A 72,089-nucleotide genomic window follows, 5' to 3' on the forward strand; every position below is an offset into this window, starting at 1 on the left:
AATTTACATGCAATTTAAATGGAATGGCACTGTCCACTTGTCCTGCTCAACTCTGTTCATTTGTTTTGAAATCTTCTTACACTACCATGCCTACGAAAAGTGTATCACCGAGGGCAGTTTCTTCTATAGTGAGTTTTACAGTGTTCACACTTTCACTTCTGTTTTGCTTCCTTTGGGAAAACATTGCTTTGCACAATGATTCTGTCCTTGGCACTTATTACAGACTTTTCCTTAGGCTGGGCATTGTTTTGGAGCATGTTGGGAGCCACATCATTTACAACTGAATGTCTCTCCATCTTTTAATTGTTTCCTATATCTCGTTTTTTGTTTGTGTGTGCTATTCCTTCGTTTTCACTGGCCCTTGCACTCTCACCGAACCTTTTGGCATGCTGCAGAGCTAATTCAGTGGCGTGTCAAGTCTTCACAGCTCCAGCGAAGCCAAGTTCTGTCTCTCACAGCAACCTCTCTCTCTTTCTTATCAATAATCTCAAACACAATTTGATCATGGAGCATTGAATCTTGCAGCAGTACAAAAGTGCACCTTCTTGCTTTCAATTTCAAGACAGTTAAAAAAATTCAGAGCTCTCTCCCTGTATCTGTGTGTATGAGTGAAACACATACCTCTTGAAATTGCATTTTTTTTGTGAGCAGTGTTCAGTAAACATCTCAATAACCTTGTTGAACTTACCCTGGTCATCTGCCTCGGCAAACACAAATGTGTTGAAAATTTCTAATGCTTGACGTCCCACCATGGCAAGGAGCAGTGCAATCTTCCATGCATCTCGTTTGCTATTGAGTCCAATGGCTTGTCGGTACAGCATGAATCTTGGTTTGAACAACCTCCACTCATGGTTGACACTCCCAGTCCAATTCACAGCATCAGTTGGCTTCACACTTTCCATGTCTCCTGCTGATAACAACTCTTGGTACCACATGGTGTTTCTTTAATTGTAATAAAGAAACTTGGGTTTTTTTGTATTAATTATATTTTATTAACAACTCACAACCTTGTGGGGCATCCATTTTGCATCTAACCCGAGGTGGAACATTCATCTTCCACTCCATTTAGTAATCATGAGAATCACCATCTCCCAATCACCACACCCTCAGCTCCATGCCTCTCTCTCCCTGCCTCCTTTTGTCCAGCTCCCCACCCTCCCTTCCTTCTCCTACCAGACAGCTATCCTTCTTGGCCCTCTGGCCACTCACTTCCCAGCTTCTTTCTCTTCTACCCTCCCACCTGCATCCGCCCATGACCTCTTATCTTGTGGCCTGTGCGTCTCCCCTTGACCCTTTCTCCCTGTTCTCCTTCCCCCATCCTTTTTATTCCAGTGCCTGCCTGTTTCTGCTTATTCCTGACGAAAGTCCCAGCCCTGAAATTTGGCTACTTCCTGTGGATGACGCTGCCTGAACTGTTGAGTTTCTCCAGCTTGTTTGTGTGTTGCCCACGAACCCAGCCTCTGCAGACTTTCTTGTTTAACTGTCTTTTTTGAACTATCAGTAGTTAGCCAGGCAGCAACCTTATTTTAAATAAAACCTGGCACTGTGGGCAATTGCCATGGGAAATAGAAAGATTGGCATGCTCATAATATTCCTCCCAGGCAAGTCTAGCCTGAAGTGGTGACTTCCCTCTGTCAAAGAATATTTTTACATTCAGGTGGTTTCATTGTACCTCTGATGAGAGGTTGAAAAAATTTATTGATTTTAATTAACACAAGTTTAATCATTTAATTAAAACATTTATTGAATTCAATTACATTTTTATTGAACCACAGGTTTAGGAGGGGGCATTTAGTCAGCCTGTCTGATAGAGTCACCCAATCAGCCCCACTATCCTTCTCCAGTCATTCTAATTTTTACCTTTGAAGTAATGTGGAATCCTGTTGTGGAAAATAGTGCAGGGGTCTCCAGGCCATTGAAGCAAACTTTAGCACCAAATATTCACAGGATTGGCTGTGTTGTTTATGTTCACAGCTCAGATTACAATCATGATTAAAGCTAATATCTTTAGCATTTACATTTTCATTGCACAATAATCAATAAACTTTCCCCCTGCTCCTTCTCTATGAAGTAGGAAATTGTGCTGGTTTGCAGAGCATCTCAGCCAATCTGTCAATCCTGAATGGTTGTCACTTCAAGGAAGAAATTTCATGGAAGTAAGCGCACACCACCTTGATTCCCTCGATGTAGTTGGTGCTGTGGGAAGAAGAAGAAGATGGTTTAAAAAGCTCTCTTCATTCCTCAGGCGTTCACTCATTTACTGCTCCTACGACTCAGTCACTATACTTTCCCTGCACCTGCACCCTTCCCTGTGTGGAAACAGGCCATTAGGCCCAACACCTCACCTTCCCTCCTCCCTCGAGTCCTTAAAATGCACCTCTTTCCTGAACACTCATGTTGCCAAACATCCATTGTTGATTATCCCTCAACCAATTGCTTAAAGGTTTTCTTTTACATTTAAGACTAAGCTACACAAATGCAAATTGTTTTGTCAAACTTGTAAAAAATAATGGTTGAAGTCAGGTTAAAACATCTGAAATGCCTGAGTAAAATGACAGATGATTCAAATTCACACTATTGGAAATTACATTAGATTTAAAAAAAACATGAAATAAATTGCAATGTGATAGTTGGAGGGTCTTTGGACACTTACAGTTTCACTGCCTGGGAGAAGGGGACAGTGAAATGCCTGGCCTTGTCTCCATCTGCCCACTGCCAAGACCAAAATGGTCCCAGCAGTTTTAAATTCTTTACAAAATATACCCACAGGACATTCACTTATGCTCCAATTTCTTCTTGCCATCTTTGAATTTTATCAACCTGCATAAAAACTGTGTTTGAGAGGGATTAAACACAGCCGACCACCTTAGGAAAAAAAAGCTCATTTTATTGAGCATATTTTTAAACTTCACATTGGATGTTTTAATAACTAAAATACTCTTGAGGAGATAAGCATTCAGATAAGGGATTGAAACTACGATTCTCTCAATGCCCACCCTATGCTTTACAGCTGGAACTAGCACTGCGGTAAAACCCCCAGTATCCAGCATTTATGGGGATTGGTAGATGCTGGATAAGTGAATTTGCCAGTTGCTTGAGATTGTGTGCTTGGTGGACTGACCACTAATGGGTGCCAATTTTAAACTTTTGTACTTTTTACCTATTTGTTTTCAGCGATTCTTTTGCTGGTTGTTTGAATTCCTGACATCAGGGATTTTACTGCCTATCAATATAGTGATGAAATAATGACATTTCAATACAAGGATAAGCATTCAGCCCAACTGTTCTGTGCTGGTATTGATGCTCAACCAACGACCATCCAAATCCCAGCAAAAACCCTTCAAAACAAATACATGAGATCCATCCATTACCTCTCCACAAATTAATCTGTTCCCTTAAAAATCCATTGATGTGTGCTTAATTGTTAAAGACCTTGCTCCACCAACACATTTTCTCTTACCGGTTGATCTTCTCGTTCTGGGAGTGAGCTCCATCATCTGCTGCTCCTATCGGCAGCAACATTACACTTTTCCCTGTTGCTTCCTGGAATGTCAAGGCAATTGGAATACTGCCACCTTCCCTGGTCATATCTGGTTCCACACCGAACACTAGAAAAATATGGTCAGCATATCGCACGTTTAAAACACTCAAATCAAGCAGATTTCAAATCCACAACACCATACTCCTACTTACCACCCTGATATGAGAAGGTCTTTCGTGGAAGTCTTTGCATCATTGATCAACCTGTGCAACTTCGATGAACTGAAAAACACAAAAGCTGCAGATATTGGAACCTTAGAGCAGGCAAAGAATTGTTGGGAAGAACTCATCAAGTTAGATCATGGGTAGATATGGTCAATAAATTTTACCACTTCCACCTGCTCTCTGACCTGCTGAGGTCTTCCAGCAACTCTTTGTGATAGTACAGATTCTATCACCAATGTGTACAGATGGTAGTGTAGGATGACTGTGATTGGCTGAGAGTGTAGCCACACCTACTGGCAGGTCTTAAAGGATTGCTCCTAGCCAGACCAGGTCATTCTGGACTGGTCGACCTACTTGTGATATGCTCCAGTCTTTTAGTTAATAAAAGCCTTCGTTTGTATCAACAAGTTTTTGGTTCTTTCGACGCGATCTACACTCTTTGCTTACACCTTTGATAACTTGTTTGTGACTGGTTACTACAATCATCTTCATTAGATAATAAACAATTTGTCATTTTCTTATAACCTCACCTGGAATTTCCGATGAAAGGACCGACCCGAAATATCGACTGACCATTTCCACTCATGGATGCTGTCCGACCTACTCAGTTCCTCTTTGTCTGCTCAAGATTTCAATATCTGCAGCTTTCGTGTCTCTCTATTTCCGATTATTTGTTCAATCAAAAACTGGGTGGAAATATTCATGCGTGGTGCAGCCCATGACTGACTGGAGATTCTAGCAAGATGGAGCGAGAGTTTCGGGAAGACCAGCAGAATATGTTGGAAACCCCACACATTGCCACTGGTATTCCTTTAACTAAGCTGAGGTGGCCACACTTCATGAATATTAAGCCACATCCCAAAGTAAACCTGCAGTCCACATCTGGTGCCTGTTCATTGCTGATACACAATTCAATAGCCTTTCCCCTTCCCCTGTTATTCACTTCAAACCCAGTAAAGCAGACATACTGATGGTGCAGGGAATGCCGTTAAAATAAAGGAAGAAAGCTGAGTTAATGAAAGTGCATAGCAAAATAAGGCCAAATGTATTTACTGCCATGAATCAATTTAACATATGGACCTCTATACTAAGATTAGAAAGAATAGTGGCAAAATACCAAGAAATTAATTGAAAGGAAACCATCTGTATATTACAAGTTGGACAATGACACCCCATTATTGGTTGCTACCAGAGTTTTAGGAAGTACACCATACTTTGTAGAGGAAGACAAGGGGAAAAGAACTCAGATTTCTGTTGTAAAGTCTGGGTGTGGAAAGCACGTCAACAATTCAATCAATTCTACCTTCATCTGGACACCGGGGTTGGTCTCAGTGTGGCAATGTAATTGAAGCCCAATACAAATGTTGGGAACTTCCCCTGGACAATTTGGGAATAACATTTAATTGGGGTCAGGGGTAGTATGACACTGTTAGATAGGAGATGTACTCGGGAAAATGTACGACAGAAATGTGGCAAATATTTAGGGGATATTTGCTTGGTGCTCTGCACAGTATGTTTCATTGAGGCAGGGAAAGGATGGTAAAGTGAAAGAACCATGGTGCACAAGGGATGTAGAACATTTCTTCTTCTTTGGCTTGGCTTCGCGGACGAAGATTTATGGAGGGGGTAAAAGTCCACGTCAGCTGCAGGCTCGTTTGTGGCTGACAAGTCCGATGCGGGACAGGCAGACACGGTTGCAACGGCTGCAGGGGAAAATTGGTTGGTTGGGGTTGGGTGTTGGGTTTTTCCTCCTTTGCCTTTTGTCAGTGAGGTGGGCTCTGCGGTCTTCTTCAAAGGAGGTTGCTGCCCGCCAAACTGTGAGGCGCCAAGATGCACATTTAAGAAGAAAATAAAACCTTATGAGAGATTCAAGGAATCTAGAAAATTACAAGATTGTCAGAAGAGCTTCAGGAAGATCAGGAAGGAGAGCTAGACGGGGACATGAGAAGGTCTTGGTGAGCAAGCATTCTCCAAGTGAAGAACAAGAGGATAGGGCCAATCTGGGATGATAGTGTTACTTGGAGTAGGAGGAATTCACAGAGGTTCTTAATGAAATCTTTGCTTAAATATTCACCAGAGAAGAGGACCTTGGCAACCGTAAGGGTGGCTAAAGCGGACTGAAACACTTGAGCACGTTGACAAGTGGATGTGTTGGAGCTTTTAAAGCATGAAGTTAGATGTCACCAGGACCAGACAAGATTTACCAAAGGCTACTGTGGGAAGTGAGGGAGGAGATTGATGAGCCACTGGCGATGGGGACAGGGGAAGTACCGGAGGATTGGAAGGTTGTAAATGTTGTTCCCATTTTCAAGAAAGGGAGTAGAGACAACCCGGGTAATTATAGATAATGAGGTTTTTTTCAGTGCTGGACATGCAATTGGAGAAAATTCTGAGAGACAGGATTTAGAGAGGCATAATTTGACCAAAGATAGTCTTCATGCCTTTGTTGTCAGGAGAAGGTCATGTCTCACAAGCCTGACTGAATTCTTTAAGGATGTAACAAAGATGCAGGTGAAATGGTGGATGTAGTGGATATGGATTTCAAAAATGGATTTCATAAGATTCCCCTGGAAGGCTCATTGAGAATCCAAGGAGGCCTTGCTCTGTGGATACAGAGTTGACTTGCCCACAGGAGGCAGAGGGTGGTTGTAGATGGTTCACATTCTGCAGGGAGGTCAGTGACCAGGGGTGTTCTGCAGGGATCTGTTCTGGGACTCTTTTATAATTGACCTGAATGAGGAAGTGGAAGGGTGGGTGAGTAAGTTAACAGATGACATGAAAGTGGAAGGTTCTGTAGATAGTCTGGAGGGTAGCCAGAGACTACAAAGGGACATTGATAGGATGCAGAGTTGGGCTGAGAAATGGCAGACGGAGTTTAACCCAGAAAAGTGTGGTGGTTTATTTTAGTAGATCCAGTTTGAAGACAGAATACCATGTTAATGGGAGGACTCTGAGCAGTGTTGACGAACTGAGAGATCTTAGGGTTTGTGTCCATAGGACACGCAAAGCTCCAGCACAGTTTGATAGTGTTGTTCAGAAGGTGCATGGTGTGTCGGCCTTCATTAACTGTGGGATCGAGTACAAGGGCCACGAGGTAATGTTGCAGCTGTTCAAGACCTTGGTTAGACCCAGTTGGAATATTGTGTTTAGTTCTGGTCACCTCACTACAGGAAGGATGTGGATGGTATGGAGAGGGTGTAGAGGAAATTGCAAGGATGCTGCCTGGAATGGAGAGTAGGCTTTAAAGGATAGGTGGAGTGAACTTGATCTTTTCTCCTTGGAGCAGTAGAGATAGAGGTGACCTAGTAGAGGTGTTCAAGATGATGAGAGGCATTGATCATGTGGATGGCCAGGGGCTTGTTACCAGGGCTGAAATGGTTAAAACCACGGGGTTACATTAAAAATGATAAGGTGCTTGGCAGTAAGTATGGGGGGGGGGGTATGCAAGGGGTAAGTTCTTCACACAGAGAAAGGTGAGGGCAGGCAATGTGTCACCAGCAACAGTGGTTTACGTAGTTGGGAAATTCTAGGCAGTAGGTTATTACTTGGACATAAGGGTCTGTACTGGGCTGTAGATTTCCATGTTCAATGAAGTCTTCTTAAAAGCTTTGAATATTGATTGGTTGATGGCTAGGAAGTACTGTGTATCACTTCGCTAATGTAATGGACACAAAGCAAATGCAAGAAAAAGTTTGTAGACACAATAAATGTCTGTATTATTACCTCTTCCCTATCAACTCCGAAAAGGCAATCAATGTTTGATCAGAGATGGAATAGTTTTGTATGGAATCAGAAAACAGCTGTTGTTAGAACGTATAAGATCCAAGAGTGAACATAGGGTCACTGAAGGTCCATTTAAAAAGGATGGAACATTTAAGAGTTCAGTTAGCTTCCTTTCAAAAGATCTGCAAATAGTAACACAATATAGATTTTTAAAAATTGTCATTCACTTGTCAGGGTACAGTCTTTATGTCGTGGTTGTGCAGTGGAGGGAAAATCTAGGTGTCAGCTACTGTTAAGGAATCACTCTCATGGAACAAATAAGCTGGATTTTCTCTCTCAGGGCAATGAGACTGAAACTTTACCTCCAAAGGCAGCAGAAGGTGACATGGTTAGCCTAGCGGTTAGCGCAATGCCTTTGCAGGGCCTGCGATCGGGACCAGGCTAGGATTCGCGTCCCTTGCTGTTTGTAAGGAGTTCTCCCCATGTCTGCATGGGTTTTCCCCGGGGGCTCCGGTTTCCTCGCTCTGTTTGAAATGTACCGGGGACGTAGGTTAATGGGGTGTAAATTGGGGGCACGGACTCGTGGGCCAAAATGTCTTGTTTCATGGCTATATGTCTAAATAAGCTTAAGGCAGAGATTGGCAGATTATTGATAAGCAAGGGGGTGAAAGGTGATGAGGGTTTCAGGTTCCAAATCAGATCAGCTGCAATCAGAGAGAATGGCCCAGGTCTGAAGAATGGAGTGTCGAAACTTGCCCTCTTGGTTTCTCCATCTGTACTGACTAGTGATCCACATAGCTGGAGCAGAAACAGTGGAACATTTTAACTGATTTTGTAGGCAATAACCACATATGCATTTCAATACAACGGTTTATTCATGACAATATTCATTAAATGCATTAAGATTAGAAGACATAGGAGCAGAAATAGCCAATTCAGCCCATCAAGTCTATCCCACCATTCAAGCGTGAGCTGATCCATTTTTCCACACAGCTCCACTGACCGGGCTTCTCCTCATAACCTTTGATGGCCTGGCTAATCAAGAACCTATTACTCTCTGCCTCAAATGCATCCAATGACCCAGCCTCTACAACCACCTGTGGGAACAAATTCCACAAATTTACCACCCTCTGACTGAAGAAATTCCTTGGCATCTCTGTTCTAAGCAGATGCCCTTCAATCACTGAAGTTGTGCCCTCTTGTCCTGAACATGCATGAGAAACAACCTTTCTACATTAATATTGTCATCCAAAGATTACATCATTTAGATTGCAGCTCTTCTCACAGTTGAACCTTCTCCTTCTTCCCCAGGGAAAAATTACACATAAAGCTTATACTGTAGCGGCTACTACAAAAAATCTACTAAAGAAATACAAACCCCCCCGCCAAAGTAGTCAACTCAAGACTGATTTATTCAGGGTTTACAGGCTTCTTTTATAAACTGTGTGTCCTGGGCTCCATGCGACAAGGTGGGACGTCACTATCAGATTGCTGTTGATCTACGGGACCGGCAAGTTTAAATCTAGCCTTGTAAGTGTCCTGCACTTTCCAGCCGGAGACTCAACAGATCAACTTGCTGTTCCTCGCCACTCAGTATCCCTTGCATGCAGTCCGTTAGGTGAGTAGGCAGACGTCTGCATTAGGGTTCCGCACGCCCGCAGAGCCGTGCTGGCGCCAGTTTGCATTGCCACATTGTGCACCCGCTTGGCCCACTACACAGCCACTACATCATATGCAGCACCCGTATTATGGTTCTGCACGCTCGCAGAACCATGCTGGCGACAGTTCGCGTTGCTGCTCTGGCCCACTACACGGCCACTACATCACCCCCCCTCCCCCCCACCAGAAGTGTCGCCGGAAATTAAGACACTAGTTGCGTGTGCCTTAGGAGGATGCCCACGCCATCTGGGCTGGGGGCAATGAATGGGTGCAGTGGGATCCACATGGGCAGGCTTGAGTCTCTCTACACTAAACAGCTGTGAATGTTCCCCAATGTCCAAAGTAAACAGAACCCCATCCCTCTTAATCACACAGAAAGGCTCCTCATATGGTCTTTGTAACGGAGCTCCTGGGACCTGACTACGTACAAAAACAAAATCAGCAATCTGGAGCGGTGGGAGCACATGTTGTTTAGGGGTTTCATGCCAGTTGGTAGGAACAGGTTTCCTGCTAGTGATACCACGTCAAAGCTGCTGAAGGACGTCCAGGTCAGAGTTGGTTGTGAAATGAATGTCGCCTGGAACTGTAATGACTGAACCATAAACCATCTCTGCAGATGATGCAGACAAATCCTCTTTTGGGGCTGTGCGAACTCAACCAGTAGAACCTATGGCAACTCATTGTCCCTATTGGGACCGATGAGTTGGGCCTTAAGCGCGGAATTCAGTTGCCGGTGGAAACATTCCACGAAGACACATCACAAAGAAGGGTTGGGCTGCCCTGTTGTGGCACCACCCATTGTATGTCCAGGTTAGTAATGGCCATACTGTATGCCTAAACATCAGGGTCTATGGCCTGTGCACTGGCTAATTCAGAAATATCGATTCCACCATACAGTCAGTCTGGACATCATATCTGCGACAAAAGTGTCTTTTCCTGAAACATGGCGCACGTCCATCATGAATTCTGAAATGTATAAATGATGCTGGTGTCTTGCCGACCATGGATCTGTTATTTTGCTGAGGGAAAAAATTAGTGGCCTATGATCCGTAAACACAGTGAAATGGCGACCTTCCAAAATGTATCGAAAGTGCCATGTGGCTAGATACAATGCCAACAGTTCCCAATCAAATGTACTATATTTAATTTCCGCTGGCCTTAAATGCCTGCTGAAGAAAGCGAGGGGTTGATAATGGCCATTGATGTACTGTTCAAGAACCGCACCCACGGCCATACTCGAGGCGTCAGTGCTAAGTCCCATGGTAGCCTCAGGGTTGGGATGGGCGAGCATTGCTGCTTTGGCCAATACTTCTTTGGCAGTTGTAAATATAGCCTCCGCCTCTGATGTCCAGGTAACATCCCTGTACTTGGTGGAAACTATCTGAAACAGTGATCGAAGAATGTCAGCAGCTGCAGGAATAAACCAGTGATAAAAGTTTATCATGCCAAGACATTTCTGCAGTCCCTTAAATGTGGTAGGTTTGGAAAAATCACAGACTGTGTCTACCTTGCTGGATAAGGGAAATATATTGTCAGTCATGATCTTGTGCCCTAGGAAGTCAATGGTGGATCTGCCAAATTGACATTTGCCAGGATTGATGGTAAGACCGAATTCCTCTAGCCATTGGAAAAGAAGGCGCAAATGCAGGTGGTGACCTTGCTCAGTTTGACTGACTATGAGGTTGTCATCCAAGTAAATGTAGGCAAACTCCAAATCCCTGCCTAAAGTGTCCATCAGCCACTGGAAGGTTTGAGCGGCATTTTTCAATCCAACCGGCATCCTGAGGAAATCAAACAGCCTGAAAGAGGTAATAATTGCTGTTTTAGGATTAATATCCTTATGGATAGGAATCTGATGATATTCCTTGACCAGATTAACCTTGGGAAAAATGCAGCAATGGTGTAGATGGGCAGCGAAATCCTGTATATGAGGAATCTGGTACCTCATATACCAGAGGTATTGCTGCAGGGTCTCCATCCACCTGTCTTCTTGGGTACCCTGTGCAATGGGGATGCCTGAGGACTGTTGGAGTATTGAATGATACCCAACTCTTCCATTGCCGTAAACATCGCCTTTGCCTGCAGCAGTTTATCAGGGGTAAGACGACAAGCCCTGGCATTAATCGGTGAACCTGAAGTGTCTATGTAATGAGACACTCCATGGGCTGTTTTTGAGGCATGAAATTAGGACTGAGAATACGGGAAAATTCGTTGAGCAGGGCAGCATAGGCATCCTTGTGCAGCATATGTATCCCGAGCTGGGAAACTTTCCCTTTGGCATGAACCAATTTCCTCTGTTTTACGTCTACTAGTAAGTCATGGGATCGTAAAAAGTCCACACACAAAATGGCCTGAGCAACAGAAGCTAAGACGCAATTCCAATGGAATTCGGACTCTTCTATTCCAATTGTGATCTGTCTCGTGCCAAAGCTGGGAATGGTAGTTCCATTCGCCACTTGAAGAGCCAGGTGTTGTTGTTTATGCATCCTTTCAAAATAGGTCAGCAGGAGTAAATTAAGCTCACCACCTGTGTCTACAAGAAACTTGCGCTTATTCGCGTCATCTTGAAGATACAATAGGCCCATATTTGCGCCAGCTGCCAAGGCCACTACTGGCAGCTGGCTCTTTCATTTCCCGTCTTTTTCCTGTAATGGGTACATGGCTGGACGCATTTATGGGCATTTTTCCCCCAACAGCAATAGTAAAAACACGACTCCTGACTTACGTCAGCATGTTCCTCCTTCTTTGATTGGTCTGCAGATACAGGAGGCTCGTAGGATGCAGGAGATGTATCTGTTGCCAAAACAGGCTGTATTTGAGTAGACATTTGTGTAGGAGTATGATAGAGCCTGTCAGCCTCCCGCGCTATTTCATGGGGTCGGTGGAAATCCGTGTTAGCAATGGATATGGCGACGCGAGCTGGGAGCTTTGATAGGAAAAGGGTTTCAAAAAGCAGGCCATCCGCCAATGCCAGCATCGCATTCATTAGGTCCGATGGATTCCTGTCACTCAGGCCTTGCATGTTCAAAAGCTGCATCCCGCGCTCATGTCTTGTCAATTCCAGTGTATCCAGAAGAAACTGGTGGAACCTGGTGTGTGGTTTTCTGCCAGAGGATTGGCAATAAATTTGCTTGCTCAAGTTGTGGTAGCAGCGTCTAATGCACCTATGGCATGCCAGAACTTTGTGTCCTCTGCCGTTATGCCCCGAAGGCGAAACTAGGTTTCAGCCTGAATAAGCCAAACCTGAGGTTGATGTGTCCAGAAAGAAGGCAAATGAAGACAACTGCATTAACTTCCACCAACCTGTTTTCATTGCATTCCTGCCAGCTTTGTAGTGGGGGTGGTTGAAGTCAGATAGCCATGCCTTAGCACCATGGTTCATGTTCACCTTCAATGTGTTGGGGCTTCCATACTCTTTAAAAACCTTTTGGATATAATCCACAACCTATAAAGATCAAACAAAGAAATAAAGGCATGAGCCAGCAAAATGGGATCTCATGGACACAAACGATTCACAATCCATTTGTGATTTACTGTCCAGGATACAGATTCCACTTTGCTACTCAGTCTGAGATTCAACAAATGGTGGGGTAAGACCTAACACTGTAATAACACTGTTCCAAAATACATTTCCAAGTGTAATTCATCATAATGCAACAAAATTGGATTTTGGGACCTCCCAAATGTGTAGAAGGAGGTCAAGAAACAGTCTGCACATGCTGGGGTCCAATGCAGTATACAAGAGTGCTGGAGAAACTCAGCAGATCACACAATGTCCAGAGAAAGCACAAGGCAGTCAGGGTCTTGGACCTATCGAAAATCAGGTAGACGCCCAAGTAGGAAGGTGGGAGGAGCAGGAGCTGACACACGCTCAACTTTATCCTTTCCAATGCATTCTGCAATGGAGCGATTTACCCAATTTTTAGTGCTAATCTTTCTGAATTTTAGCAATTGGTGAATTGGCAACTAAATTTGATGTCAATAACTATATTTATAATCAAAAGACGTGAGTGCATTTTGATTCAATTTCATATTACTGTTTTGCATTGTCAGTCACATTAGTATCATGGCAAGAACAGCTGTAACACAATGTAACATGTTTTGGACACATCTGTTTGCTGCAGTGTATTTGCACCATGAAAATAAAAGGAATCCATTCACTGACACCCAGTTTCAGCAGGAGGCCCATTATTCTTTCCCTTTAGAGCTTCCCAGCTCTTTATTCAAGCTGATGGTTTAAAAAGACCTGTTGTGGCCCACAAGCCCACGTTATTCTTTGCCATATTTGGTGTTGACTTTTCTCCCTCCCTTCAAAGATTGTAAACTCCAAAAGCTCTTGTATTCTAGTACAGCAGTTTCTGGTGATACGTTCTTGGAAAGTGCTACTTTAAGTGAAACAACATTAAGCAAAACTAATTTTATATCAGGGTAAAATACTCATCAACGTTATAACTAAACAGTGTTGAACAAAATGTTATTCAAGGACTTACTGTATCCCCTGAATCTATCTCCCCCTTCAAATTTCATTTATTTCACCCTTCCCCCCCACCCCACCCCCCCCACCCCAAATGCTTTAAGTTCATTCTCATCAGTCTTTACAGAAATAGGCAGACATTACAGCATTTCTCTGGATCACACAATACAATTCTGACACATAATAATCACATTTATACACCAATTTAAATATGTTTAAATATTCTGGAGTCATTTACTTGTTTCATTTCCAGGAGACCCTTCCTGATGGCAGTGGGTCAAAGGTACCATGTGCTGATTGGAAAGGGTCCTCTATCATTCCTTGAGAGTTATTTCAGCAATGCTCCTGGTGAATGTGCTCGATAAAAGGAGACCCCAGTGATCTTCTCTGTCCCTTCTGTTCTTCTCGTCACTGAACCCTATCGATCAATCCTCAGGTTTGTTCTGCCATACCCCATTTCCATGAATTTCAAGCTCAAAGTGACACATCCACATGAACATGTTCCTCTGGTCAATTACCCTCTTGATCTTGTCATTGCTAACTGCTAATTGATATAGGTTGACTTGACACCACTGTAAACTCCCCTCCTCCTTTCTTTTCTGCACTGCAGTCAACCCCAATGGTGTCAACACCTCTGCCAAGAATGCTAGTGCTGTTGTAGTCTGGTCAACTGATCTCCATCTCACAGAGGTCAGCCGTCAGCTCTCAGAATTCCCTCATACCTCACATGGACCTCAACCCCACTGCAGATCTTCCCTCCACAGCTGATAATATTTTCCTTGTTGAGACATTCTGGCCCTTGGAAATATCTTCCTTCTTTCTGCACTCCAGCTTTACCCTCTACCATTGTTGGACCACAAGGTTTGAAGAGTAGAATAAGTCCATTTGGCCCATCAAGCCTGCTCTGCCATTTGATTCATGGCTGATGCGATTTTTTCTTCTCAACACATTCTCCTGCCTTCTTCCCATAACTTTTTCCACCATAACTAATAAAGAACCTCTGCTTTTCATTACCGAAAGATGAACTCCATAACCATCTGTGGTAACCAGTTCCATAGATTCACCACCTGTAGAAATCTTTCCTTTTTTCCATTCTAAAGGGACGTCCTTCAATTCTGAGGCTTTGTGCTCTGGTCCTGGACTCACCCACTTCGGGAAACATCTTCTCCACAACCATTCTATACAGCTCTTCTAATTAACCAACACTCGTACCATTCACTTCCCACTCTTCCGCCCACCCTCTCCTCCAGGAAAGAACAAGGAGAAGGTTCTGTGGGTCCCAGCCTTGCATCCCACCAGCCTCTGCATCCAACAATTTAGCTTTAAAGAGATGCTCTCCACCCCCTCCACTTCTAGCATTTCACAGGGCCCAATCCCTTCGCAATTCCCCGGACCCCTCTTCCACTCTCATCAACCACCCCACCTCTTGCGGTGCTATTCCTCACAACCACAGGCCATGCAGCACCTATCCTTCTCCCTCTCACCATCCAGCGACCCAAATAGTCTTTAAGTAAAGGCTTTTCTGATCCTTCACCTGGAAACACTATTTGGTAATATAATGTAAAAACATTAAGTAATGTTTTAACGACATTTCATAAGGCCTCTGTACTGCATGCAAGGGGTGTCAGGTTTGGACCTTATTCCCTGGATCATAGGGGAGATTTAATAAAGGTATTTAAAATTATGATGTGTTTAGGTAGAGTAGATGCAAGTAAGCTTTTCCCACTGAGGTAAGGAGAAATAAAAACAATGCACATGAGTTAAAGGTGAAGAGGAAAAGTTTAAAGGAAATATGAGGGGGAAGCTGTGGTGGTGAATGTGGGCTCAAAGTTAACAATAAAAAAGAATGTGGACAGGTACATGGATAGGAGGGGTACAGAGGGCTACGGACGGTGCAGGTCAGTGGGACTACTAGGGAGAATAATAGTTCAGCACAGACTAGAAGGGTTGAAGGGCCTCTTTCTGTACTGTAATGTTCTATGGTCAGAAGATTAGGTGAAATCAACAAGGTCAAGTACAGTTCTGTGGGGTTGTAGAGAATGTGGGGTGGGTGAACAAATATGTCAAAGTCCAAGGTGGTTGGACAAGTATAAAAGCAGTGTCTGATGCCTTTCTGGACAACGGTAAGTACCTGCTTCTGCACCACCTCTGGGTTCATGTTGGGCACCAGTCGAATGGAAAACTTTCCAATCACTTTCCTTGGAATGACTGTTTTACATCCTGTACCAGAAAAAGCCCCCTCAATTCCGTGCAAGGACAAAGATGGGTATCTCCAACTGTGCATCAGGATCTGTTCCTGGAAGCAAAACAAAATGAAAAATAAATCAATGATTTAACACAGTCCAGCTTCCTAAAGTAAACACAATGCAAAACAGGCCACCCTGGAGATCGCCAACAGAGGCAATTTAGTGAGCAGAAATATTTTGTGGACTTTCATCATGTAGTAGTCGGATGACAGACCACTCGGTTCACAGAAACACATCAAGTTCTAACAGCAAATTCTGGTGTCAGAATTCACGTAAAAACTGAGGAGGGGGGAAGAGAGAGAGGGAAGGGGAGGGGGGAGTGAGAGGAAGAGAGAGGGTAAGGAAGGGAGAGAGGGGAAGAAAGAGAGAGGGAGAGTGTAACAGAGTTCTGTGTTGTGTATTGGCCTATGTGTTGTGTGGTTTTAAGTTAAAAAGTGTCAGAGTGGGAGACGGACTGAGCATGTGCAGAAAATTATCAAAAAATTTCTGGACGGACAATAAACCCCCACTGGGTGGTGCGGTGGAATGGAAGGAGGCCAAGAGCATGAGTCATAGTCTGGCGGACAGTTTAGAATGTTGGGATTTCAAAAAGGGATGAACATTCCAAAGGCAGCCAGAAGGATCCAGACCAAGCCCATGGTTCCTCTCTCTGCAATCAACACAAGACAACTTCGAATTTTGTGCTCTCTCTCTCTCTCTCTCTCTCTCTCTCTCTCTCTCTCTCTCTCTCTCTCTCTCTCAATCAAAGATCTTTTGGCTTCAGTTTACCAAATGAACTGAATTTTGCTTCAGTTGAGAGTGAAGTTTTGTGAGTCTTGTGTGTTTTGTGTCTAAGTTTTTCTGTGGGCTGGTTGAAAATATAACTTAGACTTTAATTACATATGTTATATTTAGGCTGGGGAATTTATTAGTTTTACATTGTTATAGAAATTTGCATAGTAACCAGTGGGCATTATTACAAAAGGGGGGATTTTTAATTAAAGTTTGAAGGTGAATTTTTGTTAATAAAGTAATTGTTCATCTTTACCCCTGTGTGATTGCTGGTTTGATCTTGTAACATAATTTGGGGGTATAGTCCGGGATCAAACCAATTTGGAAGCTTTAGGGGCGATTGACTTGTGCTTAGTTATCAGTCGTCTGAGTTTGTCTCAACCTCCACCTTGAAATTAAAAATAAACGGTGAGAATATAAATCACCAGCAGAAAAACCAGCAACTATGAATATTGTCCAGTTCATAGCTAATCCTTCAGTGGTTAATTTAAAAATGGCGAAAAAGTCAGAACTGATGGTTATCGTTGGCAAGACTTTTTACAGTAAAAACTGGGATGAAAAAGAGGAAATTGCCTGAAAGATTGTTAAGCACTATGTAGGAAAGGGAGTATTTGAAGAAGCTGCATTAGAACGGAGAAAACTTCAGAGGAAGTAAAGTTGGCTTTGAGAAAACTCAAATTAGAGGAAAAAAGAGAGGCAGAAAGGAAAGCCAAATGGGAAGCAGTGAGGCATGCAGAAATGGAGGAAAGGGAGCCACAAGGGAGGAGAGAGCAGCCGCAAGGGAGAAGAGAGAGAAAGAATGGAAACATGAGCTTGAACTCGCTGAATTGAGGCAGACCCTAACCCAAGGAGAGGGAGAAGCCCAAAACCCACATGCTGGTCAGGAGGAGAGGTTTCTGGTCAGTAGATAAGTGTGGTTAGTTCCTCCATTTGAGGAGGCTGAAATAGATCAGTATTTTCAGCATTTTGAGAAAGTAGCTATAAATTTAAAATGGCCATCAGACCAGTGGTCACTCCTACTACAAAGTGTTCTTAAACAGAAAGCCCAACAGATGTATTTGTGTCTCACGGTACAACAAGCAGCTGATTGCGACTTTGTAAAGCAGGCTATACTCCGATCTTATGAACAAGTTCAACAGTCTTACAGACAAAAGTTCAGGAGTTTTAAAAAAGCAGCAATCCAATCTTACCTGGATTTTGCTTATAGGAAGGTTGTGTGTTTTGATCGGTGGTGTGCCGCAATGAAAGTCGAAAATAACTTTGATTTATTGAGGAAAATCATTCTGATTGAGGAGATTAAAAATTGTGTTCCTGACAACATTCAAGTGTACTTGGAAGAGAAAAAATAAAAACTTGGCAAGAATTGGCTAAATTCGCAGAGGAATATACTTTAACCCACAAGCCTAAGTGGACACCAGGGAAAATCTTTCACAGGAATACTGCTGATAATCCAAGTAGAGTAGAAAGAAAATCTAGAGTTGAGGTTAAAGGAAGAGAGGAAGAGAAATGGGTGAAGAAAATTTTTTCGAGTGTTATATGTGTGAAAATCATAGGGTAGTGATCATGGGAGATTTTAACTACCCACACATTGATTGGGATATCCATACGGTTAGAGGGCTGGATGGGCTGGAGTTCGTTAAATGTGTTCAGGATTGTTTTCTAAATCAGTTAGTAGAAGAACCGACTCGGGATGGTGTAATACTGGATCTCCTGTTAGGGAACGAGCTAGGTCAGGTAGCGGACTTTAATGTTGGAGAACCAATTGGGTCTAGTGATCATAATTCTGTTAGTTTTAGGGTAGTTTTAAGGAAGAGCAAGGAGAGGCCTAAAGTTGAGGTTCTGGATTGGAAAAGAGCAAATTTCGTAGGAATAAGAAGGGATTTGGAGAGTATTGAGTGGGACAGGATATTTTCAGGTAAGGATGTTAATGAAAAATGGAGGATATTCAAAAAAGAAATTTTGAGGGTACAGAGTAGTTATGTCCCAGTCTGGATCAAAGTAAAGGCTGGAAGTCATAGGGAGGCTTGGATTTCGAGGAATATTGGAAATTTGGTTAGGAGAAAAAGGGAGGTGTACAAGAGGTATAAAGAGCAGGGAGCTGAGAAGTTGAAGGAGGACTACAAGGAGTGTAGAAGGAATCTTAAGAAAGAAATTAGAAAGGCCAAAAAAAGGCATGAAGAGACTTTGGCTGATAGAGTAGAAATAAATCCAAAGGGTTTCTATAAGTACATTAAAAGTAAAAGATTAGTGAGAGATAAAATTGGACCCCTTGTAGATAGCAAGGGTAGGCTGAGTGAGAAGTCTGAGGAAATGGGGGAAATTTTGAATGATTTCTTTGCCTCGGTATTCACTAGGGAAAAAAATGTTGAACCAGTTGAAGTAAAGAAAAATAGTGGGGAGGTCATGAAGAATATAAGGATAACCGAGGAGGTAGTGATGGCTGTGTTAAAAAAGATAAAGGTGGATAAATCTCCCGGACCGGACAAAATATTCCCTAGGACACTCAGGGAGGCTAGTGGACAGTTAGTGGGGCCATTAACAGAGATATTTAGGATGTCACTGGCCACGGGGGTGGTACCAAAGGATTGGAGGGTGGCGCATGTGGTTCCTCTGTTTAAGAAAGGGTCCAAATGCAAACCTGGGAATTATAGGCCTGTAACTCTGACGTCTGTGGTGGGCAGGTTGATGGAAAGTGTTCTGAGGAATGCTATTTACAAATTTTTGGAGGTACAAGGATTGATAGGGAGTAATCAGCATGGTTTTGTCAGGGGTAGATCATGCTTGACAAACCTGATTGAGTTCTTCGAGAGGGTTACAAAAAAGGTTGATGAAGGGAAAGCTGTGGATGTTGTCTATTTAGACTTTAGTAAAGCTTTTGACAAAGTTCCCCACAGGAGGTTAGGAAAAAAGGTGGAGGCATTAGGTATAAATAAGGAGGTAGTGAAATGGATTCAGCAGTGGTTGGATGGAAGGTGTCAGAGAGTAGTGGTAGAAAATTGTTTGTCCAATTGGAGGCCGGTGACTAGTGGAGTTCCTCAGGGTTCGGTCCTGGGTCCATTATTATTTGTTATATATATTAACGATCTGGATGTAGGGGTGGAGAATTGGATAAGCAAGTTTGCGGATGACACAAAGATTGGTGGTGTTGTGGACAGTGAGTTAGATTACCGTAGATTAAAAGGTGATTTAGGAAGGCTGGAGGTGTGGGCTGAGAAATGGCTGATGGAAGTTAATACAGAGAAATGTGAGGTGCTGCATTTTGGAAAGGCAAATTTAAATAGGTCATATACATTGAATGGTAGACAATTGAGGAGTGCAGAGCAACAAAGGGATTTAGGAGTGATGGTAAATAGTACCCTCAAGGCTGATACTCAGGTAGATGGTGTGGTGAAGAAGGCATTTGGAATGTTGGCCTTCATAAATCGGAGTATTGAATTCAAGAGTAGGGAGGTTATGATGAAATTGTACAAGGCATTGGTGAGGCCAAATTTGGAGTACTGTGTACAGTTTTGGTCACCAAATTATAGGAAAGATATAAACAAAATAGAGAGAGTGCAGAGAAGGTTCACGAGAATGTTGACAGGATTTCAGGGTCTGAGTTACAGGGAAAGGTTGTGCAGACTGGGGCTTTTTTCTCTGGAGCGTAGAAGATTGAGAGGGTACTTGATAGAGGTGTTTAAGATTTTAAAAGGGACAGACAGAGTAAATGTGGAGAGGCTTTTTCAATTAAGAAAAGGGGAGATTCAAACTAGAGGACATGTTTAAGATTGAAGGGGGAAAATTAAAAGGGGAACATGAGGGGAAATTTCTTTACGCAGAGGGTGGTGGGGATGTGGAATGAGCTTCCGGCAGACGTGGTTGAGGCGGGATCATTGGTTACATTTAAGGAAAGACTGGATCGTTACATGGATAGGAGGGGACTAGAGGGGTATGGACCGGGTGCTGGTCAGTGGGACTAGGAGGGTGGGAATTTGCTACGGCATGGACTAGTAGGGCCTAACTGGCCTGTTCTGTGCTGTAAGCGGTTATATGGTTATATGGTTATTTGCTACTATTGTAAGAAGCCAGGATGCATAATAGCAAATTGTCCTGTACTGAAAAGGAAGAAAGAGAAAGGGGTGGTACCAACTGCCTGTGTTCAGAGTGAGAAAGTTAGGGATATTTTTAAACCATTCATGACTGAAGGTTTCATTTCAGTTAAAGAAGGATCCAATCAAGTGCCTGTTAAAATCCTGCTGGATACTGGAGCAGCCCAATCGCTTGTATTAAGCAACATTTTGAATTTTGGTGAGGAGACCGATACTGGGGATGTGAATTTAATTAAAGGCATTGGTGGTGAACGAGAGCCTTATCCTTTGCATAGAATAGTGATGAAATCAGATTTAGTTAATGGCCCAGTTACGATAGGGATAAGATCAAGTATGCTGGTAGATGGAGTTTCTCTTTTATAAAACCACACAGCACAGAACAGGCAAGTTCGGCCCTACTAGTCCATGCCATAACAAATCCCCACCCTCCTAGTCCCACTGACCAGCACCCGGTCCACACCCCTCCAGTCCTCTCCTCTCCATGTAACTATCCAGTCTATCCTTAAATGTAACCAATGATCCCGCCTCAACCACGTCTGCCAGAAGCTCATTCCACATCCCTACCACCCTTTGCGTAAAGAAATTTCCCCTCATGTTCCCCTTATAATTTTCCCCCTTCAATCTTAAACCATGCCCTCTAGTTTGAATCTCCCCCACTCTTAATTGAAAAGGCTTATCCACATTTACTCTGTCTGTCCCTTTTAAAATCTTAAACACCTCTATCAAGTCCCCTCTCAATCTTCTACGCTCCAGAGAAAAAAGCCCCAGTCTGCACAACCTTTCCCTGTAACTCAAACCTTGAAATCCTGTCAACATTCTCGTGAACCTTCTCTGCACTCTCTCTATTTTGTTTATATCTTTCCTATAATTTGGTGACCAAAATTGTACACAGTACTCCAAATTTGGCCTCACCAATGCCTTGTACAATTTCATCATAACCTCCCTACTCTTGAATTCAATACTCCGATTTATGAAGGCCAACATTCCAAATGCCTTCTTCACCACACCATCTACCTGAGTATCAGCCTTGAGGGTACTATTTACCATCACTCCTAAATCCCTTTGTTGCTCTGCACATCTCAATAGCCTACCATTTAATGCATATAACCTATTTAGATTTGCCTTTCCAAAATGTAACACCTCACACTTATCTGTATTAAATTCCATCAGCCATTTCTCAGCCCACACCTCCAGCCTTCCTAAATCACCTTTTAATCTACAGTAATCTTCCTCACTGTCCACAACACCACCAATCTTTGTATCATCTGCAAACTTGCTTATCCAATTCTCCACCCTTACATCCAGATCGTTAATATATATAACAAACAATAGTGGACCCAGGACCGATCCCTAAGGAACTCCACTAGTCACCATCCTCCAATTGGACAAACAATTTCCTACCACTACTCTCTGACACCTCCCATCCAACTATTGCTGAATCCATTTCACTACCTCCTTATTTATACCTAATACCTCCATCTTTCTTCCTAACCTTCTGTGGGGAACTTTGTCAAAAGCTTTACTAAAGTCTAAATAGACAACATCCACAGCTTTCTCTTCATCAACCTTTTTTGTAAGCCCCTCGAAAAACTCAATCAGGTTTGTCAAGCATGATCTACCCCTGACAAAGCCATGCTGATTACTCCCTAGCAATCCCTGTACCTCCAAATATTTGTAAATACCATCCCTCCGAACACTTTTCATCAACTTGCCCACCACAGACGTCAGACTCATGGGCCTATAATTCCCAGGTTTACATTTGGACCCTTTCTTAAACAGCGGAACTACATGCGCCACCCTCCAATCCTTAGGCACTACCCCCGTGGCCAGTGACATCCTAAATATCTCTGTTACTGTTCCCTGAGTGTCCTTGGGAATATTTTGTCCGGTCCCGGAGATTTATCCACCTTTATCTTTTTCAACACAGCCATCACTACCTCTTCAGTTATCCTTATATGCTTCATGACCTCCCAATTATTTTTCTTTGCTTCAACTGGTTCAATGTTTTTTTCCCTAGTGAATCATTCAAAATTTCCCCTATTTCCATCCAGCCTACCCTCGCTATCTACAAGGAGTCCAATTTTATCCCTCACTAATCTTTTACTTTTAATGTACCTATAGAAACCCTTTGGATTTATTTTTACTCTGTCTGCCAAAGCCTCTTCGTGCCTTTTTTTGGCATTTCTAATTTCTTTCTTAAGATACCTTCTACACTCCTTGTAGTCCTCCTTCAAATTGTCAGCTCCCTGTTCTTTATACATCTTGTACACCTCCTAACCAAATTTCCAATATTCCTCAAAAACCAAGCCTCCCTATGACTTCCATCCTTTACTTTGATCCAGACTGGGACATAACTACTCTGTACCCTCAAAATTTCTTTTTTGAATATCTTCCATTTTTCATTTACATACTTACCTGAAAATATCCTGTCCCACTCAATACTCCCCAAATCCCTTATTCCTTCGAAATTTGCTCTTCTCCAATCCAGAACCTCAACTTTAGGCCCCTCCTTGCTCTTCCCTAAAAATACCCTAAAACTAACAGAGTTATGATCACTAGACCCAATTTGTTCTCCAACATTAATGTCCGATAGCTAACCTAGCTCGTTCCCTAACAGGAGATCCAGTATTACACCGTCCCGAGTCGGTTCTTCTACTAATTGATTTAGAAAACAATCTTGAACACATTAACGAACTCTAGCCTATCCAGCCCTCTAACTTTATGGGTATCCCAATCAATGTGAGGGAAGTTAAAATCTCCCATGATCTCTACCTTATGATTCTCACACATATACGTTATCTCCCTACAAATTTGTTCCTCTAATTTTCTTGGCCCATTTGATGGTCTGTAATACACCCCTATTAGCACCCTCATGCCTCCTTCACTCCTCAATTCCACCCAAACAGCCTCACTGGACCATCCCTTCAGACCATCCTGCCACCTCACGGCAGTAATGTCCTCCTTAACAAGCAGAGCAACGCCTCCCCCTTTTTTACCCCCTGATCTATCACATCTAAAACAAATGTATCCTGGAATATTAAGTTGCCAGTCCTGCCCCTCCTGTAGCCAGGTCTCACTAATTGCCTTAATATCATGACCCCAAGTATCTGTCCATGCTCTAAGCTCATCTATCTTGTTCACTATGCTTCTTGCATTAAAATATATGCATTTCAGAGAATGACCCTCACATATATTCTCTTTTCTACCTTTTACCCTAATCTCCATCCTACCTTTGTTATCGTTATTATTCCTATCTAGGTGGCCATGCTCCCTTGACACTGCTCTCACACTCTGTCCCCAACCCCCTGCCAAACTAGTTTAAACCTTCCCCCACAGCTCTAGCAAATCTGCTTGCCAGCACATTGATCCCCCTCCATTTCAAGTGGAGTCCGTCCCTTTTGTACAGGTCCGACCTTCCCCAGAAGAGATCCCAATGATCCAAAAATCTTATCCCTTGCCCCCTGCACCATCTCTTTAGCCACGCATTCATCCTCCACATCCTCCTATTTCTACCCTCACGAGCGCATGGCACCAGCAGCAATCCAGAGATTACTACCTTGGAGGTCCTGTTTTTTAACTTCCTACCTAATACCACATAATCCTGTTTCAGGACCCCATCCCCACTTCTAACTAAGTCATTGGTCCCCACATGGACCACGACTTCTGGCTGTTCTCCTTCCCCTTGCAGAATGCTATGAACTCGATCAAAGATATCCCTGACCCTGGCACCAGGGAGACAACAGACCAACCTGGATCCCTGATCTTGTCCCACAAACCTTCTCTGTCCCTTTGACTAACGGGTCCCCAACTACAAGTATCCTGTTCTTATCCCTCCTTCCCTTCTGAACCCCAGGGGCAGCCCCTGTGCCAGAGACCTGACCCCCACGACTCGTCCCCAATAGGCTATTCCCCCCAGCAGTATCCAATGCAGAATACATGTTGCTGAGTGGCACTTCCACAGGGGTACTCTGCACAGGTACTCTCCCTCCTTTCCTCACAGTTACCCAATTCCCTGACTCCTGCCTTCTAGGGGTGACTGTCTCCCTGTAACTCTTCTCTATCACTGTCTCTGCTTCCCTTATGATCCTCAGTTCATCCAACTGCAGCTCAAGCTCCCTAACATGGTCACTCATAATATGCAATTGGATGCACCTTTTGCAGGTGTAGTCTTCAGGAACAGCTGTGCTGTTAAGGAATGATTTAGCAGAGGGTAAAGTCATACCTGCAGTGAAACTCACAAGTAAGCTATTGGTTTATGAGTCCAAAAAGGATTTGGAAATCTACCCTGAGTGAGCCATTACTAGAGGTAGAGGTCTGTGATGATCCTGTACTTGAGGCAAGCATTGAGGACAAACTAAGGATCCAGCTTTGCTGTTGTCAAGAGAAGAATTAATAGCCAGACAAAAGCATGATCCTGATCATGCTGGGATAAGAGATAAGATTCTGTCTAACCAGAAAATTGAAACTGTGCCAGGTTACTTTGTTCAAGATGGAATATTGATGAGAAAGTGGAGACTATAAGTGATACCTGCTAGTGAAAACTGGGCAGTAGTAAGGCAATTTGTAATTCCCAAAACTTACAGGAATGAAATATTAAAGTTGGCTCATAGTACACCTTTAGGACATCATCTTGGAGTGAAGAATATGATAGAAAAGATAAGGAAACAGTTTTATTGGTCAAAATTAAGGAAGGATGTTGTTATCTTTTGTAGAACCTGACACACTTGTCAACTGGTGGGCAAGCCCAAGCAAGGACCATCAGTGGCACTTTTACAACCTATCCCTGCTATCGGGGAGCCCTTCTCGAAAGTGATAGTGGATTGTGTTGGCCCATTGCCAAAAACCAAGGTGGGAAATGAATATTTGTTAACACTCATGTGCATTGCTTCAAGGTTTCCAGAGGCTATTCCCCTGAGAAACATTAAAGCAAAGGTGATTGTGAAGGCTATGCTAAAATTTTTCACACTGTTTGTCTCACCAAATGAAATTCAATCGGACCAAGGGAGTAATTTTATGTCTGGAATATTTCAAGTGTGTGAGAGTGTGAGAATGGTGTATGAATTGGGAGCCCATCAAATTGTGTCATCTGCCTATCATCCTGAAAGCTAAGGGGCCTTTGAAAGGTTCCATTTAACTGTGAAAAATATGATGAGGGCTTATTGCATGGAAAATAATAAAGATTGGGATGAAGGAATCCATTTGTTATTGTTTGGTGTTAGAAAGGCAACTCATGAGTCTCTTGGCTTTAGTCCATTTGAGTTGGTGTTTGGTCATGAAGTCAGGGGTCCAGTACTATTGTTGAAGGAACAGTGGATACATAATGATATACAATCAAATCTATTGGATTATGTTTTCAAATTTAAAAACAGATTACATCAATCTTGCGAGATGGCAAGGAAAAATTTAAAAACTGCTCAGGGAAAAATGAAAATTCGGTATGATCAAAAAGCAAAAATTTTGGATATTAAATCTGGCAACAAAGTATTGGTTTTGTTTCCAATGCTGTCAAACCTTTGAGAGCTCAGTTTTCAGGAACATATAAGGTGAAATCAAAAATTAACCAGGTCACCTATGTCATTGAGATGCCTGATCATCAAAGAGAGAACAGGTCTGTCACGTGAACATGCTTAAACTTTACTTTGAGAAAATGACTGAGGAGGAGACCAGGATTCCAACTAAGGCACTAGTTATAGAGGAAAGTAAGGAGGAGATAATTTTCGTGGAAGGTCATGGAGCACAGAAAGTGATAAGCCCCAGGCTGGAAAATTCTATAATTTTGCAAAACTTATTAATGCATTTGACTAAATCAGAAAGGGAAGAAATGAAGACATTACTTATAAAATTTAAGGATATATTCCCAGATGTTCCAAGAAGAACTACTATGGCTTGTCATGATGTGGAGGTCAGTGATGCTAAGCTTATTAAGCAATATCCTTACCAAGTTAATCAAGAAAAGAGCAGATTGTTGGATCAAAAGGTGGATTATATGCTCAAAAATGACATCATCAGAAAATCAAGTTCAAATTGGAGTTCACCCTGTGTTCTGGTGCCTAAACTCAATTAGGTTTTGGTGAGAGTGAAAGGGCTTCTTGAACCAGTTCAATGAACAGCCAATTTACTGGTTAGCCAATGTGAAAAGGGCTATTGCTGATCCATTTCAAATCGTCTCCAATGTGAACAGGCGACCCAGTATGCCGGTCCCATTAATGGCACCCTGATGACGTTCATGCATGTGTAGGAGGATCTTAAAGAGGCAGGGAATGGAATGAGAAAAAGCTGAGATCACAGCAGAGAACACTGTTAACTAGCATGAGGAGAGAGTGCAAGATGAGAACAACTGGAACATGTAGGAATGACCACAAACAGTCCTCATGAAATATTTGTGGTATAGAGCAAAAACAATCCTCAGTTACTTTTAGCAGTTCTGATGGTTGGGTGGCCAGATACCATTTTAACACATGTTTCATTGCGGGTGCAACTTTCCCAAAATTGTTTGTGTTTTATACCTTTTAACACTTTCCCAGGCTCACTATCTCACTATAAAGTGTATGTATGTGATTGTGAGCATCTATGTGAGTGTGTGAGCATGTGTGAGTGTGTGAGCATGTGTGAGTGTGTGTCTGTGTGTGGGAGTGTGAGTGTGTGAGTGTGTGAGCGTGTGTGTAGGTGTGTTGTGTGAGTGTGTGTATATATGAGTGTGAGATTGTGTATGTGAGCGAGAGTGTGAGGGTGTGTGTGAGTGTGAGAATGTGTGTGTGAGTGTGAGTGCGTGATCATGAGTGTGTGAGAGTGTGCATGTGTGTGAGTGTGTGTAAGCGTGCATGTGAGTGTGTGTATGTGTGAGAGTGTGTGGGTGTGTGAGAATGTGTGTGTGGGTTGGTGTGAGTGTGTGTGTGAGAGTGTGTGTGTGAGTGCGCGAGTGTGTGTGTGAGAGTGTGTGAGAGAGTGTGTGAATGTGTGGGTGTGTGAGAGTATGTGTGAGTGTGAGTGTGAGCGTGAGTGTGTGAGGGTGAGTGAGTGTGTGAGTGTGTGTGTAGGTGTGTTGTGTGAGTGTGTGTATATATGTGTGTGTTTGTGTATGTGAGCGAGGGTCTGAGGGTGTGTGTGAGTGTGAGAGTGTGTGAGTGAGTGGATGAGCATGTATGTGTGTGTGTGAGAGTATGTGGGTGTGTGAGAGTGTGTGTGAGTGTGTGGGTGTGTGAGAGTGTGTGTGTGAGTGTGTTGGTGTGAGTGTGTGTGAGAGAGTGTGTGTGAGAGTGCGTGAGTGTGTGTGAGAGTGTGTGAGAGAGAGTGTGAGTGTGTGAGAGTGTGTGTGAGAGTGTGTGAGTGTGTGCGTGTGTAAGAGTGTGTGAGAGAGTGTGTGTGAGTGTGTGTGTGAGTGTGAGAGTGTGTGTGAAAGTGTGTGTGAGTGTGTGTGTGAGTGTGTGTGTGAGTGTGAGTGTGTGTGAAAGTGTGTGTGAGTGTGTGTGTGAGTGTGTGTGTGAGTGTGAGTGTGTGAGAATCCGTGAGTTTGAGTGTGTGTATGGATATGTGAGTGTGTGTCTGTGAGTATGAGTGTATATGTGTGTGAGAGTGTGTATGAGTGTGAGTGTGTGAGCGTGAGTGTGTGTAGGCGTGTTGTGTGAGAGTGTGTGGGTGTGTAATTGTGAGAGTGTGTGTGAGTGTGTGGGTGTGTGAGAATGTGTGTGTGTGAGTGTGTGTGTGAGAGTGTGATAGTGTGTGGGTGTGAGTATGGATATGTGAGTGTGTGAGTGAGAATGTGTGTGAGTGTGTGTGTGTGTGAGAGTGTGTATGAGAGTGAGTGCATGAGTGTGTGTGTAGGCATGTTGTGTGAGAGTGTGTGGGTGTGTGATTGCGAGAGTGTGTGTGAGTGTGTGGGTGTGTGAGACTGTGTGTGAGAATGTGTGTGTGAGTGTGTGTGAGTGTGTGTGTGAGTGTGTTGGTGTGAGTGTGTGTGTGAGAGTGTGATAGTGTGTGAGTGTGAGTATGGATATGTGAGTGTGTGGGTGTGAGTGTGTGTTTGTGTGAGTGTGTGTTTGCGTGAGAGTGTGTGAGAGTGTTTGTTTGTGTGAGAGTTTGTGTGAGAGTGTGTGTGAGAGTTTGTGTGAGAGTGTGTGAGAGTGTGTGTGAGAGAGAGTGTGTGGGTGTGTGTGTGTGTGAGAGCGTGTGTGTGAGAGCGTGTGTGTGAGAGTGTGTTGGTATGAGTGTGTGTGTGTTGGTGTGAGCGTGTTTGTGTGTGTGTGTGTGTGTGTGTGTGTGTGTGTGTGTGTGTGTGTGTGTGTGTGTGTGTGTGTGTGTTGGTGTGAGTGTGATACTGGGTTGGTTATGTGAAAGGGCACAGAACTGATTTTTCCTAGTCCAGTGTGAACAGCCCTATAGTATTTCAAAACAGCTCATTCACACACCAATTTAGCGGGTTACCAATGTGAAAAGGCCTTCTGCCATCTTATTTTAGACACCCCCACCTTCTGACCACCTACCCCTCATAATTTTATAAACCTCTCCAACCTCAGCCTCCTGTGCTCAAGTAAAAGCAATCCTAGATAAAATATCTACACAAAGAAACGCTGGAGAAACTCTGCAGGACGTGCAGTACCCTTCATGCAGCAAAGATAAAGATACATTTCCAACATTTCGGGTTGAGGCCTTCAGCAAGGTACGAGCTAAATGCAGACAGGTGCCTAAATAAAATGGTGGGGGGGGAGGGGCAGGGAAGAGCACAGGGTCATAGGCAAGAGGTCATAGGTGAGCACAAGGAATAAAGCTGAGGTGATCTGGACAGGGAAAGGGGTGGGGGGGCTGGAGGAAAGGAGACAGATGGATGGGGAAGAGAAGTGTAATGGTATGGATTGTATATGCTAATTGGCTCAGGCTAGCCCATCCCCTGATGACACTCTTACCTGGACTCCTCCCCTGGGACCCAGGCCATAAAGGTCAGGCTACCTTTCCCTTCCCTGCACTTCCCTGGTCTGGATCCGGCCCAGCTCAAGTCTTCTGTGCAATAAAGCCTATTGTTCCCCTCAAGTCTTTGTCATTGCAATTATTGGGACAACTGATAGTGCCCAACAAGAGGGAAACAGGGGAGTGGTTTTTAGAAACTGCGGAAGTTGATACCACCTGGCTGGAAGGTGCCCAGACAGAATTTTAGGTGTGGTTCCTTCAGTTTGTGGGTGGCCTCAGTTTGGTAATGCATGAGGGCATGGACAGACATGTCAGCGTGGGAATGGGGTGTAGAATTGAAATAATCGGACATATTTCCTCTTCTGCCATCCCACACATATCCACCATGTCTGTGGGCCCATGCTCCTCCTCGAAGTAACCTTTTTTTTAAACACGGGGGGTGGTGGGTATATGAAAGCTGCCAGAGGAGGTGGGTGAGGTTGAGGAAAAACTGGACAGATACATGGGTAGGATGGATTTCAAGGGATATGTGCCAAATGGATGTATGTGGGACCAGAGTAGGTGAGACATCGTCATCAGTGTGGCCAAGAATATAGAACCACCACAGGGTGTGGTGCCAGAATTGCCCACAATATTCCCAATGACTTGCGCTGCAAATTCACATTGAACCAAGATGCAACTGAAAAAGGTTGTCAGGAATGTAGCTACTAAATACGAGTTGCATACCTAATCAAATTTCTATAAATGTACCTTTGTGGTGTGCAACAGATGGCAGGTGCCCACATCCTTGCAGTAATCTTCAATATCAAAGTCAATTTTTTCGTACAAACACTTTTCCTCCTCTGTAAGTGGTGCCACCGAATTATAAATACCAGGAACAAGGATCTTTCCATTCCTGTCCACTAATTTGCCTAATTAAAGAAAGAGATTTTGCTAAAGCTGTTGGCAGATCTATCCTACAAAGTCACAATGTTTTGTACAGTCAGTGCGACAAAGCAAAATCAACATAAGATCCAAAACAGTCTGGGAAAAGGCTGATTCACACTGTTTGAAGTTCTACACGACACATGCAGGAGTGTGTTCAGGAAATATCATTCCTTGCAAGCATGACAAAAGCAAAAATAGATGGAGAAAAAGCACAAATGCAAATATAATGTTTTTGTTGCTCGAATCATTTTGGTGAATGTGTGCGAACTGAAACAATAAGATGCCAAATTCAGTGTTATGACTGTCCATGCTTCAACCCACAGTCTCTCTGATAGGTGGCTACACTTGGCTGACGTACCCAAGTGAACAACTTGAAGGGTTCCAGTTTTGGCTCCACCCAAGCTGCTAACTTAAATTTGTACTCTTTCAGTGGAGCTCAGGAGCTGGAATCATTTTGGGAAGAGAAGCAGTCCACACAACTCATTTCTGCATCAATATTTATCTCCTAATCAGCACCACATTCTTTCAAAGAGCTTCTGTACACTTTGGCTGTTACACTTCAATAGACGTTTAAGTAGCTGCAAAACACTTCTGAACTTTTGGTTCCTGAACCTTTCCATACTTTTACTAGTTTACAATTAACTGCAGTTTTGTTTGCTCAGCTTTTGAACAATGCACTTAAAAATGTACTGCTTATTTACGGCACAGACCGCACACAGTAGAATATTGTTGGTAATTGCATTTGAAAGAAGAAAGCAAGATTACAAGATTCAAATGCAGAAATAGGCTCATCAGGTCTGCCCTGCCATTCTAATCATGAGCTGATCCATCCTCCCATCCAGCCCCACTCCCCAGCTTTCTCCACATAAACCTTGATGTCCTGACTAATCAAATACCTGTCAATCTCTGCCTTAAATACACCCAATTACCTCACTTCCACAACATGTTCCATAGACTCACGACCCTCTGACTAAATAAATTTTAAATTGACACCCCTTTATCCTAAAGTTGTGCCCTCTTATCTGAGACTTCCCTACCATGGGAAACATCCTTGCCGCATCTACTTTATCCAGGCAAGGTTGTTTCCCATGGTAGGGGAGTCCAGAAAGCCTCATGTAATTATTGTTAAATTTGGGATGCTGTGAAAGAGAAAGGGTAAAGAACACTGTCCATTCATTGATCACAGCAACTTCTTTCAAGATACCACTGTGCTTGATGCCCCTTCCCCATCAATGAAATAGTGGCAGCAAAGTTAACATCCTTTAACGTGTATTGCAGGTAATAGATTCATTGGCTTGCAGATGGCAAAAATTTACAGACCGTTATTCATCAATGAGCAGGTATGAGCCATTAATTACAAACTTGAATTGGCTACCATCAGCCCAGTCCATTCAATATAACCCAAGATAAGAGATAAGAGCAGAATTAAGCCATTCAGCCCATCGACTGAGTGATGAACTCTTACCCATTAAATACATCAGGTCAGTCATTGCTTCATGCACAGTCCCACCAAAGACACCGGAGTGCAGATCCTTATTGGAGCATTCAACCTGGATGTGAGAACCATGAGGTGTTAGCACATGACACTTCTGTATTTCTCTGCCCTAACCTCATACACATCTGTAGTTCTTTTAACCTGAGTATTTGCTCCGAAACTTTAATTTGAAGCCTCTAGATGTGATGGCAAGGTCATCAACCTGACACCTCCGTTCCCTCCCTCGGCCTGTGGTGAAGGCTGAAGCTGATAAAGATACAAATGATCCTCAGTGTTCATGCATTCTATCAGTAGACCCTTAATAGGAGCCCAGACTCAGTACATTAACCATTCTTGCTCTTAACAAAAAAGATAGCAACTGGTCATTCAATACAGTTTCACTGCAATGACATTGTTTACTTCAATATTTTAGTCTGACAAATTGTTCCTTTGCATTACATAGCGACAATGGAAGCACTGTATCACTACGGACACCTCTGAATGCTCAAACACCTTTGTTAGGACAAAACAACTCACACAGTTGGTCTTCCAGCTTTGATATCAGGGAACCCTACCAACCAAATGTTGTTGCAACAGCTGACTGGGTGCACAAATATTCCAATTATTGATACACAAAGCAAATCTGCTGGTGACCAGATGATACGAAGGTTGGAGGTGTTGTGGATAGTGTAGTAGGATACAACAGGATATAGACAGGATGTAGAGTTGGGTGGAAAAGTGGCAGATGAAGTTCAATCTGGATAAGTATGAGGTGATGCATTTTGGAAGGACAAACCAGAAGACTGAGAACAGAGTTAATGGTCGGTTACTTAACAGTGTGGATGAACAGAGGGACCTTGGGGTGCAAACCCATAGATCCCTCTAGGTTGATGCACAGGTTGATAGGATTTTAAGAAGGCCTCTGGGATACTGGGTTTCATTAATCAATGGATTGAGTTCAATAGTTGGGAGGTAATGTTGAAACTCTAGAAATCTCTGGTGAGACCACACTTAGAATATTGTGTTCAGTTCTGGTCACCTTATTACAGGAAGGATGTGGAAGCTGTGGAGAGGGTGCAGAGGAGATTTACCAGAATGTTGCCAGGATTGGAAAACCTCTCTTATGAGGCAAGGTTAGGAGAGCTGGGACTTTTCTCTTTAGAGTGTAGAAAGATGAAAGGAGACTTAATAGAGGTCTACAAGATTATGAGAAGCATAGACAGGGTGGACGGCCAGCTCTTGTTTCCCAAGGTAGTAGCAGCTAATACCAGAGGACATGTGTACAAAGTGAAGGGAGGGAAGTTTAGGGGAGATGTCAGGGGTAAGTTTTGTTTACACAGAGAGTTGGGTGGGGTCCTGGAACATATTGCCAGGGACAGTGGTGGAGGCTGAAATAATAGGGGCATTTTAGAGACTGTAAGGATGAAAGGAAAATAGAGAGTTATAATGTAGATAGGGTTTAGCTTTTTTTGGTAGGTCTACATGGGTCTGCACAACATTGTGGGCTGAAGGGTCTGTAATGTGATGTAATGTTCTATGACCATGCTTGATGTGGTAAGTGACAAAAATAGGTCTGTTCTTGATGCTTCCATGATCTCAGTTACAATGGTGCAAAACAATTCAGCTGCAGGGATCGGAAAAGGGAAGTCCAGAGACAACAGATGCTGGAACCATGAGCAAACAAGGAGTTGCTGGAGGGCCTTGGTGGGACAGGCAGCACCTAGGGGTAGACATGGTCAGTCAACATTTCAGAACTAAAGTACAAAGGGGTGATATTACATAGATCAAGGTAAAGAAGAAATGGAAACAGCAGCCATGGATTTACCTAAAATCAGAAAAAAATTGCTCTCCAGGAGAAACACAATGCAACGTTTTTCAAGTGTATGTTTGATCTCATCCTGGCAGGGAATGGGGCCGAGGACAGACAGACTCTGTAGGAATGGTTGGGGAATTGGGAGATGGAGGGACTTTCTGTGGTTACAGTGGGAAGTGCCTCAGTAGTGGTGGAGGGTGGCTGGGAGCGAAGAGTGGACCATGGAGCCTTGGAGACACTGATCCCTGCGAGAAGAGAGTAAGGGTGCAGAACGGAAGGTGGAACTGGTGGGAACACACTGACGTTGGCATGTGTTGAAGGATAAAGTCTCAGATGTGGACGCTGGTGGAATGGAAAGTGAGGAACAGAAGGATTCTGTCCTTGTTTTGCCTGGGGGCTGGTGGGGATGAGGGGGAAGGCAGAAGTGTGAGAAATGGAGGTACGAGTGAGGGGGAACACGTTTATTAGAGAAAGAGGGCATTTTGCATGTTGTGGAGTGGAAGGCCTCAGAGTGGTGGAGGTATCTGAAGTCTGGTTTGACGTAAGCCATTAACGAGGCCTTGCATTAAGTCTACTCCCACCCCATTGTGGACCAGCAGCCTTGTGCTCTGTGGACGGTGCAGTTTGTTATAAACTGGTCCTGTTAATTCCAAAACCTATCACTGCTTGCAATATACATCATATCAGGCGTTATGGAGACTGACTTTCACATTCATGCCTCATATCCACATTATTCGGCAACTCACTCTCCATGATCTCATTGAATGGCGGAGCAGTCTCGACGGGTGGATGACCAACTCCTGCTCCTAGTTCTTATGTTCTTATCATCTTTTTGATAATTTAATATGCAGACAATGAACCCCGAAACAGCTGGAGAGTGAAAGAAAAATTGCTGGCACATAGATAATGTATACAAACCAAAGGGAAAGAGGAACGGAAGACTGTACCTCCAGCAAAAAGGTGCTGATGCCCCGGAGACCATATGTTAAACAGGGCTTCTTCTTGCCTAGCCAGTAGTTATCAGAAATACAAAAAAATTCCACACCCTTGAAGAAAGTGTCTTTGCGGCTGTATACCAGGTCATCAAGACCTTCAGAGCCAGATTCTTCCATTCCTTCCAAGCAGAACTTGATATTGACTGGAATCTCCTGCAGAAAGTTCAAAGGCACATCTTTTCCATCAGTCGAATTTACTGCTTTTGCAAAGGCTGGTTCAAGCATCAAATCTTTTGGGCTGTGCCATCTAGAGATAAGGCATTACAGCCACATCAAAGAGCCAAATATTAAAGCTAAACCTCATTACCTGATGTAGTTTCTGAAACGCTTCGATACAATTCAGCCATCCCAACACCGGTCCTTTGTCATCAGTGGAACCTCTTCCATACAACTTTCCTAAAAAATTGCAAATGTTAGAATTCTTTATTGGTGTGGGAATGCAAACAGTAAATAATATGGAAAACACCAGCATCAATACATCATACTGCATTAGATATACTGCATATAAATGACCATCTCCACCTACGTGCCTTAATCAAGCATTTTGTATGACAAAAAGTGAGGAGTGAAATAACTACATGTTGGAGTTCCAAGTAACAAATTAACCTATCACAATACTGTTACAAAAATGTTCCAATACTTACATAACCATTGCAATTTAATTGTGACTGCAAACTGAAACCAACTTGTACAGGTTAAGCATTGTTTGGAATGAAGCAGAGAGACATAAGAAGGGGAAAGAAGTCTTCCAAAGGTCCATACGCACCCATACACAGCACAGCTAAAACATTTCAGGCCTTAAATGAGTGTCGGCCTCATCAGCAACAATGACAAGTTGCCCTTCAGAGAAGAGGTGGAACATCTCGTGGTATGGTGTGAGAAACAGCTCGAGTCTCAACGTGGACAAGACAAAGAAGAAGGTCGTGGACTTCAGGAGGACCAGGAATGACCAACTTCCACTACACACCAACATCTCCGTAGTAGAGAGAGTGGAGAGCACCAAGTTCCTTAAGTTCACTTAACTACTAACCTATCGTAGACACTCAACATCTCCTCATTTGTCAGGAAGGTGCAACAGCAACTGCATTTTCTGAGAAGAATGAAGCGGGCAAGGCCACCGGCCACCATTATGTCAACCTTTATAGGAGCTCTATCAAGAGCATCCTGGCCAGCTGCATCACAGTGTGGGTTGCTGCAGAGAAATAGATCGACAGGACCATAAGAGTGGCAGACCTGATCTACCCGGGTCTTTATCTGAAAAGTGCATGTAAAATCATTGAGGACCCCTTCCACCCTATACACAGCATCTTTCAGCTGCTCCCATCGGGGAAAAGACACAGAAGTATCAGAGCGAGCACCACCAGGCCACAAAACAGCTTCTTCTTGCGGGCAGTGAGAATGCTGAATGACCAAAGGATCTGCTCACACTGACATACTCACAAAACAATATTTATTTATTTGTAAGGATGAAATACATGTCCTGCATGTTTTGTTTGTCTGTGTGTGTGATATGTGTGGTTGTGTGTTGTGTGTTTTGCACCAGAGACTGGAGAACACTGTTTTGTTGGGTTGTACTTGTACAATTAGCTAACAATAATCTTGACCGACCAGCAGAATAACCGACAGGAGACTTTATTTTTTTTCACAAGCCAACAAGTCAAAAAAATAACAACTTGCTTCAATGAAAATCCAATCTTTCAACTATGAACAGTCCAAAGTTAATCAAAGAAAATATTAATCCAAGCTTAGCTTGCCACACTGTGATTTACTCTGATGCACCTGAGTCTAAACCAGATTCTTGGCATCTCTTCTTTGATGCAAGTTCATCAAACTCTGGGGTCAGAGTTTGCCTCCCACCTGTCTTGAAAGGTCCTGTTTTCTGTCTTTCGTTTGGCCATTTTTCGTCAAGGTTTATTACATGTGAGTTAGGCGACAGGTCGCAGATGTTAATGAAAGTAAACAGAGGAGGTGGGGACGATTAGCGGGCTGACGGGCCGGCACCAATGCATTTGCAAAGCATTTGGGATTTGTAGTATTAGCTGTGCATGCACTATACTGCAGGCCAAATATAATTATATCACGGGCCAAATTTGGCCCGCGGGCCTAGGTTTGACATGTGTGGTCTAGAGAGTAGATTCATTGGCACTGCAAATGCACAAATGTGCTGGAAAACCTCAGGATATTATGCAGCATCCACAGGCAGTAAAGGGTGACCCCAGCATATGCTTGGCCCGAAATGTTGGTTACCCTTTACTGCCTATAGATGCTGCATGACCTGCTGAGTATCTCCATCACATTTGTATATAACACTCGACCACAATGTGTGCCAACTTTCTTACCTAGGTTAATTGGCACAGTGCCACTCAGTTCCACACAACCTGCATCACTTTGGAAACTCAACCAGGTAATACCCAAATCGAATGAACAAAGAGAAGCTTCAGAGACCCAACAGCATCCATGGAGAGAAATGGTTATGGAACATTTCTGGTTGGGACCATGTACCCAGGCTCTGATGAAGTTTGGTGAAATCTCCTGACCAAAAATGTTACCTGACCATCTCTATCTGTGGATGCTGCCATTGTATGGATCTGGCGAAACAGATGCATATGAAGAGAAGATGGACTCAGAGATCACATAAAAAAAATCTATTGCTTAATCACTGAACCATGTGAAAGGAAGGAGACATAGGTACATTTAAACAGAAGTTCCCCGGGCAAAAGAATAGAATGATGTGTTCACAGTATGGGATGGTAAGTACTGGCTTTTCAAATGCAGGGGAGATTGTTGATCTGATGAGAACTTGTTCAGGGAGAGGTAACTATGAAGCAAGAAAGATGGGCAGGGTTGTTAGGTTGCTGCATGGAGGAGATCACAGTTTGCAAATTGCACCTTCTGAAGGTTACAAATATTTTTTTTCCTGAATCATAATATTTAAATACCCCTGGATTGGATTCTTAGTGTGGTAATCCTTCCATGCCAAGGAAACATTGCCTTCATAATTTATTCACTCCTTGATCTGCAGGCATTCTCAACTCACCGACTTTAATGATTAGGTAGATAGGGTTTTGCTCCACCATTGCTAATTGGGTTGGGCTACAGAACAGTTTAGATGGAAAGCACAGTGGGAGGCCTCTATTGGCTCAGCACAGCTTTTAGTCTTCTCCCCTCCCATGGCTGAAGCAAGATGCATACCAGAGAGGTCCCTTGTTTTAAGGACGTCAACATGTGGGGAGAACATGCAACCAGAGAGCTAACTTTGAGGGTGTATTCTAGCACATACTGCTGCAGTCACCCACACTATCAATGACTTCCTCCAAGCAATTCTGGAGTTAACACCCCTTGACATAAGCAAGGGACATTGCAGTGTATCAAGAGTGTGGAATACCAGGTTGCATCACATCACAATAGACTCTGACACGATACCATGGCAACAGTTGAAAATTCACTTTTAACGAAGGGTCACGCTAACCTTTGAGATCTGGGAAACTCACTTCAAGATAGCTTCAGGGGAGCACTAGTCAAGCCTGGGAAATGGTTTAAAACAGAATCACGCCTTTCCCCACAATACCACACAACTGAGTATCCATCAACCTTAAAGTGAACTGCACACACAAAGGGAAGTTCAGCTGGTCCCCTGGCCCTTTCAAATTATCAAGGACTGTCTTATGATTGTTATCAGTGGGGCGATGAATTCTGTTAATTAATTCAACCAAGGCAGGTGAGAGAGGTTTAAAGTTTTAAGAAGAGCGCGGAGTACAGGCTCGGGCCATTTGATCTTGAGACCATTGGAGTAAGAGGAGGAGCAAGGAACTTGTGAAACCAGTGATTGGAGAGAATCAATCTCGGTGAGTGAGGTTTTAAAAATTGTAAAAAGAGCATGGAGGGCAACTGAAGGATTAAACAGAGTGTCGATTTGTGGGAGTCAGTACTTGGCAGGGACAAATAAAAAGAGGGGAAGGTAAAGAGAAGGCCCAGTGCAGATCTGAAGCTTTGGTTCGAGAGGGTTTGACGAGTTTGCTTCCAGTGAGGTAATTTAATCCTTTAAATAAATTAGGGGCAGATAATGGAGTCAGCTGGGGCAGTGATTGTGGGATGTGGGAAATCTGGGACAGCATAATTGTCCCTGATGACTACAACTGCAAAAGGTGCATCCAGCTGCAGCTCCTGACAAACCGAGTTAGGGAACTGGAGCTGGATGAACTTCAGACCATTTGGGAGGCAGAGACAGTGATAAGCAGGAGCTTCAGGGAGACAAGCACCCCCAAAAGTTAGGAGGCAGCTAGTTGGGTGACTGTCAGGAGAGGGAAGGGGAGTAGACAGAGAGGGCAGAGCATTCCTGTGGCTGTTCCCACCAGCAATAGGTATACCCTTTTGGATACTGTTAGTGAGAACGACCTACCAAGGTCAAAATGTAGTGGTCATGTCTCTGGCACTGAGATTGGACCCTCAGCTCAGAAAGGAAGGAGGGAGAAGTCAGCTGTAGTGATAGGGGATTCAATAGTTAGGGGGACAGATAAGAAACTGTGGGAGAAATTGAGTATTCCAGATGGTTTTTTGCCTCCCTGGTGACAGGGTCCGTGATATCTTGGTCTGAGTTCTCTCTATTCTCAGGAGGGAGGGTGAGCAGCCAGATGTTGTGGTCCATGTAGGGACCAATGGCATGGAAAGGAAGGGTGAGGAAATCCTGCAAGGAGAGTTTAGGAAGTTGGGTGCAAAGTTGAAGGACAGGACGCCCAGGATTGTGATCTCAGGAGAACTGCCTGTTCCACGTGCGAGTGAGGCTAGAAATAGGAAGTTAATGCATGACTAAAGAGATGGTGCAGGAGGGAGGGCTTCATGTTTCTGGATAATTGGGCTCTGTTCCAGGAAAGGTGGGACCTGTTCTGACGGGAACAGGAGGGGAACTAGCATCCTTGTGGGATGGTTTGATAATGCCTAGGGGGTTTAAATTAGATTGGCAGGGAAAGGGGAACCAGAGTGTTAGAGCAGATTTTTATGTGATAGAAATATTCTCAGGTGCATCTATTTCAATGCAAGAACTATTGTCGGTAAGGCAGATGAGCTTAGGACGTGGATTGGCACATGGGACTTGGTTGCATGAGGGGCAGGATTGGCAGCTCAATGTTCCGGGGTTCAATTGTTTCAGATGTGATAGAGGGGGAGGAATGAAAGGGAGAAGGAGTGGGGTTGCTAATCAGGTAAAATACCACAGCTGTGCATAGACAGGACAGCTAGGAAGGATCGTCTACAGAGGCCATATGGGTGGAGCAGAGGGATGGGAAAGGTGTGACCATACTGATAGAGTTGTATTATAGACAGCTAACCCAATCGTCAGGAGGAACAAATCTGTAGAGACATGCCAGTCCAATGTAAGAAGCAGAACGTTGCGATCATGGGAGATTTTAATTTTCAACAGATTGACTGGAAAAGGGTTGGATGGCTTGGAGTTTGTGAAATGTGTTCAGGAAAGTTTTCTAAATCAATATATCAATGAGAGAGGATGCAATACTGCATCTCCTATTAGGGAACGAGACAAGTCAAGTGACAGATGTATGTGTAGGGAACATTGTGGGTTCAATGTCGTTAATTTCAAGTTAATTATGGATAAGGATAGGTCTGGTCCTCGGGTTGAGGTTCCAAATTAGAGAAAGGTGAATTTTCTGGAAATGAGAAAGGATCTGGGAAGAGTGGATTGGGATAAATTGTTTTCTGGCAAGGATATGTCCAGTAAGGGGAAGGACTTCAAAGGGCAAATTTTGAGAGTATAGAGTTTGCATATAGCTGTCAGGATTAAAGGAAAAGTTACCAGGCAGAGGGGACCCTGGTTTTCAGGGGATATTGGTGATCTGGTTAAGGTATGTAGCAGGTAAAGGCAACAAGGACCGAATGAGGTGCTTGAAGAGTCCAGAAAATGTAAGAAAATACTCAAGAAGGAAATCGGGGAGGCAAGAAGAAGACACGAGTTTGTTTTGGCAGATAATGTGAAGGTAAACCCAAAGGGTTAAAAGGATAGTAAGGGACCAAATTGGTCCCCTAGAAGATAGGAGCGGTCATCTATGTATGGAGTCTCACAAGATGGGGAGATCTTAAACAGGTTTTTTCCCTCTGTATTTACTCAGGAAACTGGCATCGTGTAGAAAGAAGGGAAACCAGCAGCAGTGGCAGGGAACTGATGGAGATTCAGGAGGAGGAGGTGCTTGCTGCCTTACAGCGAATAAAGGTAGATAAATCACCCAGGCCAGATATGATATTCCCTCCAATCTTGAGGGAGATGAGTGCCGAAATTACAGGGGCCCTGATCCTTAGCCAAGGGTAAGGTGCCAGAGGATTGGAGGGTAGCTCATGTGGTTTCATTGTTTAAAAAGGGTTCCAAAAGTAAACCAGGTAATTAGAGGCCGGTGAGCCTGACATCAGTGGTGGGGAGATTATTGGAGGGTGTTCTGATAGATCAGATATACAAGTATTTGAACAGCCAAGGACAGATTAGGCATAGTCAGTATGGCTTTGTGCATGGTAGGTTGTGTTTAACGATTTTTTTGAGGAGGTTTCCAGGAAAGTAAATTAGGGGTCCTCCAAGTGGTCAATATCGACCACAGAGATCAAAGGGACTATTCAGGGGTCAAAATGGGTTTGATGACACCAGGGGCGGGGTGGGGGGGGAGGTGGGTGGGGGAAGCATCAATTTTAATATAGTGTCTATGGCAGTGTTGGTCAAGCTCTCGTGAGATTGGAACTTGGTGGCTGCCATGTTGCATTTGGCTTCACTTATAATGTAGTTGAGAGGAAAGGAGCCCCGTCCAGCACCGCCACCTCTCCCTGTCCAGCGCCGGGATTCCATGCCTGGGAATCGATGAGGGACCACATAGTCCCTGAAGGGGTCAATGGCCTAAAAAGTTTGAGGTCCTCTGAAGTTGACGAAGGAAAGACTGCGGATGTTGTCCACATGGACTTTTGTAAGGCCTTCAACAAGGTTCCACATGGGAGGTTAGTTCAGAAGGTTATAAACTGGATTGAAATTGGCGGAATGGGAGAAGACAGGGAGTGGTAGTGGATGACTGCTTCTCAGATTGAAGGCCTGTGACAAGTGATGTGCCTCAGGTGTAGAGGCAGATTAACCATAAGGCTGAGTAGGGGCCCAAAGGTAAGGAGGCACATCAAACCACAATAGAAATAAAAGGCACCTCAATAGAAATGTTACTTTAATGATGCCAAAAGGAACTAAGCCACAATATTAGAAGTATTTTAAAATTGCAACAACTTGTAGCTTTTAAGGTTCCTGTCGATTGGCTTTCAGCTATTCACTGAAATCAAAAAAACAACGGGCCCACTCAGGGCGGCGACAGCAGCTCATTGTGGGATCAATGGCTGTCTTCATTACCCGTAATCCCTCACGCAGCTGGAATCGCTCTGTTTGTACCAGCGCCGGGGAAGCGCACATCCCTGTCGCTGCCTGCCTTCTATCCATAAGTATGTACCCAGTTGTCGTTAGAGCATTAATTCCAACATCAATTCATAACAAGGTAAGAACGCTTCAGCAAATTTTATTTTTCTATTCAAATGCAGCTGCACGGGGGTGGGACGTGGGTGTACTGGAAAACTAATGATATAAAATTACTCAATCTGATTTGGCCTTCATGTATTGTGCTTCTTTGAAATTAATATAAGATAAAAATGCAATCTTAATACACAGGCCAAGGACTCAAGTAACTGCAGCCCCTCCTTCCGAGTTTCCCATTGGCTAGGCTCACTGCCCAGTCGATCATCGGGCAGCCGGTGACATGCATCCACTCTCATGCTACGCTGCACATGACCTGGGCAGAACAGCGGGTGGGCAAGGGGAGGGGGAGAAGCAGCAGCAACATGCGCCATTATGACGCCTCTGGTACAGTCTCGGCTCAGAGTGGAGACACCGCTAGGCCCTGCAAAATGGCAGTCAGGCCTTAAAGTGTGTTTATGGTGCTGAGGAGGGAGGGAGCGAAGGAGCTGGGGGCAGATCGGAAGCTGCGAAGATGAGGGGGGGCCCGGGGCATTGCCGGGCCCTTGAGGTGATGGAGCCGTGGTGGCTGCGGAGTTGACCTTTCAGCATTGATTGGTCCAGAATCAGTGGTACTAGAGAGGCATCTGCCTGGGGAAAGGGGTCGGCAGGGACAAGTTAGGGGTGGGTGGGGGAAGAGGGTGTCGGTGGCTGGGCTGGGCTTGGGAGTGCATTGGGAGATCCCTATATCACTGAAAGCTTGACCTGTATTTTTGAGTTGGTAAAGTTATCTAAAAGATGGGTGTCAGATGTTTGAACAGGGGCACAATTTCAGAGCTTGCCATAGGCATTATTTTAGGTGGATACACCACTTGGTGGGTGGGCATGGGCTGTGAATGCCCCCAATGATGCTGACCCTTGGGCGTCTTACTAAAGCTCAGCCTTGAGGCCTGGGTGGTCATTAACCTGCCACTGGATCGGTGTCTATATCAATGATCTGGATGATAATGTGTGAAATTGGATCAGCAAGTTTACATATGACACTAAGACATTGTGGACAGTAAGGAAGATTTTCAAAGTTTGCAGAGGGATCTGGACCAACTGGAAAAATGGGCTGAAAAATAGCAGATGGAATTTAATGCTGACAATTGTGAGGTGATGCATTTTGGACGGATAAACCAAGGTCAGATGTACACAGTAAATGGTTGGGGATTAAGGATTGTGGAGGAACAAAGGGATCTGGGAAAACAGATAATTCCCTGAAAGTGGTGTCACAGATAGAAAGGGTTGTGGAGAAAGCTTTTGTCATCTTGGCCTTCATTAATCGAAGTATTGAGTACAGGATTTAGGATGCTATGGTGAGGTTGTATAAGACATTGGTGAGGTCAAATTTGGAACATTGAGTGCAGTTTTGGTCACAAACCACAGGAAGGATATCAGTGAGATTGAAAGAGTGCAGAAAAGATTTACTCGGTGGTTGCTGGGTCTTCAGGAGTTGAGTTACAGGGAAAGATTAAACTGGTTGGGATTTTATTCCTTAGATCGAAGAAGAATGAGAGGAGATTTGATAGAGGTTTATAAAATTATGAGCGAATAGACAGAGTAAATGCGAGTAGGTTCTCTCCACTTACATTAGGAGAGATAAATACAATAGGACACGGCTTTAGGGTGAAAAGTTTAGGGAGGACATTAGGGGGAACTTTGTCACTCAGAGAGTGGTGGGAGTGTGGCAGGAGCTGCCATGTGGTGAGGTAAATGAAGGCTCAATCTTAAGTTTTAAGAATAAATTGGATGGGAGAAGTCTGGAGAGTTATGGAATAGGTGCAAGTCAGTGGGACTGCTAGTGGAATGATGTTTTGGTATAGACTAAAAGGGCCAAATGGCATGCTTTCTGTACTGTACTTTTCGATGGTTTTCAAATCTGTTCTGTGACTAAACACAAAGCAGCAAAAATAAATTAGTGATTCTTACAAAATATTGCACAAGGTTATTATCACATCACTGAGATGTGGAGACAAACGAATTACCCAGTCCTACTAATTGCTAAAGCGGTAACTTCAGACTTTGGCCCTCCTCTTGAATGGGAAATACTTACTCCCAATTATAAGGTCAGCAACAGTTCCCTCCAAAGGTCACTTGTGGAAAAGGTAAAATAAGCTAGCATTAAGGTAACTGTTTGGTTAAGTTTGTTCCTTCTTTTTAATAAATCAATAATTTTGACTGTTGCTCCAATGGAGAACAGATTCTTGGCTAGGAGAGGTCCAACCATGGAATGCTGAGTTAAGTGTTTTTCAAACACTTCCTCTAACCTTAATGACTTGCAGCAAATATTGAGAAGGAAATTTCGAACTGCACTGTTGCAGCGGTCTGCCTGGGTCAAATTAAGAGGGTAGCTCCATCTTCAGGAATGGGGAGTTGGTACAAACATGAGATCATCCAGAATGACTTATCATGCACATTATTGCTTCAATTTAATTCTGCATGTTAGAACATAGAAAACCTACAGCACAATACAGGCCATTCGGCCCACAAAATTGTGCCAAAGCATGTCCCTACCTTAGGAATAACTAGGCTTACCCATAGCCCTCTATTTTTCTAAGCTCCATGTACCTTCCAAAAGTCTTTTGAAGAACCCTAATGTATCCTCCTCCACCACCGTTGCCGACAGCCCATTCCATCCACTGCTCTCTGCGTAACAATATTTAGCCTCGACATCTCCTCTGTACCTACTCCCCAGCACCTTAAACTCATCTCTTCCCACCAACTCCCCACCTCAGCACCTTCCCTTGCTGTGACCAGTGCTCCCATTGAGACCTCCTCTATGTTGAAGAGACTAATCACAGACTGGGGGATCACTTAGCTGACCCTCCGCATTCTAGATAGGGATTCAGTTTAGATTCAGTTCTGTGCCCCACTCCTGCATTGTCATGTCCGTCCATGGCCTCGTGCACTGCCAAACCAAGACCACCCATAAATTGGAGGAGTAACGCCTAATATTCTGTCTGGGCACTCTCCAACCAGATGGCATTGAAATTGACCTCTCCAGAAAAAAAGAATGGAACCCTTCATCAAGACTGGGGACATGGTGAAGATTCGCAGTCTCGATGAAACTTTTGGCTCCAAAGGTTGGCTGTCCTCTTCTCCCTCTTCAACCTGCTGAGTTCCTCATGTGTTTAACACATGAAATATGCAATCTTATTTAGACAACTGCACGGCACAATTAGCCTTGCAGTTAGTTTGAAACCATTACAGTGCCCATGACACAGATTCGAATCCCGTGCCGTCTATGAGGAATTTATATGTTCTCCCTGTGTCTACATGGGTTTCCTCTGGGTGCTCCGATAACCTCCCACCCTTCAAAATGTTGTAGATGAATTGTGGAATTTGGTTATGGGCTGTATGTGTAAATTTAACATTTAAATTTAATGATTCTGAAATATACCTGCCATGTAGCTCCAAACCGGCCCTATCATTGACTCTCAGTACATTCAGAAAATGAGCACTGAAAACAGAGTTCACAATTTCAGAATAAATAAAAAATATTTTGCATCCATAGGATATTTACAACCAAAGCTCTTTACAAACACTGAGCTACAATTGATGTGTATTACACAAAAGTACTGGAGAAACTCAGCAGGTCACACAACATTATTTATGTAGCAAAGATAAAGATGCATCACCAACGTTTTGTGAAGGTATTTGGTCACCTGCCTGCCCACATTTTGCTCACACGGATGAAGGGCTCAGGCCCACATTTTGCTCACATGAACAAAGGGCTCAGGTCCAAAACATTGAATATGGATCTTGATCTTTGATACATAAATAACGCTGTGTGTCATGCTGAGATTCTCCAGCACACTTGTGCACTGCACTGGAGCTCAGCATCTACAGATTTATGAAGTGCAGTTGATGCTTGAAGGACAAACACACACAATAGTTGCATGCAGCATGGCTCCACAAAAAGCAACGAGATGAATGATAATGATATTGGAGCAGGGTTATGTATTCTCCCCAGTGTCTCTGCTAACTCTTCCATTCAGGATTCTGTGGAATGATGCAGGAGTTGGCCCAGAAATGGGATTCAAAGCCAAGCCCCCCTCACCCTACAGCTTTCGCAATGAACACGTATCTCATTTTTCACAAAATGTTGACCAAACTTGAACATCATTTGGAGAAAACATAGAAAAGGGAAGCCAAATCTCCCCATGTGTTTCTGAATTACCAGTTCACTTTGGAGAACAATACACAGGACGTTAGCTTTCCTCCCATTGTGGAAAAGACTGATTATCTTGTACAGGGCAGGGTTGAGGGGGGGGGGGGTGGGAAATGTTGACAATTAAAAATGATTAATGTTTAACAGAAACTGTAATTATGACCATATAACTCCTCTGTATTTCGGGTATGTTACATTATGGCCAGCCATAAAGATTCCTGATGCTCTATTTCTCAAGACTACACAATGTGGACTCATGACCCACTCTTCCCATAGGATCACCTCTTGCCTTTAAATGGGGGCAGTCGGTGAACAAGTTTTAGTCATCTGCCAACAGTGCCATTGGAAACAAAATAACCCATCACGCTCCCTGTTTGATATCATGCACTCATTAGTTCCCATTCAACTGCCAGAAGATCGAAGTTTTTTTCCAACCAGTTCATCAAAGTTCTGGTCCAGAGAGGAAATGGAAAATCAGACCTCAAACCTGGAGCCATTTTGGTGAAGTGGATGCTCCAGACGTGGAATTCCAGTAATGACATAATTAAGCAGGGTTAGTGTGGCATGAGTGCAGTTCTATTACACACAGCACCAGCAGCCAGAGTTCAAATACAACGCTGGCTGGACAGAGTTTGTACAACCTCCCAGTGTCTGTGTGGGTTACCTCTGGGGGCTCCTGTTCACTCCCATGTTTCAAAGTCGTTCAACGGTAGGAAGATAATTGGTCTCAGATTAAAATCAAATTAAACAAAACAAAATGCTCACCATCCTTTTCCACCAACTTGAAGGGCTCAGTGTCCCATCCATCCTCAATATAAGCAGGCTGGACATCCAGGTGTCCATAGATGCATATGGTTTTCTTTGATGGATCATTGCCCAATGTGGCCAACAGGATTGGAGGAAGTGGAATCTTTGTTCCATCAGGCATCTAGTTTTAAATTGAAACATTATCATTAGTGATGATCTGGAAGAGAGATGTTGTAGCGTGCAAGGTAACTAAACAAACGAACGAGGCCGGCAGTCGAGCTCATCAGTACTCCTGAGCATTATTGAGTCCAGCATGCTGCCGTTTTAAGGCCTTCTTAGCTCCCGCCCCATGCGCCGGAAACCACGTCATCATGACGCCAACATGCTGCTCACACGTATGTGGGCCCTGAGCCTCTGCCAGAAAAGACAAACCACGCGGCGCCATCTTTGATGCAGCTGCTCCGCTGATGCGGGCATAACACACAAAACCGGTTCGCCCCACCATCAATTACATGCATCGCCCCACAGTGTTGTGGAGAGAATGGTAGTTTCAGGTGTAAATTTGGACGATTTATCACAGAAAAACCCATCGATGCACCAATAGCTGAAGGCAGGCCATCAGCTCCCAGGCAACTACAGAAGATGGGCCAGCACCTCTGAGAAGGGAAGCAGAAGGTTTCCAAAGCGTGCCCTCCATGCTTCTCACCGTTTGTTGCCCATTATCAACCAGCTCCACACAACCACCTAGTTTTCTGATCTCTTCACCGACAAATTCCACCATTTGGATGGTTTCCTTTCTTTTCTCTGGCAAGGCAGACACGCTCTCTATTGCAACCCATTCTGCAAGACGCTGGGGAAACAGATAACATCAAGTTATAAATCTACCCTCACAGATCAAAGCAAGACTGAATTATTCCCCAGGTTAGTTTATATAAAAACACAAAAGGCTTTTTATCTTAAAAACAAAATTAAACCTCACGCCTGACTGGGGCTGAGATTAGAGTGGCTGTACCCAAAATGAATTATCTGTACAATTTTGGAGAGAATGTGAACTTCTGCATTTGTTGAGTAAACTCACGATCATAAGGTCACATTTTACTACCATTTTCATTCTTTTGTGCCTCGGTGTCTCATTGGTGGAAGAGCCAGTCCAGGGCTGCTCTTTCCGAGTCTTTACAGCCAAACAAAAGTGGAGACGTGGTGGATGGCTGTTCCTGACAATGAAGGAACTTTGAACCTTGTTTGATGAGAATAACAAGCAATAAACACAAAGTAAAGGCAGTACAATAGGCCACCAAGACTTTTAATAGATCAGACTTTGAACAGATAGATGGGAAGGGTTTGGACCAAATTCAGGAAAATGGGGTCAGTGGCAGAAATGGGGGGTGGTGAGAGAATGGTGGGTGGGGGGGGGCAGCTGTGGGAGAACTTCGGGGGGAGGGTTGGAAGAACCAGGGGAGGGGGTGGGAGAACCAGGAGGAGGGCGTGGTGGGAGAACTGGGGCAGGGGGTGGGAGGGGGAGAGGCAGAGCAGTGGGAGGACACATTTACTTCCACTAATCTGTGACACCTGAGGCTTTCTGAAGCTCAGAACCTGAGAGCATTCTTTCTGGAAAATTATTGAGAGGTGATCTTCTTGTTTACGAAAGGCATCCAGAGCTTCCAGGAGTGGAGGCAATTACTATTAAACAGCTATTGCTGTGGATTCCAAGGAAACCCAACCTAAGAGAACTCCCCAGGTAAAAATCTAGAATAATTTGCATTGAAAACATTTCAGTGGATAGACTGGTATTTTTTTTTAATTTTTATTTTTCACACTATGGACCATACTGACCAAAATACATACAGACATTTTCCTCTTGAATATACACAGTGTCATTTTCTCCCTTTCTACCCACCTCCCTTCCCTCCCTCCCTCATTCCCCCCTCCCCATTCATTCAACGTTCAATCTATATGATATATTAAACCCGTTAAACAACGTCGTCACATAATAAAAATAAACAAGAAATTTGTGTCTTCTACTTTTACATACTGGGTCAATTCATTTTGTTGTCTTCTCCTTCTGTCATTTTAGGTGGTGGACGTCCAAGGTAGGATTTCTCTATTGTGTTCCATGTATGGTTCCCATATTTGTTCAAATACTGTGATGTTATTTCTTAAATTATATGTTATTTTTTCCAATGGAATACATTTATTTATTTCTTTGTACCATTGTTGTATTCTCAAGTTGTCTTCTAATTTCCAGGTTGACATAATACATTTTTTTGCTACAGCTAATAAATCTTTTTTGTGCTCCATCCAAATGAAGTACAAGTTCTTTATTTCTTGTATTACTTAGAAGGAAGATCTCTGGGTTTTTTGGTATGTTGCTTTTTGTGATTTTATTTAATACCTGGTTTAGATCTTCCCAAAATTTTTCCACTTTCTCACATGCCCAAATTGCATGTATTGTTGTTCCTGTTTCCTTTTTACAGTGAAAACATCTGTCTGATACTGTTGGGTCTCATTTATTTAACTTTTGGGGTGTGATGTATAGCCTGTGTAACCAATTATATTGTATCATGCGTAACCTTGTGTTTATTGTATTTCTCATAGTTCCGGAGCATAGCTTTTCCCATGTTTCATTCTTTATCTTTATGTTTAGATGTTGTTCCCATTTTTGTTTAGGTTTACAGTTTGTTTCCTCGTTCTCCTTTTCTTGCAGTTTGATGTACATGTTTGTTATAAATTTTTAAATTATCATTGTGTCTGTAATCACATATTCAAAATTGCTTCCTTCTGGTAACCTCAGACTGTTTCCCAGTTTGTCCTTCAAGTAGGTTTTCAGTTGGTGGTATGCAAACATTGTATCGTGAGTTATATTATATTTGTCCTTCATTTGTTCAAAAGATAATAATTTATTTCCCAAAAAACAATTTTCTATTCTTTTCATTCCTTTTCTCTCCCATTCTCTGAAGGAAAGGTTATTTATTGTGAAAGGGATTAGTTGATTTTGTGTCAATATTAATTTTAGTAGTTGATAATTTATTTTATCCCTTTCTACCTGAATCTTCTTCCAAATGTTGAGCAGATGGTGCAATACTGGTGAATTCCTATGTTGCACCAACTTTTCATCCCACTTATATAGTATATGTTCAGGTACCTTCTCCCCTATTTTATCTAGCTCAAATTTGGTCCACACTGGTCTTTCCCTTGTTTGATAAAAATCTGATAACTATCTTAATTGTGCTGCTCTCTAATAATTCTTAAAGTTTGATAGCTGTAAGCCCCCTTGTTTGTACCATTCTGTTAATTTATCTAGTGCTATCCTCAGTTTTTCCCTTTTCCATAAGAACTTCCTTATTATTTTCTTTAGCTCCTTGAAGAATTTCTCTGTTAGGTGAATTGATAATGATTGAAATAGGTATTGTATCCTTGGGAAGATGTTCATTTTAATACAGTTTACCCTTCCTATCAGTGTTAGTTGCAAGTCTTTCCAGTGCTCTAAGTCGTCTTGTAATTTTTTCATTAATGGCTGATAATTTAGTTTGTATAGATGGCCAAGATTATTATCTAGTTGTATACCTAGGTATCGAATTGCTTGTGTTTGCCATCTAAATGGTGATTCTTTCTTAAACTTTGTGAAATCCACATTATTCATTGGCATTGCTTCACTTTTATTTGCGTTGATCTTGTACCCCGATACTTCTCCATATTCCTTCAATTTCTTATGTAATTCTTTTACTGATATTTCTGGTTCTGTTAAGTATACTGTGACATCATCTGCAAATAGATTGATTTTATATTCCTTCTCTTTTATTTTTATCCCTCTTATTTTATTTTCTGTTCTTATCAGTTCTGCCAGTGGTTCTATAGCTAACACGAATAGTGAGGGAGATAGTGGATATCCCTGCCTTGTTGATCTGCTTAATTTAAATTGGTTTGATATATATCCATTTACTGTCACCTTCGCCAATGGTCCCTCATATAATGCTTTAATCCAATTAATATATTTCTCTGGTAGGTTGAATTTCTGTAGTACTTTGAATAAATAATTTCATTCTACTCTGTCAAAGGCTTTCTCTACATCTAAAGCAACCGCCACTGTTGGTGTTTTGTTTCCTTGTACTGCATGGATTAAGTTAATAAATTTACAGATATTGTCCGTTGTTCGTCTTTTTTTAAATAAATCCAGTTTTATCTAGTTTTACTATTTTTGGTACACAGTCGGCCAGTCTGTTTGCTAATAGTTTAGCTATTATCTTATAATCTGTGTTAAGTAGAGATATTGTTCTATATGATGCTGGGGTTAGTGGATTTTTCCCCAACTTTGGTATTACTGTAATTATTGCTGTTTTGCATGAATCTGGCATGTTTTGTACAGGAGAGGTGATTACTGCAGGATTATTTCAAATTCATTATTTGTTAATTCATTTATTACATTGATTGTGGTCAAATAAAAAGATAGAAATTCCTCCAATATATTCAGTGGTTAGTGCATTGTAACAGTTAAAAATGGGGTTTAATAATTTCTATATTTGTGAATTTTATCTCATGTTTGCGGTGAGAATAAGTTGGGTGGTGCACATCCCTTGGGCAGCACCTATGCTCTTCCTTCCTGTCTCTCATCTTGCTAAGGGAGCGAAGGGGTTATAAAAGGAAGAAAGCGCGAAAGACTGTGATGGTTGTATAATTTTGTCTTCTAAAGGGAGTGAATAAATGGTGGAAAGCAACCCAATGAGTCTTCTCTTCTTCTACACTCTATGCAAAGCCATTTCACAATGTACAAAAGATTGAGCAAAGCGTAAAGCAGTTAAAGATTCAGACACTTGGTTAGAAGTGGAGAGCCACAAACTGAATCAGCCAAAATTCCCAACCCAAGATTGGTGATCAATTTCTGATTAGAATAGCCACAATCTAAATGTGAAAAGAATGATACACAATCTACAATTCAGTGGCAGATTGTAGAATTTACCCAAAAAAAATCAAAAGGTGGCCTGACGAGGCTCCCTATTTCACAAACACGAGGCATCAGCAGAAAGTTATAGCAGCGGCTTCAGACGAGATTTCAGAACCACTTCCCTAAACTGTCTTATGTGCTGAGTTTTAACTCTACAACTGTCACTAAAATGCAATGTGATGCAGAAGGAAAACAATTAAAAATTATATAGAGAGCTGCAAAATGACTGGTAAGTTAGGATGTATAGAAAGAATTTGATTTGTAACATCCAGTGTGGACACACCTGCAGAACTGCTTCAAGTTTCAATCAGCACAGCCAGTAACAATCTTCTCACAGCCCACCCCTCACAGAAAAATACACACACACCCCTCTCAGCCCACCCCCTCACCCACACACCCCTCACAGCCCATCCCCTCACCCACACACACCCCTCACAGCCCATCCCCTCACCCACACACACCCCTGACAGCCCACCCCTCAACCAAAAATATGCTACACCCCTCACAGACAAATACACACACCCCTCACAGCCCAGCATATATACACACTCCTCACAACCCACCACTCACAGCCAAACCCCTCACCGGTCAGCCCCTCACCCACACACAAAAATCCCTGTGTCCTGCCCCAATGCTGTGCGCCACTGATGAGGTGTCCTTTGTTGAACACATCGAGCTGGGTACGTCAGAGGCGCAGCATGGATGCCAGTGCATTTCAATACAGATTCCTCCTTTTGTTTCTGAACTTCTGCTGCTCAAACAGGAGTCCAACTTCATCTGATTAGCACAACCCACATGATCTCGTGTTTCCCGCCCCACCCCCGAAGTAACGACGGAATGAATTGCTAACAGCACCATGAACTCAAAAGCAAAAGTGACAAAATGCAGACGGGGCAAACCCTTACCTTAATGTACAACTCTTGGTTGTCATCTATGTACTGGAAAAATACTTTCAGGAGCTCTGCCATCTCACTGCTGAGTGCAGGAGTGATTCTGAAAGCAGATTTATGCTGAGTAATGCAGTGAACCACAGAAAGACAGATATAAAGGCCTCCAAGTCCCTACGCTCCGCCCTTCATCCTGACAACTGTGAGATAAAGGGTGAGATACAGGCACACTGAGCTAATTAACCCTTTCTCACCACTGGTTGGATAAAAATAGCAGTTCACGATATTTAACACCTCCTGCCATCTACAAAGGTCGCGCCCAAAGAACAGGCCTTAATGCAGCTTTAGAATGGGGCTGTCGAACACCTTCCTGCCTCACAGTTGGCTCCCCAGGGAGCTAAAGCCTTCCCCGTCTCAAAATCAGAACCATGATTTATTGTCATGAACAAGCCATGAAGTTCGGTGTTTTGTGGCTGCGTAACAGTGCAAACATTCATAGTGTAGCCATCTTACCACATTATCAGAAATAAAAATACCAGAAACAAGCTGAGCTTGCTTTCACCCTCTGCTGGTGTGCCAAGCTGTCTATTACGGCAATGCACAAATGTGCGGGAGAAACCCTGCAGCTCACTCAGCATTCATAGGAAGTAAAGGGTAACCAACGCTTCGGGGCTGGGCCCTTCATTACAAGGTGGGGGTGCGGGATGTGGAGAAGAGGAGGGAGGAAGGGGCCTGGTAAGGCCGCAGGTCCACAGGCCAGTGGTGGATACAGTCAGGCAGCAGCAGCAAGGATCAAATCTGCAGAGTTCACCACCCTCATTAAATCTGGTGGAGTTCAAAGCTCGCCTGGGTGGAGAAACCCCCAAAACAAAGGTACCCCCCCAGCACAATATGTGAATAATCAGCTGGCAATAAATTCCAACACGATTTATGCTGCCTGCTTTTAAGCAAGATTGCTGCCGACTCCCATCATTAAAGGTGGCATCGGAACTGATATTATGAGAGGTTGTCGGGATTGCAAGGGGTAGTTGGGGGTGAAACTGGAATGAGGCTGCAGCCCAGTGTTTTGCAACCTTTTTACCCTTGTGGAACCCTTGAAATAATTTTCATAAAAATGATTATAAACCATTATTAATATCTATCTCTTTTATATTTTTTATCGTAGTTCACATGCTAAAACATTTTTTTTGGATAACTTGTTTAAGGAAAAAAATGACCCCTTTTTTGTCAAATTTATTGGCAATGCAAAAAAAAATCATACTGCTCCTTTATGAGACCTCACACCAAGGTTTTCATTGTAAATAATATAAGGTTGAAGCCTTTATTATAATAGGCAAGGATTTTCCAACAATATGCCGTCCACGTACAGTAAAATTATGAATATAATTACTCAAAAATTCATTAGCCTATTTATCATTGTTTCCCACGGATCCACTAGTGACCTCTTGCGCAACCCTCGGGTTCCGGGGAACCCTGTTTGAGAAACACTTCTGCAGTTTAAATGATGGAGCAGCACAGAAAAAGGCCCTTCACCCATCACAATTCTTGCATTCCCATCATCCACCCCAGATTCTCCCATTCACACTTGGAATAATTTTAACTGTGGCTAAACAGTTAAACACATGGCTTCTGCAACAATCAGACCTGAAGCCATTGACAAACATGCAAGATTCATTCAAGTCTTCAATGTGTGTCTTCAGGAATTCTGGGAAGTCAAACAATGGCTGTTCTCCAATTACTCGACTGGAATCTTCTCCCAGAGCAGTAGCTACAGTGCTTCTTCCATCCTGGCAACAGTGCAGCCAATGAACCCATTGATAAAATGACTACGTTGTTCACATTTGTAGATGACAAAGTCTAATGTTCTTATCTTTAATCTTTTGTCATGGAGCAGAGTCAGATTCGGTCTAAAACAAGCTCAGATAACCCTGCAGTTGTAGAAGGCAGCAAGACAGTGAAAATCCATCCGTCAGCAAGAATCAAAGAGAACTTTACTCTTCTGAACCACAACGAGAGTGCTGACACATTAAACACTCAGCAGATTCAGCATCTTGTATGCATTGAGAGACTTAACGCTTCAAATGAGAAAAGCCCTGGTCAGAAGTGAAAATGAGCAATTAAAAAAGATCGTGCTGTGTCGAGAATGGGGCAGGAGGGATGAATAAAAGAAAGGGATTATCAGTTTTGTTCAAAAATATACTTTATTCACAATAAAATATTTACAATACAAGAACACTGTGCAAGACCTTTTACATTTATTGTGTCAATCATATTGATACATTCTCATGAATTAACATCTCACATTCTTCTCTCAATACCCCGTTACCACCACTGTTGGCACCTTGTTGTTTCTTGCCCACCCAACCCCCCCCACTCCGTTGTTTGAGGGGTTTCTCCACAGTGCCCGGTTATGAGAGGAGTCTAGACTGTGCCAGACGGCAGCATTCCCTCCATATGAAGAAAGACCAGCAGGTTTCAGGCAGACCAAAGAGCATCTTTTACCAAGTTGATGGTTCTTCCAGCAGTTCTGGATGTTGGACTCATAGTGAGTCCCGGGAATAGTTCGTAGATCAGAGAGTCCTCTGTCATGCTGCCACTGGGGATGAACTGTGACAAAGCTCCAGTGTCCTTCTCCACACACTCTTTGTGAATCAACATTCAGCAGAGGTGTGCAGCAGTCTCCATTCCAACGCAGCCATCTCAAGGACTACGTGTGAGAAGGGTGATGTTCCGATAATACAAGAAGGATCTGAGTGGGAGGGTACCTCTCACCGCTAGCCAGGCCAAGACCTGGTGCGTGTTTCTGAGCCACCAAATGACCAGGACAGTCGGCTCAGGGAACCACATGACCAGATCCATCATGCCCACTTCTTTCAGTGTCTGCAGGAAGTTCCGTGCTGACCACTGCCTGATGGCCTTCTGGACAAACGAAGGAAAGGTGGTACGGCAAAGTCCAGCTGACTGGGCAAAGAAAGGGAATGTCTCTAGCAAGGCGAGGCCACGTTAAATGGTTATTGGGAGCATTTAGGTGTAGATGATGCGTCTTTATTTGTGTGCTGTATTGCTAGTTGCAGAGCTGTGCGATAGGATCAATGGTCTGATTGTACTAATGGGGAGAGAAAAACCAAGTCAATGTCAAGATTGAACATTTGCATCCTAACTGTCACAGAGAGAAAACGTCAATTAAAGTTGTGAAATGTTTCAATGAATCCACAGGTAGCATGGAACATTCCAGCGCAGTACAGGCACTTCAACCTACGATGCTGTGCCAGCCAATAGAAACCTGCTCAACAATCTAAACCATCCCTACCTCACCACCATAACCCTCTATTTTCCTTGTATCCAGGTCAAAGAGTATTTTAAATGTCCCTATTGTACCAGTCTCTAACACTGCCCACTGCACCAATGACATCCCCCCTAAATTTACCTCATGCACCCCCCCACCCCCCCACAACCTTGTACAGTTTTTCTCTGGTCTTTGTGGGATGAGACATTGTTCCTAAACTTGATTCGACTTCAGAACAAGAGCTCACATGTCATGAAATGAAGAATGGGCAAGTCCTGATGAAGAGTTTTGGCCTGAAACATTGACTGTCTTTTGCCTTCTACAGGTCCACTGAGTTCCCCCAGTGTGTAGGATGTCGCTCCAGTTTCCAGGCATCTACGGTCCCACAATTGCCCGAATCTACGGTCCCTCATTTGTCCGTTCTACAGGCCCTCGTTTGCCCAAATCTACAGGCCCTCATTTGCCCGAATCTTCAGGCCCTCATTTGCCCGAATCTATGGTCTCTTGTTTGCCCGAATTTATGGTCTCTCATTTGTCTGAATCTACAGGCCCTCGTTTGCCTGAATCTACAGGCCCTCGTTTGCCTGAATCTACAAGCCCTCGTTTGCCTGAATCTACATTCCTTCGTTTGCCTGAATCTACAGGTCCTTGTTTTCAAAGATGTATAGTTCTATTTAATTAAAAATCATTCACTTTCCAAAATAAAGAGAGAGATGAGAGCATTAATTGGAAATAGAAATTGTGGAGAAAGACTATTGAGAGAATTTGTTCTTTCACCTCCTGTGCTTGCTCAGGACTCATTCATTCAGTTCAAGGTGCTGTGCATGTTTCTACATCCAGACTGTCAACCACTTCTCCTGAAATAGAAGACAAATAAAATCAGTGTAATTGATCCCCTTGCCACCAAGTCACATGTTTTATCAGTGCCGCAAAGCACAAAGGTGTCCGGATCAAAGTCTTCAGCTCTCTATCTGAAATATTTAAAGTCAATTTGCAGCCCTGTCCATTGACTGCAATATTTGGAATCCCTCAGTTGCCTGTAGTAAGACACAATAGCATTTACAACGTATTAGCCAAGCATCTAATCTTGTTCCACTGGAAGTCCTTCTACTAAACAATGGACTAAGGATATCAGTTTCTTCATTAAACTGGAAAAAATCCAATACACATTAAGAGGGTCCACCAGAAAATGTTCCAATAAATGGCAACCTTTTTTGCTTATTTCTCTGAATTACAAGTGCTTTCAGAGTGAAAAACTAACTGGGAAGGTTCTACTGAGATAATCGGTAATATCTTGATGATACTGTCAGCAAAGGTGCCAAGGTGGTCAGGGGGTGGGGAGTCTGGGTGTGTTTCTGAGGGTGTATGTGAGTTGGATTTCCTGTTACAAAAATTAAAACAGGAGCACAATGTACATCCGTATAATGTGTACAAAATTGTTTTTGATGCTCAATAAATAGAGTTTGAAAAACAAACAGTAGAGTTTCATGAAATGATTAGATTCCTTTATTGTCATGTGTAATGGTACGGAACACGAGCCAGATGTGCAATTCTGATGTAATGAAAAGACAACACTCACTCACTCACTCACTCACTCACTCAGTCACTCAGTCACTCACTCACTCACTCACTCACTCACTCACTCACTCACTCACTCACTCACTCGGTTCAGAGATATTATGTCTTAACTAAGTCTAGAAAATATTAGATGTTATTAAAGATTCAGATATTAACTTCCCAAAGACGTGGGGCCCATTTACGGACAATTAACATAACCTCGAGAATGAGGGTGTTTGGACGTTCTGGTGCTGTGCTGTCAGTGTCATCTAATTCCCACGTATTGTTTAATTTTATTTAAACCTTGCTTAGTGGTTGAGGTTTTGATTTGGGATTTTTTTTCCTTCTGATTTTGATCATAGTGTGCCATCCCCACTTGCCACACGCAATGGGCCAGCTGTGGCAAAGATGGCATTGCGGGTCCTTCTCTTCCGGTTCATCACGATGTGAGTTCAGGAATGCAAAGGGCAGGCTCCAGAGGGCCTGAAAGGCTGCAGCACGAAACTTGAAGTTAACTAGTTGTGCTTAATGAGCTCACAGCCTACAGTCTTAGTTTTTTTGCTACCACACTAGTGACCCTGACGAGTCTCCACATTCTGAAGACCTGACACAATGGACTCTGCAGCTGTACGCACTGTTATGTTAAAGCTGCCCACATTCTGGATGAACAGCTCCTGCACTTGGTTCGGCCAAGCAGAGGCCCCATTCCAGATAAAACAGATTACCTCGGATTCGACAAAATCTATCCACATCGTCAGCTCGCTGGACAAAACATAAAGGGAGATGTGAGAGGGTTTAAATGTCTCTATTTCAATGGGGATGAATTTAGAACCTGGATCAGTACATGAAACTACAATGTTGTGGCCTTTACAGAGATTTGGCTGGAGGAAGGGCAGGATTAGCTGATGCAGGAACCTGGGTTTAAGTGTTTAAAAAAGAACAGAATGGGATGTAAGTGGTGGTGGGGGGTGGGGTGTGGTGGTGGTGGGAGGTAGCATTACTGGTCAGGGATAGTATCAATGTAGTGTGAATAAAAGCTCTCATTACTGGAGGGAAAAAAAACACTTCTTAAGGGTTCTGGGTTTAGGCGTGAAACCAGGGTTATATGTGAGCAGATGGGGCAGAGCTGGGAGGCGGGGCCATCCATCAGCACAAAACCCCACCAGTGAATCCCAGCTCACTGCATTCACCCCTTCCTGCAGAATTTAGTGTCTGTGGATGAAAACAGAGAACATGGGTTCAGAAAAAAAATAGTTGAAAGTGTGAGAAACAGAAGTACCTTCACAGAATTTGCTCGAGACAAAAATTGAGAACAAAGAACATTTATTATACAACAATGCAAAGTTGGGTGCTTCCCCTTACCCTGGGAATACACACATACACTGAGGCTCACCCAAATTTTATACAGTTGATTTCAGTATAGAAATACCCTCCCCCTTACATTCTTCTGCCTCCTGGATGAGTTTGGCATTGGGCAATCCCGTCTGCCTATGTTCTGTTTCTGTGAACTTGGAGGACCAGGGGGTATCCTGTCGGTGTCCCATCATGTCATTGTCCTCATTCACAAACCTGCCTTTGTTCTAATTTACACCTTCCCGACTCTCAGGGCTACAACCTTCTTATATGCAGAACTTGCTAATTCTGTCTAAGGCTAGAAGACCCTTATCTTATTCAGACTAACTCTACTTCCTACATTCTAATATCTATTCTTATCCTATTCATACTGGCTTTAATTCATTACACATATATCTACACTAGTTTCCTCATCTTCATTTTTTATATCAGTTTTACTCATCTCTCACAATCCTCACTTTTCTTTTAGCTACGCTTCGTGACTTCTCAACTGGAATGTATTACTTGTAAACTTGGTCTTTTTCCCAGCTTGTCAGTAAACGAACTGCAGTCTCAGCATCATCAGACAGAGTTAGGGAAACATACATCCTTTGGGTTATAGTGTTCTGATGAGGGGTTCATTGAATTAAATACTGCACACAAGTCTTTAGGCAGGGGAGCACCATAATGGCCAGAATAGCGAGTCCAGCTGCTATAAGGGCTGTGGGTATCAGACTCCAGTTACCAATAAAAAGTCTAGTCCATCCCACCAAGGTTGCCAAGTCTGAACCTGGGCATGGGAAGATTTTCGAACTCCTGAAGAAGTGTCTTTAACCGTCTGACCGTTGTGAGCATTGTCATTAACCAGTCTTTCACAAACGCTGCCTTCAGCAGCCAACGAGTAATCGAGAGCCAGGTGATTTTGTTGAACTGTGGCTCGTATCTGTCGTCTTTCTTCAGCCCATAAATTCAGGGCCATCACTGTCTGTTCGGTGATGATCTCCAAGGCTGGAGTCTGATTAAACGATTTAAATGCCAAGCAGCTGTGGTGTTTTGGAGCAGCTTACGTCGTTTACAACTGGAACTCCTCTTACAGTGGTGGTTCTTAACATTCCGAATGTCTGTGTGACCCAAAGGATGATTTACAGGAGACCAAGTTGGGGAGGGGTGTTTCTTGTCACTTAACCTGTGAGTTGCAGCTTGTCTGCGAACATTAGCATATGTATTCACTCTATCTCTGCTACATGTATAATCCTGACTAACATTCTGTCTGTCATTGTCCCACCATCTTCTTTGTGCTATCCCTTTAAAACTCCTCTTTTTAATACCCTGTAGAGGCCAAAATACAAATCAAATCTACTCTTCTAGAGCCGTTCTGTTCTCCTGGTCCATGTTGGGATCCTATATTAACCCATACCCCACTATGACTATACTTTATATCTGTGCCCTGTCTATATTCTAAAGGTAAATAATTGCCACCTCTGCTGCCCCTATTCCAGGAGGACTTAATACATTGTGAGCAATTTGGTGATTTCCCAAAAATTGGAAACCAACAAGTAAACAAAACAGCAAATGGTAAAAACAACATTACAGCACTTTTTCCCGGCGTAGTGTAACTTTCAGATCAGAAGGAGGGTAGATTATCAATGTCGTTAGTCTGTGATTCAGCAGCTCGTTTAATTCGTTGGATGTGGCTCCATCCCTTTCGTTCGCACGGCAGTGTCTGTAATCAAAAGTACACAATAGGGGCCATCCCAGACAGGTTTTAGTTGGTGATCTTGCCATGCTTTTACATATACCCAATCACCAGGTTTAATAGAATGAATAGGATACTCCAGGGGTGGGAAGTAACAGCTGCATGTCTATTTTCTCCGTGAGCGCAGCCTGTTTGGCAGCTGCATCTACCTGTCTGTTCCCCTGTGCTTCAGGACTGTCACCACTTTGATGGCTTCGTACATGAACTACAGCTATTTCCTCAGGTAATGTAAGAGCATCTAGAGATTGGACAATTAAGTTTTCATGGATCAACTTTTGTCCTTTTCCAGTTATCATTCCCCGCTCTTTCCAGATCTTCCCAAAGGTGTGCACTACACCAAAAGCGTACTTTGAGTCTGTGTAGATCGTGCCCACCTTGTTCTCTAGACCCTGGAGAGCTGTACAGAGGGCATACAATTCACAAGATTGTGCTGACCAATGACCGGGAAGGTGACCGGCTTCAATCACCACTCCTTCTTTCCCATCCACTACACTATACCCGCTATAGCGAGTGCCATCAATGCAACGGGAAGATCCATCAATAAACCACCTTTCACCCTCCTGTAAAGGCTCATCGCTTAAATCCTCTCTAATTTTGGTCTGTAAATCTATTACCTCTAAACATACATGCTCTAACTCATTTATGGTATTGTCAGAATTTGGAGAAACCAAGAAAGCTGCTGGATTGTGTTCTTTATTTGTAATCATGGTCAAATCATCCCTATCCATTAGGATCGCTTCATATTTTAAAATTCTAGAGTCTGTGAGCCACCTTCCAGCACGTTGTAAGAGAATATTGCGGACTGTGTGAGGTGTGTGAACTATCATCAGGGCACCAAACGTAATCTTTCATCCTTCCTCAACTAAAATAGCAGTGGCTGCGATGGCTCTGGACAACCACAACAAACAGGGTCTAAAACTTTTGACAGAAAAGCAACTGGCTGTCTACAGCCTGCCCTCTCTTGTATTAGTACTTCGGTGGCTACACCTCCTTTCGCATTGGTATATTGGTCAAATGGCTTATTTAGATTGGGTAAAGCCAACACTGGGGCACTGATAAGGCGCTGTTTCACCAAGTTAAAATCTTTAATCTCTTCCTCTGTCCAGACAACATCTTCGCCCCCTAGAATCGTGAGTTTATCAAAGAGGAATCTGACCAGGCTAGAACAATTTTCAATCCAGATTCTACAGTATCCCACTAAACCAAGGAATTTCCTAAGTTCTTGGGCATTCTTGGGAGGTGGGATCTGTATAATACCACGTATCCTCTCTGGACTTATTTTCCTAGTTCCCTGACTTACCAGATGACCTAAGTATTTAACTTCTGATTGAACAAATTGTAATTTGGATTCGTTCACCCTGAGACCCTTATTCTCCAGAAAATTCAAAAGTTCAACAGTATATTGTTTAACTAATTCGTACGTTTTTTTCATAATTAACAAATCATCAACATATTGTATCAACTGGAAATTCTCTCTCCGAGGAGCCTCATCTAGTATTTGTTCTAAGACCTGGCCGAATAAATTTGATGATTCTGTAAAGCCCTGGGGAAGGACCGTCCACCGGTATTGATTCTTGCGTCCAGTAAAAGGATTTTCCCATTCAAAGGCAAACATGTCTCTGCTCTCTGTTGCTAACGGACAGAAGGCATCTTTGAGGTCAATTACACTAAACCACTTACTATGGGGATCAATTTTACCCATTATTTTAACACCCTCGGGTGGTTGTAAAGTACTAGACCGGGCTGCCCCTGAATCTACTAAAAAGGTCATCTTGTCACTGTGGGGTTCTATGCTTAAATTTACCAATGGTTCTCCGTGCAGCCCCACAGTGTGTATTGACTGAGAACCGTGACCCCCCCCTATTCATAATCTGCTTCCATCTGTCGGACTCTGGCTTTACCCTACCCTTAATTTAGTCTATGTGTCGTCTGAGTCCAGCATGTTCATTAAATGAAGTGATAGGAGAATCATTTTATTACACAGCATAAGAATAAAGCTTAACAGAGCTCTAGTTCAGTCGTTAGTTCATAGGTCACCTGCACAGTGAGCGATTCCCCAAGACTGACCTCTACTGTCCAGTCTCTACAGTTTATATAGCTCAACCTTATACAGAACAAAAGTTGGCTTCCTTTGCTAGATTTCATTATCATACAGAACAAAAGTTGGCTTTCTTTGCTAGATTTCTTGCATAAGATTTATCACAAGTAATTTCCTGCTCTGCAGTTATCTGGGGTGTAGAGCTCCCATCTTAATCCTCAAGGTCAGGATATCCTGTTGTTTTGATCAGAAATCAATTCATACCCCAGATATTTCTAATTATTTCTTTGTTCTCATCTGGCCATATTCTTCTATTCTACTCAACACCTCCTTCTGTCTTAGCTTCTTACTGTCCATTCTCTTTGTTTCTGACAGTCTCTGTCAGGTTCTTTTTGTTTGTGCTAATCAACACCTCCTTTTGCCTTAACATTCCTACTAAATTGTTTCATACATATCCTTTCTTTTGTATTTTGGGAGCAGGCAATTGTCGGACTCTGGCTTTACCTTACTCTTAATTTAGTCTATGTGTGGTCTGAGTCCAGCGTGTTCTTTGAATGAAGTGATAGGAGAAGGTATTCGGTTCAACAGTCAATTTATTACACAGCACAAGAATAAAACTTAACAGAGCTCTGGGTCAGTCGTTAGTTCATAGGTCACCTGCACAGTGAGCTATTCCCCAAGACTGAGCCCTATTGTCCAGTTGGCTCAGTTTATATAGATCAACCTTATCATACAGAACAAAAGTTGGCTTCCTTTGCTAGATTTTATTATCATACAGAACAAAAGTTGTCTTCCTTTGCTAGATCTTTTTGCATAAGGGTTATCACAAGTCATCTCCTATTTTGCAGATATCTGGGGTGTAGCACTCCCATCTTAATCCTCCAGGCCAGACTATCCTGTTGATTTGATCAGAAATTAATTCATCCCCAGATATTTCTAATCACCATTCTGTTCCTGTCTGGCCAATTTCTGCTGTACTCTTTAACACCTCCTCCTGTCTTAATCTTCCTCCTAGACTGGTTTTCCATTCCCTTTGTTTCTTGCAGGCCATTCTTTGTTCTGGTCTGGCCTGTGTCTCCTGTGCTACTCACCACCTCCTTCAGTTTGAGCATTCCTCCTAAATCCTTTTATGCATTTCCTCTCCCTGTATTTGGGAGCAGATAATTTTGCTCAGCCAACTTTACTCCATGCTGTGATTGCCACTTAATCACATTCCTCTTTTTCCCTGACCCATGCAGTAAATATAAACTTATTAATTAATCATTTCTTTCATAATGTTTTAACCCCTAGATTCCAACAGTCCCCCTTTTGGTCTCATGACAATGAGACCAACCACCAGTTAACTTATGGGACCAAGACCTCAGGAGTTTTTGCAAGGACCGGCATCTCCAACCCCTTGTTAAACTTAACCTCACAAACTTGGCCATTATGAACACACTTCAGTCCAGTGGGGGCCCCAACACAGTGTTCAGGAATGTCAGTCCAATCCGCAAAGTACTGTTTCGGTTCGTTATGGGCCTCCCAGGCTGACCACAAACCCTTTGTACAGTTGTTTCCTTCTCCAGATGCTTCAAGGGCTAGGAACAACATCACCCATAGTCCCCACATAATATTCATCCCAGCTCCCTTCAATGTTTTGATGCCAACAAATTGATTATACTGTCAACCACTGATATACAGTCACCGTAGTCCAATAGTCTCTTTAAAAAGGGACGTGTTAAGTGTTCTTAGTCCGTGGTTTCTTCACAGAGTCCCAGTCATCTCCGTTCGAATCTGTTCCAGTGTCTGTGTCGGTGGGTCCATTGCTGTACACTGACTCCAATGATACCATGTCTCTCCTTTTCCCTGTAGTCGAACCGCGTGGGACGTCCTCTCCACCACTCTGTAGGGTCCTGTCCACCTGGGCTCCGACCACTTTCTCTTGATGACCTTTAGCAGAACCCACTCCGCGACTGAAGGTATCGGTGTTTCCCCTTTTCTGTTGAGACTTGTGACCTGTTGTGAAAAATCTGACACCAGAGCCGTTAGTTTATCATAATAAAGCTTGCATCCCATTGAACTTACCTCATTCTTCGTAGTCTGAATTCCGGCTCCCAGTGCCAGAAACTGGTGCCCCGTTTGTAGTTCATATGGAGTAAATCCTGTCACAGAACTTACCGAACTCCTTATTGACATTAATGCCAGGGGCAACGCATCCACCCAATTTAGTTTGGTCCGTGCCTGTACTTTCCCGATCTTACCTTTTATTGTTTGGTTCATCCTCTCCACTTTCCCTTGGGATTGTGGATGGTACACCGTTCCAAAGGCATGTTTCAATCCCAACATTGCTTCTACCTCCTGTAGATCGTTATTCTTAAAATGCCTTCCATTATCGGACCTAATTTTTCTAGGAAATCCGTGTCTCGGAATATACTGGTTGATCAGGAATTTACATACCGTCCTTGCATCTTCTCTTTTGGCAGGGATTGCCTCCGGCCACCCTGTGAACACATCTACTGCTACTAAGAGGTATCGATAGCCACTTACCCTCTCAATCATGTCCTTATAATCAAGTACGATTTCCTGCCCTGGTAACTTAGGTAATGGGAACTGTCCTTCATGTGGCTTTACAGTCGCCTTGACATTTAAAGATATACATACCTCACACTCTCTAATATGGTTCTCCACCATCGCCGGCAGGAAGGGGTGCCACCAATGTATCAAGTACCTTATCATCTGCTTCTTTCCACAGTGTGTTAGCCCATGCGCCTCCTCTAGGAGGGGTTTCATGAGTCCAGATGGTAAAACTGGCCTCCCGTCTATCAATCTCCATAGTCCTTGATCATCGGTTGCCCCCCTTTCCTCCCATACCATCCTTTCCTGAGGTGATGCCTTTGCTTGTTCCTGTATTATTACTTCTACCCTACACGGTGGTAATAAGTCATGTGCTGCTCTCTCTGCCTGTATCATAATAAACTGAGGGCCGTATCCTGCTGCCCTTTTAGCGGCCATGTCCGCTTCCTGATTTCCCCGAGCCACCATCGTATCTGTTCTATCATGTCCTTTACATTTAAGAACTGCTAATGCCCTTGGTTTCAGGAGAGCCTCAGCCAATTTCCTAACGTCCTTCTCGTGTTTAATTGGGGTCATTGCTGCTGTTAAAAACCCACTTCTAATCCATTGACTAAGCTCAACCTGTATTGTCCCTACCACATATGCCGAGTCTGTATATATATTGACCTCCTTCCCTTCTGCCCATTCTAATGCTGCTATCATTCCCTGTAGTTCTGCGAGTTGTGCTGACTCCTTTCCTCTCATCGTCCCCGCAATGATTTCTTCAAATCCTTCTGTAGTTTTTCGTACCACCGCATAGGTAGCTTTCAATCCATCTGTGGGGTGTCAGTAACAACACCCGTCTGTAAACAAGGTTTCATCTGGTTCTCTTAAGGGTGTAGCCTGTAAGTCAGGTCTTATTTTAACATCCTTTACTACCCTCTTCTCACAACAGTGTGGTTCTCCCTCTCCCATATTGTCTGCCATGTTAATGCCTTCATGGGTAAACGTAACATTTGGAGCATTCAGGATATTTTCTAGTCTCGTCTGCCTTAGCGAAGTCATTGTAAATGCTGTCGAGCTCACAAATGCTACAATACTATGTGTTGTTAATACCGTCACATTACTATGTGTGCCACCTTTTGTAGAATCTTTGCTATTCCCGCTGCATGTCTCGTACATGGTGGGTGTCTGTCTTCCGTCGGGTCTAGTGTGATATCTCACATACATGAGCACACATCTTCCACCCCCTTTTTTCTGAAAAAGAACACCATCAATTGTGTGTGCTTTTTCAGAAACATCCAAAAAGAAAGGTAGTTTATAATTTGAATCGCCAAATCTATAGCTGTTGTAAGAGCTTGCTTCAATAGAATAAAACTCATCTCAGCCTGTGCAGTCCAATCAAGTGTAGCTCCCAGATTCCTCATCCCCTGCTCATTCACCAAAGTTCGCAGTGGATGTGTCAACTCCCCATACGATGGGATAAACTGCCTACTATAACCTGACAAACCCAAAAACAAAAGCAATTCCTTAACTGTCTTTGGTTTTGGATGATGTAGTATCGTTGCTCGATGTGCAGGGGAAATCCCTGTGCCTTTCGCTGAGACCATTCTACCTAAAAAGGTGACCACCTGTCTGCAGCATTGCAGCTTTGAGCGAGAGACTTTAAAGCCTGCCTTGAACAGCTGCACTAGCAGGAGAAAGGTGGCCTCCAAACAGGAAGTATGATCAGGTGCTGCTAATAGGATGTCATCTACATACTGGATCAGAACTACCCCACCTGGCAGTGCTAGCCCCCCCAGCTGTTCTTTCAACACCTGATTGAAAATCCCTGGAGATAAGATAAAGCCCTGCGGAAGCCTAGTATACCGCAACTTTCTACCTCTATACGTGAACGAAAACACATCTCTTCATGATTTTGCCAGCGGCAAGCAAAAGAAAGCATTCACTAAATCTATGCAAGAGAACCACTTGTGGTTAGGGGTTAAAGCAGTCATGGCAGTATATGGGTTTGGTACTGAAACTGTGGGTGTTCTCACAGCACCATTGATGCTCCTTAAGTCATGGGCCATCCGATATTTGCCCGTGTCCTGTTTCGGAACAGGTAAGATGGGTGTATTCCAACTAGAACACGAATGTTCCAACACCCCTGAATACATAAGGCCATCAACGGTATCTGCCAAACCTTCCTCAGCTTCAGGTTTGTGGGGATACTGCATCTGCCACATTGGGGTGTAATCTGACAGTTCGAAGGTTATGGGATCAACCTGCTGACAAAAACCCACATCTGCTGATCCCACTGACCACAGGTTCTCAGGGAGAGAATCTAGCATAGGGGCCGAGTCGGGGTGATCCATCTTCTCTCTACCATGAAAGCGTTCAATCTGTCTATGCTCAAGGAGGACTCGATCATATGTCGGGGACAAAATTCTGTATGCCTGACCAGATGAGGAGAACTGCACTGTCAGTATTTGAGTATCGGACCAGTCACTTAGGGACATCAAGTTCCGACACATCGGTCCCAAATCTTTTGCCTGGTGAGTAGTGCCAATTGCAAGGGTGACATGAGGAATGGCCTCACCGGCCATCACATACCATTCCAGCTGCTCAGATGTCAGTGCCACCATAGCGGCCATTCCCTCCTTTCCTACCACTATGTAGTCCGAATTAATCTCCCATTGCATGCCTTCTACCTCTGCATAAAAGGCATGCTGATACATTTCATCCCCATCCCTATCGTAAAAGAGGGTCAAATGGGGGGGGGGGTCCGAGGGAGGGGTATACGGGTGTAACGTCTGGATCCACGGCTTCCATTGATTATAAAGCTTTAGCAGACCTCCCTTCTGTGGGTCCTCTGGTTCCAACAGCCCCCAGTAAATGGCAGCCCATTGTCCCTCAGACGTGGATCCTCTAGCTGCCGCCAACAACATCTGAGAACCGGAATGAAGTGTAGTTAATGAACAGTTCATAGAATATCCATTTGGAAAGGTGACCTCTATTCCGCTGGGTCCACAAAGGATCGATGCTCCGCACCTGACCAGTAGGTCTCTGCCCAAAAGATTGGTAGGGCACCTGGCTGACAAAATGTATTGATGTGTAAAAGTCTGTCCCGCCACAGAAGTGACTAGTGGTGTAGAAAACGGCAGATTTTCTGGTGTACCCGAGAACCCTATCAGCTGGACGCTAGAGGATGATGTTTTATCTTGAAACTCAGCACCAGTGAGTGTTGAAAATCTGGCTCCCGTATCCACTAAAAAGGATATTTCCATGTCCATTACTTTAATCTGCAGGAAAGGGTCTGCCAACCTAGCCTGCTCGTGAGTGCTTGGGTTCCGTCACTGTGGGCAATATTGCTCCTCCTCTGTCAGCAAAGGGAATTGTCTCTTCGGAACTAGAGCCGCATGGGGTGCCTGATGTACCGGGGCTGGCACTGATGATCTCTGGGGCTGGACCCAATGCTCATTTTGTGGTGGTCCATACCCCCTTCCCCCAGTGTCCCGAGGATCCCAAACTAGGGGGCAGTCTCTCTTCCAGTGTCCTGGCTGACCGCATACAAAACATACGGCTGGTTGTATTCGTGGAGCACCCCAACCTCTCCCTCTTACTCGGAATCCCCCCATTGGACCTCCCGTTCTGCCCACATAGGTGGGACCCGCTGCCCAATATGGAGCCGGGTGCCAACTCATATTATTCCCTTGTGGTGGCTGCAGTGGCTGCTGAATCATCTGGTTCGCACCCTTTGAGGAATTCTTTTTTGTCTCATTTACCTTTTTCCTAGCCTCTTCCAATTGAAGCTTAAGGAGTTGCACTTGTGCCGACTCCGTAGTTTGTTTGTCCTCCTTTGGCTTAGCCCTGTAATGTTTCATGTGATGGGTCAAATGTTTTTCCCATTGCTCATTCGAGCAGCCAGGAATATCAGGGTTATTTTCTAACGCCTCCCTAACTACAGCTGGCAGTCCGCTCGTTACTGCAGCCCTAAAGAGTGTAGTCTGCAAGGGATCTGTGGCTGGGTGTACTCCTGCTTTATCCGTCCAACTCTCCCTACACTGACTCAAAAAGGTCAAGATCTCCTCATCCTCTGACTCCTTTTGTCTATTGTGAGGAGTGGGGGTGGTGTGATCCTCTGACATTCCTACCGAGAAGGCATTCTTAAGTGTCTGTTCTTGCTCTCTCTCATTTGTTTTTTTCCAGTGGCATACTAGTTTCCCTTACTTTACATATATCATTCTGTATTTCCTTCGTTAACTCCTTCATTTCCTCCACCCTTTCCTGCATGACTCTCTTAAGTCTCTCCTTCGCCCTCTGGAGTTTGTGACCTGCTAATTCAGTGAATTCACTATTCCCTCATTTATCTGCATCGTTGGCATCTGGGGAATAGGATAAGGTGGTGGCAATGTCTCTGGTAACATTGGATATAGCGGTGCTGACGGCTTAACCTCCCCAGTTTTCTCCTTTGTGATAGGGGATCCCTTTTTAATATCATGTTGAAGGTTCACTTCCACAGCCATGCAAGCCAATGTCATATTATGTAAATCTGCCCTTCTCTGTTCCTTCACTTCTTTCTGCTGTTTAAGCCTTCTTCTATTCCATATAGATCCTTGTCCCTTTGCCTCATGTTCCTGTACCTCCTTTGCCGCTTCCCTCTCGGCTTCTCCTAAGTACATTACCAGCCGGATTTTTTCAAACCTCGTGGTACCTTCCCCTGACTCTGCAGCTCTTTCCATATCTGTTCGTACCGTGCCATAGCCTGTACCTCCTCTCCCTTCGGTAATCCTCCCAGTAATTGATTCCTTGTTTTTTCCCACTGTCGGTTTACAGATGGGGGAACTCCTCTGTCTTCCCCGAGCTCTTGCCCTACATCTCTATTTACTCCTTACATCTCTGTTCCGATTTTTAACCCTTTAGACTTCATACTTCACTGGGTCTCTCCCCTGGTAGGATTTTGACACCCTGCAATCTACTTCGACCCTTCCAACGTTATTATAAACACCAGCGGCACACTGTACACAATCCTTAAACAAATACTTATTATAAACTATTATGATACACTATACGATTCTTAAACAGATACTTATACACTATAGAAACAAATAACTATAACACAATACACCTTATACAGATACTTATTATACACTACTATGGTACACGATCCTTAATCAAATACTTATTACACACTATAGAAACAAATAACTATAACAATACACCTTATTCTAATTGGCCAAGTGTCTAAACCTATCTCTCGAGATCGCTACGAGGGGACTCCAACCCTGTTCTACTAGGGGGACTCTAACCCCCTTTTTTTCTACAGGGGACTCCAACCCCGTTCTACTAGGGGGACTCCAACCCCCTTTTTTCTACAGGGGACTCCAACCCCGTTCTGCTAGGGGGACTCCAACCCCCTTTTGTTTTATTCTTTGGCTTTAACTAGGGCTTTTGCAGAGTAGTGACAACACACAATTTTATCGTTGCCAATAGCAGAACTTTGTTTAAACAGGCGTCTGCTTACCTCCCTTTGTAGAATGGTCACTTGTTGTTATCACCACACCACAATCAACCGGTGTTTCGTATCTTTTTCTTCCGTCACTTCTCCATCTTCATCACGTCGGGGTCACCAAATTGTCGGACTCTGGCTTTACCTTACTCTTAATTTAGTCTATGTGTGGTCTGAGTCCAGCGTGTTCTTTGAATGAAGTGATAGGAGAAGGTATTCGGTTCAACAGTCAATTTATTACACAGCACAAGAATAAAACTTAACAGAGCTCTGGGTCAGTCGTTAGTTCATAGGTCACCTGCACAGTGAGCTATTCCCCAAGACTGACCCCTATTGTCCAGTTGGCTCAGTTTATATAGATCAACCTTTTCATGCAGAACAAAAGTTGGCTTCCTTTGCTAGATTTTATTATCATACAGAACAAAAGTTGGCTTCCTTTGCTAGATCTTTTTGCATAAGGGTTATCACAAGTCATCTCCTGTTTTGCAGATATCTGGGGTGTAGCACTCCCATCTTAATCCTCCAAGTCAGACTATCCTGTTGTTTTGATCAGAAATTAATTCATCCCCAGATATTTATAATCACCATTCTGTTCCTGTCTGGCCAATTTCTGCTGTACTCTTTAACACCTCCTCCTGCCTTAATCTTCCTCCTAGACTGGTTTTCCATTCCCTTTGTTTCTTGCAGGCCATTCTTTGTTCTGGTCTGGCCTGTGTCTCCTGTGCTACTCACCACTTCCTTCAGTTTGAGCGTTCCTCCTAAATCGTTTTATGCATTTCCTCTCCCTGTATTTTGGGAGTAGACAATTTTGCTCAGCCAACTTTGCTCCATGCTGTGATTGCCACTTAATCACATTCCTCTTTTCCCCTGAACCATGCAGTAAATTTATTAATTAATCATTTCTTTCATAATGTTTTAACCCCCAGATTCCAACACAATTCTAAACCTACTGTAATCAGCCAACTATGCTACATACTGTGGCTGCCCCTTACTTACATTATTCTTTCCCTTCACCATGAGGTAAATATTAAATTGTTACATAGTACTGGATTCATGTACAC

The 72,089-nt window shown here is 43.4% G+C and overlaps 1 protein-coding gene across 5 annotated transcripts; it reads right to left on the minus strand.

Annotated features, from left to right (window-relative positions):
* Positions 1-1,718: 1,718 nt before the first annotated feature.
* On the minus strand, positions 1,719-53,206 carry LOC138755051 (cytosolic non-specific dipeptidase-like). 5 transcript variants are annotated; one of them, XM_069920226.1, is made up of 12 exons: positions 53,055-53,205; positions 47,917-48,060; positions 47,229-47,391; positions 35,084-35,172; positions 34,729-34,929; positions 31,960-32,044; positions 30,318-30,478; positions 15,693-15,857; positions 12,391-12,532; positions 3,694-3,778; positions 3,461-3,608; positions 1,719-2,196 (listed from the first exon to the last, which is right to left on the minus strand). In XM_069920226.1, exons 1-11 carry the CDS (start codon positions 53,115-53,117, stop codon positions 3,494-3,496), a joined length of 1,413 nt encoding a protein of 470 aa, XP_069776327.1. In that variant the 5' UTR covers positions 53,118-53,205; the 3' UTR covers positions 1,719-2,196; positions 3,461-3,493. The 5 variants fall into 5 exon arrangements, with proteins under 5 accessions (XP_069776327.1, XP_069776326.1, XP_069776328.1 ...); XM_069920225.1 differs by lacking the exon at positions 3,694-3,778 and having other exon boundaries at positions 53,055-53,193; XM_069920227.1 differs by lacking the exons at positions 3,694-3,778; positions 53,055-53,205 and adding an exon at positions 49,243-49,262.
* Between the last annotated feature and the right edge of the window lie 18,883 nt (positions 53,207-72,089).

The sequence above is a fragment of the Narcine bancroftii genome, chromosome 2, assembly GCF_036971445.1.
Source record: "Narcine bancroftii isolate sNarBan1 chromosome 2, sNarBan1.hap1, whole genome shotgun sequence".
In the NCBI taxonomy this organism is placed as follows: domain Eukaryota; kingdom Metazoa; phylum Chordata; class Chondrichthyes; order Torpediniformes; family Narcinidae; genus Narcine; species Narcine bancroftii.

Excerpts from the sequence above, each read along its gene's own strand:
- LOC138755051 (XM_069920225.1), bottom strand. The coding sequence starts at position 53,117 with ATGGCAGAGCTCCTGAAAGTATTTTTCCAGTACATAGATGACAACCAA. Across the intron at positions 32,045-34,728 it reads TCAGCACCTTTTTGCTGGAG|GTTGAATGCTCCAATAAGGA; the intron begins GTACAGTCTTCC and ends TCTCACATCCAG. Across the intron at positions 3,609-12,390 it reads CAGGAATGCAATGAAAACAG|TGTTCGGTGTGGAACCAGAT; the intron begins GTTGGTGGAAGT and ends ATATTTTTCTAG.